Genomic DNA, 72,089 nt, shown 5'->3' on the forward strand with positions numbered 1-72,089 from the left:
GAAGAGAGTTGTAGAGAGATGATTAAAAACATAAAAATGAGGATCTATTTATAGAAAAATAAATTCATAATCCAATGCTTTGCGGTCCATCATAAACTTCATGCATGTGCTCCTCACAACCTTTAGATCAAGATCCAATGGCTGGTCAAACTTCAAAAGTCAACATCACACGTGGCATCGTTTGACTCGTCCGATTTGCCCAAAGAACGGTTGAGATTTGGCAGGTTAATCAGTGGATCGGGTCGACCCAAATACAAAGATTCGGATCCTACAACTCGCTTTACCAACCATTGCCACGTGACACAATCATAGCCATTAAATCATGAACAGTTGAGATTTAGTCAAAATTGCCAGCTATCCCATGCACTCATATCTATTGTAAGCTCATTTCATCATTCAATCAATGTTCGGTCAACAGGAAAAGTCAACTTTTTTTACGTAAGCCCAATTTTAAGCCGATCTTGACTGATCTTAAGGTTTTCGGACCTCCGAAGTCTAAATTTGACCTCCGTTTATCTATTTGGAGCCTCGAATTACGTGAAATTAATATTTTTCCTAATAAATAGCTTCTGAGACAAGTCTTGATAACCCTCGTTCACCTCCTCCATATACAAGATGCAGTTTCCTCTCTACTATGACACGACCAAGATCTACAACTACCTGAACGAACTCTTTGTACTTTCCATAGTGAAACCCAGAAAGTACACAAATGTTTTTGAATTATTTATTCGAAGATGCTGCCATTGGACTAATTTTCAAAAACAAGTTGTGAGTGTTTGAAAAATGAGCTCATATTTAAAGATCTTGGTGACATAAATAATGAGAAACAGCTGTAAATGGGTTGGCATATTTGTCAAATGACAAGTAAAGCTCGTGGCTCAATAATTCAAAAACAAACAGTAAAAAGAAAATAATGATTAGAAAAAACAAACAGTAAAAGAAAACAAATATTTATTAAATACAAAATCACATCACTAAATGCAATAATGCAAATGATAAAATAACAGTAAAGTAAAATAACAGTGAAATGAAAGGATATTTATTGGTAGTTGTGATTGTGGCTCACATCTTCCTCTGGTTTTACGTCCAGTAACGGCTTGAACGCCCTCTATGGGTCGAGGATCGGCTTCCCATCCAGTTTTCTTATAAACTGGCAAATTGAGTCTTTTTGAGTCAGATTCCCAAGACTAAACTGTGCACTTTGTTGTTGGAATAGTATCCACAAATTATAAATCTCACGTTGCACAAATCCGCTTCGATGCGTCTCAAGAGATCGTAAGATATCATCCAACGATTCTTTACTCATGCCATCTTTAACGAATTTAATTTTATCTTCACGAGTATCAGAAACCATTCCTAAAGATTTACAATCCGGTCGTTTGCAACCAAGTCTTACACAATTATGACATTTTGAGCCAAGTCATTTAGCTCTCCTTTTCTTAGCAAACGTACTTTTACCAAAACCAGACATGTAAGAAACAAACTGATCAGAAAACTCACCTGCTAATCGGACCGTTGCTTCAATTAACCAACGAATGTCAGAAAGAATGCCATTGATCATTAACAAACGCAGTCGTTCACAACGAGCTTTGTAATTTTTCCTGAGGGCATTCTGAGGGAGAGAGGGAAAATGCTTATGGAGTTTATGTTGTATTTCTTCCATGTTTGATTTTAGGGTTTCAGTTATTGTGGGAAACTGAAGATACCGACTTAAGAAGTCACAGAGTACCGTTATCCGCCATTTATACGGGAAAATAAATCAAAACACACCAAAATCAAATCTGCAAAATCAAATCAAGCGTGAAAGCGAGCAAAAAGAAGCACACAATATAAAAGGAAAATAAACTTACATTCGTCCTCTCATTGAGTTAACCTCAAATTCCAATTGAAATTCATATATGCCACTCTCTACTGTTCTGAGTTGTCCCTCTAGATCCTCAACATAGGACACGAATTCTGGTGGTTGCAGATCCCAAAGTGGATGTGATTTACAGCTTTGTATCAGGCCTCTTAAGTGAAATTTCACACGCAGAAATCTTTTAAGATGTGCGAACAAGAATTTTCTCATTGAGGTGCTCATGATGTAAAATGAAAATTGATGAGAGAATGTACAATTGTCAAACAAACACACTTACACAAGAAAAATAATGTTAAAAAAATATGTACAATGCATCAATCTAGAAAAAAAATCAAACAATGAAACGGAAAAATAATAGTAAAATAATAATAATAATAATAAATCATTAAAGACTTAATCAAGAACTGGTGGGTCACCCAAATTAATTTTGGTGTCCTCGTCACGTGGGTGATGTTCCAGATATAGTTTTAATCTTTGACCATTAACTTTAAATGTGACACCGTTCTTTGGATTCTCAATTTCTATGACCCCATATGAATATACATTTTTTACAACAAATGAGCCACTCCATTTTGACTTTAACTTCCCTGGAAATAAATGAAGACGAGAATTATAAAGCAACACTTTTTTGACCAATCTCAAATGTTTTTCGAAAAATTCTTTTATCATGAAATGCTTTTGTTCTTGCCTTAATAATTCTTAAATTTTTCATATGCATCATTCCTTAATTCCTTAAGTTCATTTAATTGCAATTTTCGCACATTACCAGCATCATCCAAATTTGAATTAAAAGCTTTAATAGCCCAAAGTGATTTATCTTCAAGTTCAACAGGTAAATGACAAGGTTTACCATAAACTAACCGATAGGGTGACATTCCTAATGACGTTTTAAATGCAGTACGGTAGGCCCAAAGTGCATCAATAAGTCTAAGAGACCAATCTTTTCGGTTTGGGTTAACCGTCTTTTCTAAAATTTATTTTATCTCCCTATTTGCTAATTCAACTTGACCATTTGTTTGAGGATGATAAGGGGTAGCAATTTTATGTGTAATTCCATATTTTTTCATTAAAGACTCAAATGACTTAATACAAAAATGCTTACCTCCATCACTGATAATGGCTCGAGGGATTCCAAATTGACTTAAAATATTTTTTCTTAAAAGTTTAACCATAATTTTACTATCATTATTTCGACAAGAAATTGCTTCAATCCATTTTGAGACATAATCAACTGCAACTAATATATACACAAATCCAAAAGATGATGGAAATGGACCTATGAAATCAATTCCCCAACAGTCAAATATTTCAATTTTAAGTATGGGATTTAAGGGCATCATGTTTCTTTTTGTAATTGATCCCAATTTTTGACATTTTTCACAACTTTTACAAAATTCATATGTGTCTTTGAACAAGGTAGGCCAATAAAATCCACACTGTAAAATTTTAGCAGTAGTTTTTCTTGAAGAAAAGTGACCACCACATGCTTCAGAATGACAAAAATTAATGATACCTCATTATCAGGAATACATCGCCGAAAAATTTGATCTGGGCAATATTTGAACAAATAAGGGTCATCCCAATAAAATTTCTTTACTTCAACAAAATATTTCTTTTTCTCTTGAGCATTTCATTGCAAAGGCATTTTACCTGTAACAAGGAAATTAACAATGTTAGCATACCATGGCATTGAAGTAACAAAAAATAAAATTTCATCAAGGAAAGAATCATTTATAGGTGTTATATCATTGCAGAATTCGGATGTGAGTCTTGATAGATGATCAACAACAACATTTTCAGCACCCTTTTTATCTTTGATGGTAAGGTCAAATTCTTGTAGTAACAAAATCCAACGAATTAGTCTCGGTTTGGCATCATGTTTACTCATCAAATATCTCACAGCAGCATGGTCAGTAAACACAACAGATTTAGAGCCAAGCAAATATGAACGGAATTTGTTTAATGCAAATACCACAACAAGTAATTCTTTTTCAGTTGTAGAATAATTCATTTGAGCACTATCCAAAGTCTTACTCGCATAATAAATCACAAAAGGCTTACCATCCCTTCTTTGTCCTAAAACAACACCAACAGCAAAATCACTTGCATCACACATTAATTCAAATGGGAAAGACCAATCAAGAGATTGCATAATAGGTGCAGATGTTAAAAGACAAATTATTTTTTCAAAAGATTTTTGGCAATCATCATTCCATTCAAACGGTGCATCTTTTAATAAGAGGTTACAAAGTGGTTTAGATATGGCACTAAAGTTTTTTATAAACCTCCTATAAAATCCTGCATGTCCTAAAAAGGATCGCACTTCTCTAATTGTTTTTGGTTGTGGCAATTTAGATATGACTTCGATTTTTGCTTTGTCAACTTCAATTCCTTTAATAGAAACAACATGACCCAAAACAATTCCAGAAGTAACCATGTAGTGACATTTTTCCCAATTCAACACGAGTTCTTTTTCAACAAATCTTTTTAAAACTTTCTCCAAATTATCAAGGCAATCATCAAAAGAATTTCCAAACACAGTCAAATCATCCATAAAGACCTCTAAACAATGTTCAACCATATCACAAAAAATGCTTAACATACATCTTTGAAATGTTGCAGGAGCATTACAAAGCCCGAATGACATTCTTTTAAATGCAAATGTTCCAAAAGGACATGTAAATGTGGTCTTTTCTTGGTCCTCAAGTGCTATAGGAATTTGTTAATAGCCTAAATATCCATATAAAAAATAGTAGTAGGGATGTCCTGCTACTCTTTCTAAGATTTGGTCAAGGAATGGTAATGGAAAATGATCTTTTTTAGTGGCTTCATTTAATATTCTATAATCAATGCACATGTGCCAACTAGATGTAATTCGTGTTGGAATTAATTCACCTTTTTCATTTTTAACAACAGTGATTCCAGATTTTTTAGGCACTACTTGTGTAGGACTTACCCACTTACTATCAGAAATAGGGTAGATAATTCACACATCAAGCAATTTAAGGACATTTGTTTTGACTACCTCTTTCATGTGTGGGTTTAATCTTCTTTGAGGTTGTTGACATGTTTTAGCATTTTCTTCCAAATTAATTCTATGTGTGCAAATTAAGGGATTAATACCTTTAATATCATTTAAAGTCCATCCAATTGCATTTTTATACTTTTTAAAAACAGCTAGTAACTTACCTTCTTGGTCGCTTGTTAAAATAGAAGAAATCACAATAGGATAAATTTGTTCTTCTCCAAGAAAAGCATATTTCAATCCTTCAGGCAAAGGTTTCAATTCCATTTTAGGTGCTTCTTGTTGTTCTGTCTTTTCAATACTTCCAAGTTGCTCAAATTTTGGCTTGTCATCATAATTTTGTGAAGTCTGAACAGAATTAAGCAATGAATTTATATTAGAAATATCAAGTTCAAGTTGCTTATTTGACTCAATTGAATTAACTAAACAAACATTAAAAAGTTCAGAAAAATCCCCTTTTTGAATATTTTCCTCGATACAAGATTCAAACAATTCCTTTTGTTCATCAGTATCATCTTCAATCTCATTTTCTTCATTAGGTTGCCTGTACATGTTGAAAATATTCAATTCCAAAGTCATATTCCCAAAGGATAAATTCATTAAACCATTCCTACAATTAATCAAAGCATTAGCAGTTGCTAAAAATGGTCGACCTAAAATTACAAGAATTGGTTTGTAATTATTCACAACAGGTTCATTTTCCAAGACAATAATAATCCACAGGATAAATGAATTTATCAACTTGTACTAAAACATCTTCCACTATTCCTTTTGGTACTTCAACTGATCTATCGGCAAGCAAAAGTGTAGTTGAAGTTGATTTTAACTCACCAAGATTAAGTTGAAGATAAATTGAATATGGAAGCAAATTAACACTAGCACCAAGATCTAGTAAAGCATGCTCAATTCTGTGATTACCAATAATACAAGAAATGGTAGGACAACCAGGATCTTTATGTTTAAACTTATTATTAGTAGACAGAATTGTACTTATCTGTTCGGCCATGAAAGCACTCTTTCTTACCTTCAATTTCCTCTTAACAGTGCACAAGTCCTTTAAAAATTTGGCATATGAAGGTACCTGCTTGATTGCATCTAATAGAGGAATGTTAACTTTCACTTGCTTAAAGATTTCATAAATTTCAGAAGAGTGGTTTGATTTCCTTGGTTTATTCAATGCATGCGGAAATGGTGGTTCAGGTGGAACACTAGTTATTTTTTCACTAGGTGTAAGTTCATTTAGTCCTTCCTTACCCTTTGAATTTTTATCATTTTCATAAGGTTCAGGCATAGGTCTATCAACAACCTTACCACTACGAAGAGTTATAACTTACTTGACTTGGTCTGTGGGTGGATTTTGTTGAATTTTAGGATTTGGTTGGGGTTGGGTTGGAAATTTTCCTTTTTTCTTGAATGGTGAGTGCAGAAGCAATTTTAGCAAGAGTATCTTTCAAATAAGAAAAAAGTTTGTGCATTTTGAATGCTAATAACATCTTGCTTTCTGATAAATGAATGCATTGTGTCTTCCAGATTTTTCCAGGGTGGTGGAACATATGGTGCATAAGGTTGAGGATTTTGAAAATTTTGTGGAGGTGGTGCTTGTGAAGATTGTGCATTATTATTATTCCTCCAACTGAAATTCGGATGATTTCTCCAACCAGGATTATAAGTCTATGAATATGGGTTTGGTTTATTGAAAGTGTTAATGACATTAGCTTGATCATTTAGACATTCTTTAAGTGCAGGCAAAGTGGGACACTGTTGAGTGAAATGATCATTCGAACTACATATGTTACATGTAATTTTTTGAACAAATTTTACTTGATCACTCTTTTTATGCTCCAAAGCTTCAACTTTCCTAACTAGGGATGCAAATTTTGCTTGTAAATCATGATCTTCCTTAAGGTTATGGATTTCTCCACTAGATGGAGATGATTGTTGCTTATTTGTTAATTCAAAATTTCCAACAGTATCCCAATGTTGTACATTTTTAGCTAATTGGTCAAGGTAATCTAGTGCATCCTCAGGATTTTTATCCCTAAATTCACCATTACACATCATTTCAACAACCTGTCTACTTTGGGGTATTAAACCCTCGTAGAAGTAAGTGACCAATCGCCAAGTTTCAAAACCATGATGTGGGCATATGTTAAGCAACTCTTTAAACCTATCCCAACATTGGTATAATGTTTCTTTATTTTTTTTAGTGAAAGAAGTTATTTGCCTTTTAAAAGAATTTGTTCTATGAGGTGGAAAGAATTTTTTCAAAAACTGTTCTTGCATGTTATTCCAAGTTCTTACTGATCCAGATCTAAGGTTTTGTAGCCAAGTTTTAGCTTTATCTTTTAATGAAAAAGGAAAAATCTTTAATCTAATTATGTTCATGCTACAATTTTGGTCCGTGTATGTATTACAAACTTCCTCAAAATCTCTTAGATGCAAGTACGGATTCTCAGATTCTAAACCATGAAATGTTGGTAAACGTTGGATAATACCTGGTTTAAAGTTGAATCGAGATGCTTCTGGAGGAAATACTATACACGACGGTGCTCCGGTTCTGGTTGGATTCATGTAGTCTCTCAGAGTTCTTGGTTGATTCTGATCATGCCCATGTTGAGATTGGTTGTCTCCCTGATCAATTTGAGCATTAAGTTCGCCTAAAACGTTTTCACCTTCATTCTCATCCATGATTGGTGGTGGAGATTGAGATCTACGAATTAACCTGCCACTTGAAGATCGAGACCAACATCTCATGCAATGGTCATGTTATAAAGATAATATTTACACAAATTAAAAAAATTAAATATGCAAATAATATAAGTGTACAAAAGAAAATTAAATAACAATTTTGGTGGTTGAACCCACCAATTAACAATAAATTAAGTATAAAATAAATGCAAAAGAAAGAAAAAGAAAAACAAATGGTGGTTGAACCCACCAATAAAGTAAAAAAATAAATAAATAAATGCAAAATAATAAAATAAAAAATGGTGGTTGAACCCACCAAAGCAAAAAAATACAAAATTAAATAACTGAAAATAAAAATTAAGAGTTAGTAGTTAGTTTGGTAGTTGAACCCACCAATTAAAAAAATAAAGCAAAAATAAATAAATACGAAATAAAATAAATGCAGAAAATTAAATAACTGAAAAAAAAATTAGGAGTTAGTAGTTAGTAAGTTAAGAGTTAGTAATTAGAGTTAGTAGTTAAAGTTAGTTTGGTCCAAATTAAGTCCAAATATGTCCAAAGTATGTCCAAGATGTAAGTCAAAGTCTTGATTATTTGAGGAATTTCGTCTAGGGATTCAATTTCAAATTATTTTTAATTTTATGGCCAAATTGTAATTTTTAAAAGTTTAGAGTTGAGCAATTTAGGATGAAAGTGAAACGACGGAAAGATGTTGGGGTCAGAATGTAATTACCAGACGATTGGGCTAGAAACGAGAATTGTTGGGGTGAAACGAGAATTATGAAAGATACAGGGCTAAAAGAGAATTTAAGAAAAAGAAAAGGGGACAAACGAAAATTTACACAAAGAGAAAAATCAAAAACCGAAAAATAAAGCAAAATAAAAACTTCTCCCCGGCAACGGCACCAAAAACTTGACACAACTTAAAATTAATATTTAACTCCCCAGTATAAGAGTGTCGTGTTGTATTATAACTCGATGAGTCCGAGGTCGATCCACAGAGAAAAGATTTAATTTGTTTATTTTATTTTATCTAAAAATTGAAATTAAAACTTGAATATAAACAACTTAATTTAAATGAAACTATGGAATTGAACTAGTTAGGGTTATGGATCCACTCTTAGAAGTAAATAAAACTTAATAAATTCTTTTTGCCAATTTTTTTTAGATTTATTACCCAAAAGATTAATTATACAAATTATTATTATTTTCCCTTTAATTTTGTGATGGATTAAGTATTTATTGTGCCAAAATTTAATTTGTCTACAATAAGTCAAAATACCATTTCACCATGCCTTATAATAAGATCTTAAGAATTTATTGTGCCAAATTCATTTGTTTGTCTACAATAAATCAAAATTTCAAAATATAAAACATGTATAAAATTAAATAGAAAATAATTTAATTTATAAAATTAAAAATAGAATTTGATTAAATCATATTTATTTCCTAAGAGTTTCACCTTCCCCCAACTAATATTATTTAGTTAAGCATAATTAAAATAAAAAGAAGTAGTAAAATTGAATTAATTATAATTAAAAGTAATAAAAACAACTAAAATTGGAAATAAAACTAATTTTATTTATAAAAATAATTATACAAAATATTAAAAACACACCTGGAAATCAAGATTACAAGGAGATGGAGAGAATTTGAGAAGAAGAGAGTTGTAGAGAGATGATTAAAAACATAAAAATAAGGATCTATTTATAGAAAAATAAATTCATAATCCAGTGCTTTGCGGTCCATCATAAGCTTCATGCATGTGCTCCTCACAACCTTTAGATCAAGATCCAATGGCTGGTCAAACTTCAAAAGTCAACATCACACGTGGCATCGTTTGACTCGTCCGATTTGCCCAAAGAACGGTTGAGATTTGGCGGGTTAATCAGTGGATCGGGTCGACCCAAATACAAAGATTCAGATCCTACAACTTGCTTCACCAACCATTGCCACGTGGTACAATCATGGCCATTAAATCATGAACGGTTGAGATTTAGTCAAAATTGCCAGCTATCCCATGCACTCATATCTATTGTAAGCTCATTTCATCATTCAATCAATGCTCGGTCAACAAGAAAAGTCAACTATTTATAGAAAAATAAATTCATAATCCAGTGCTTTGCGGTCCATCATAAGCTTCATGCATGTGCTCCTCACAACCTTTAGATCAAGATCCAATGGCTGGTCAAACTTCAAAAGTCAACATCACACGTGGCATCGTTTGACTCGTCCGATTTGCCCAAAGAACGGTTGAGATTTGGCGGGTTAATCAGTGGATCGGGTCGACCCAAATACAAAGATTCAGATCCTACAACTTGCTTCACCAACCATTGCCACGTGGTACAATCATGGCCATTAAATCATGAACGGTTGAGATTTAGTCAAAATTGCCAGCTATCCCATGCACTCATATCTATTGTAAGCTCATTTCATCATTCAATCAATGCTCGGTCAACAAGAAAAGTCAACTTTTTTTACGTAAGCCCAATTTTAAGCCGATCTTGACTGATCTTAAGGTTTTCGGACCTCCGAAATCTAAATTTGACCTCTGTTTATCTGTTTGGAGCCTCGAATTACGTGAAATTAATATTTTTTCCTAATAAACACATAAAAATACACAAAATTAAATATATTTAAATCATAATTAATAATTCCTAATATATTACATAAACAAAAATATAAATTATAACATAAGCATAAAATAACATATTATCGCTTGATAATTAAACAATTTTTAATGCTAATCAAGTATCAGTCTCACTCTAGACCAACTTAGGATCAAAGGGGTATGCTGACAGGGGGTTCCACATTTGGGAGTCAGGCCACTGCTCCAAGTTAGAGAGGTCAACCTGATCGACCTCGTACTCAGGCTCGAGTTTTTCCCTTGACACAACCAGAGACTCATGCTACTCCAGAAGTTATTATGGGTACATTATCTATCTTTGGCCATGATGCTCATATTCTTATTGGTCTTGGGTCTACGCATTTTTTTGTTTCTCGTGCTTTTGTTATGCATATAGAGAGAGGGCCTGAATTACTGAATTATGGTTTAGTTGTTAGTACACCTACTGGAAGGTCACTACTTGCCGAGAGTGTGTATCGAGATTGTATGATTCGATTGGGTGAATATGAATTTGTGGCAAATTTAATTATTTTAGACATTCGAGATGTTGATGCCATTTTGGGCATGGATTGGCTTGCATCTCACCATGCTACTGTGGATTGTTTCAAAAAAGAAGTTGTGTTGAATAAGGCAGGAGAAGTTGAGGAGAAATTTTGTGGTGAGCGTAGAGTTTTACCCTCATGTGTCATATCGGCCATTGGTGCAAGACGGTTACTAAAAAAAGGTTGCTCAGCTTATCTTGCACATGTGATAAACACTGAAACTCGAAAGTTGAGATTGAAGGATATTCCAATAGTCCAGGAGTTTCCAGATGCATTTCCAGATGAACTTCCAAGGATGCCACCTAATAGAGAGATTGAGTTTTCTATTGATTTAGTCCCTGGGACGGCTTCTATATCTATAGCACCGTATAGGATGGCTCCAGCTGAACTAAAGGAACTTAAGATTCAACTACAAGAATTGGTAGATAAAAGGTTTATTAGACCTAGTGTGTCTCTATGGGGAGCTCCAACTTTGTTTATTAAGAAAAAAAATTATACTCTTAGACTCTGCATTGACTGTAGGCAGTCGAATAAAGTTACAGTGCGTAATAAATATCCACTTCCACGTATATATGACTTGTTTGGTCAACTTCAGGGAGCGAAGGTGTTTTCTAAGATTAATTTGCGCTCGGGATATCATCAGCTTAGAATTAAAGAGGTTGATGTTCCTAAAACAGCATTCAGAACCCGTTATGGACACTATGGGTTATTGGTGATGCCATTTGGGTTAACGAATGCTCCAACAACTTTTATGGATCTTATAAATATGGTGTTTCGCCCTTATCTAGATAGGTTTGTGATTGTGTTCATTTATGATATTTTGGTGTATTCTCGGAACCAAGAGGAACATGCAGAACATTTGTGAACTGTTTTGTAGACTTTAAGGTAAAAGCAATTGTACGCCAGGTTCAACAAGTGTGAGTTTTTTGCGTCATGTGATATCAGTTGAAGGAATTTATGTCGATCCTCATAAGATCGAAGCAATTGTGAATTGGGAACGACCTACAAACGTCACAGAGGTTCGGACTTTCCTTGGATTGGCTGGTTATTATCGTAGATTTGTAGAGGGATGTTGAGTGTTAGAAAGTGTATATTTATAAAGGAGAAAATCATCATTTGGCACTCCAAGTTTCACTAACATCCCTACTTTTATGTATTTAAGTCTCTTGTGATTTAATTATGTGTGTTTTATTATAATTAAGTATTTTATGTATTTTAGGGGCATCATGGTCATTTCATAATGAACGAGAGATCAGACAGCAAAATTGACATTACTTTTGAACTCAGGACAGTCGAAAACCTTAGGAGAAGCATAAAAGAAAAAATGACACTATTCACATGTACTGTACTGTTTATGTTACTGTTGACAACACTGTTCACATATACGGAATGATGACGTGGCATTGACTGATGATGTGACATTGACTGATGAGGTGTCACAATCCTATTGGACTAAAATTTTTATGTACTGTTGATCGGTGACGTGGCAGCATATTAGTGGACCAAAAATCGTGCGTACATTATATGCATATACACGGAATTATTTATAACCAAACCATGTCACTATTTAAGCCGCCTCACTGTTCATATCGTGTCACTATTCAAACCGCGTACTGTTGACACACGGCGCAATCCTAAGCGTCCAGATTGTTTTTATCTGATAGCCGTGATTTACTCACTGTATCTATAAAAAGGGGGCTGCCCCCTAATTTGAGACCCCTGAATTCATTTTTTAGCTCCATTTTCTGTAATTCCTTCTCTATATTGTATTTTCTACGTATTTTAATAAATTCTCATTTTAACCCTAGTTCAATTATGAGTAGCTAATTTTCTTTCAAGCTTGGGTTGAAGGTGAAGTCTCAACATGTTCCATGGGCTTTATTTAGTAAATTTACTTTCTCTTTCCCTCTAATTTATGTGGATGTTTTACTTTTTTGTTGATAAATAGTAATAATCTTATCTAGATATAGCACTGGTATAGCCGGCTCCCTAGTGCAAGGTTATTACTATTTGGCATGATAAACCCTTAGCACCATATTGATTAGAGTGTGGTTAATGAGAAGTGGAAACCCCCCCTCATGATTAATTGGCATTAATAAGGAACATTTAGCCCATGGTACATGTTGATGCAGATCCAGATACCCAAGTGCTTTATTTCAATAGATTTCACTTTAATTTATTCCCGCCATTCTAATTTAAATTTTAGAATATTCCAAATCATTTTCACCACAAATCCAACCATCCACTTAGAAAATTCATTTTACACATAATTAAAATCCACCTCCTCGTGGGATCGACACTCGTCACCATTAATCTATTCTACAATAGATTTGTGCACTTGCGAGTTCAATAAAATTTGCACAACAAAGGATTCTCTAAGATTGCTACTCCTTTAACACGATTAACTAGAAAGAATGTTTAGTTCCAGTAGGATGATGACTGTGAAAAGAGTTTTCAAGAACTCAAGAGACGTCTTACTTCAACACCAGTTCTTACACTTCCTTCTGGTAATGAAGGGTTTGTAGTATGGAACATGGGAAAGTAGTGGATTATGCTTCTAGACAACTTAAAAAGCATGAACAAAACTACCCAACTCATAATTTAGAGCTGGCAGTAGTGGTATTTGCACCAAGATATGGAGGCATTATTTATACAGGGCAACGTGCTAGATTTTCATTGATCATAAGAGCTTAAAGTATTTGTTTACTCTAAAAGAGTTAAATTTGAGGTAGAGGAGATGGATTGCGCTAATTAAAGACTATGATTGCACTATTGATTATCATCCAAGCAAAGAGAATGTGGTAGCTGATGCGCTAAGTAGGAAGTTTCCAACTCTATAGCTCACTTGCGAGTGACATATATGCCTTTATTGATTGAGCTGAGATCTTTGGGAGTTGAGTTGGATGTAGAAAATTGCAGAGCTTTGATAGCTAATTTTTGAGTTAGGCCAACTTTGATTGACAAAGTCCATTAGATGCAAGATCAGGATCTACAGTTATTAAAGTTGAGAGAGGATGTACAAAAAGGCTTACGAACTGATTTTGCAGTGAGAGATGATGGAGTTTTAGTTATGGGTAATCGACTTTGCATACCCGATATTAAAGAGCTGAAAAAGGAGATCATGGAAGAAGCTCATTATTCAGCTTATACAATGCATCCTAGTAGTACGAAGATATACCGTACCTTGAGGGATCATTATTAATGGTAAGGCATAAAGAGAGAGATAGTAGAATTTGTATCTTGGTGTTTAGTTTGTCAACAGATTAAGGCTGAACATCAAAGACCTGCAGGGTTTTTGCAGCCGCTTCCTATCCCTGAGTCGAAGTGGGAGCACATTACCATGGTTTTTGTAGCAGGACTTCCACATACCCAAAGTGGTCATGATAGTGTTTGGGTGGTTGTTGATCGACTTATAAAATCTACTTACTTTTTACCATTTAAGACCACCTATTCGATGGACAAGTTAGGGAATATTTTTACGGCCGAGATAGTTCGGCTTCATGGAGCACTTGTGTCTATTGTTTCAGATAGAGATTCTCGGTTCACTTATAAGTTCTGGACAAGCTTGCAAAAGGCATTAGACACCAAGTTGAATTTTAGTACAGCTTTTCATCCACAGACTGATGGTCAGTCAGAGTGTACTATTCAAACCTTCGAGGATATGTTGCGAGCTTGTGTTTTGGAGTTTTAGGGTAGTTGGGACATTTATTTACCCTTAATGGAGTTTGATTATAATAACAGTTATCAAGCTAGCATCGAGATGGCACCTTATAAGGCTGTGTATGGCACGAAATATAGAACTCCCGTATGTTGGGATGAGGTTGGCGAGCGAAAGCTTTTTGGTCTTGAATTGGTTTAGAATACTAATGAGAAGATGCAACTTATTCGGGATAGATTATAGGCAGCTTAAAACAGACAAAAGAGTTATGTAGATCAGCGTAGGCGGGAACTTGAATTTGAAGTGGGCGATAAGGTTTTCATACAGATATCTTATTGGAAAGGGATACTTCGATTTTGGAAGTGCGGAAAGCTAAGCCCATGTTACATTGGACCATGTAAGATCCTGGAGCGTATTAGTTCGTTGGCGTATCGATTAGCTCTACCACCTGAGTTATCCAGAATCCACGATGTGTTTCATGTCTCGATGCTCCGAAAGTACGTGTATGATCCCAATCATGTGCTATCGAGACAACCAATTGAGTTAAAGGAAGACTTGACTTATGAAGAGGAGACAGTGGAAATACTGGAATATAAGCACCAACTTTTGAGTTCTAAAACCATTTCGCTAGAAAAAGTGTTGTGGAGGAATCACACAAGGTAAGAGGCTACTTGGGAATGCGAAGACTTAATGCGAGCCCAATACCTTCACCTGTTCTTATCAGATGTGTAAATTTTGAGGGCGGAATTTTTATGGGGGGAGGATTATAATATATACACCTTAATTTTTCCTAGTTAAGTGTATTATGTGTTTTTTCATTTCGATATTAATTTTAAAGTCGTCAAATTGGCTACTAATTATTACGGGCAAACTTGATGCGGCTCGATTTCTTACCATGAATTAATGGATTTGGGTCGAGTTAATAAATGGATCGTGTTTTGAATAAATTTAAACTTGTCACAACATAAAATGGAGACATTTCTGTAACGCCCCAAATCTAACACTTGCAAAGCACGTGAAGAAGCAGGTTACTTACAAATCGTAATCCTTACTCATAAATTTCAAACTGAAATAGGTCAAATTCTTATTCAAATAAATCCACAAATTCACACATTCTACACTAAATAGTCTCTCCCAAAAATAACAAAAGTCTCAAACTCCAAATTACAAGTTCATAACAGAAATAAACTAAATAGAAACATGAGCTCACTCCTCTTCTTATTCAAATAGCAAACGAAAATGAAATCACTAACTCCAACACTAGGCACACCTTTCAAATGGAACTTAATCTGCAAAAAGTAATGACGAGGGGTGAGCCGTCAACTCTGTAAGTAAAACCATTCCTAACACACCAGCCTAACCGATACCAAAAATATTGCAAGCCTTCTTCCATTTAAAACATATGTTACAATTCATAAATTTCATAAAAACAACATATTTCAATAAGATAACATAATTTGATAATAATTCAGAATATCTAAAGAATAATCAATTTTGAAAGCAAATCACATAACACATACACAGAAAGCAGATAGTTAGCTCATGTCACATAGTGTCACCTATAGTCCCGGTGACCCAGCCAGAAACAAAATTCAGAATATCGTATGCACACTCATAATAGAAACCCAGTACTGGTCCAGACAGATATATCGTATATTACGATCAGAATCAGAATAACTATAGACAATGAGCCAAAACATTTGGAATCTCATACAATCATCAATAATTGAAATCAGACATGGGTACAAAACATTCGTATCAGATTCATAAAAGTCCATAACAATGATTTAGGCTTGCATAATATTTTATAGACAAAATTATAAAAGGCAGCCATGTCATAAAATAATTTACATATTGAAAAACATTTATGAAATATTTTGTTAAAAGGATTTAGATTTGAAAACATTTTCATAAAATTATGAAATTAAAACTGGGAGTACTAGACAAATGTATCAACTCCTATATAAAATTTAAGAATGTTTCGAGTTCATTTAATAGTACAAATAAGTTTATGAATCTGATTGCCTTGCTGGAATCACAGTTTTCCAGTGTATTACTGTTCGATTCAAAAATCCATATAAAATTGAAAAAAAAAATCAAATCTTATGAAATAAAATTTAATCAATAAGCTCTACATGTCTAATTTTTAGAAATATAAATTTGTTAAGAAAAATCATTCAAAAAATATATGTTTAAATTCAAGATACTCATATTGTCCAGAGGTCCAGTGTGCTTAATACACCAAGGGTTGATTATTAAAACCCACAATAAATCAAAACACTAAACAGAAACTAAACACACCTTAAATCATGTATTATAATCTGTATCAATCTAAAATCATGCTAATATAAACCCTAAATAGAGTGATTGGAAATCTCATGGAGAATAAGGAGAGTAAACTTACCGATTGCTTTGATTCTCTCCTAAACAAATGTTTTAATTCCTAGGTTGGATTGAAAAGGAAAGGGGGTTAGGGGGAATTTATAGGATTCCTTAAGGATAATGGATGGCTAGGATTTTTCCACCACAACTATTGATCAATGGTTGAAATTATCCTTCATAAATACCTTACTAGTTTCTAGAATTCTTATCTATCTTCACAACTTTCTTACATCAACACTTATGTCATAGATTATGTCATTATTACCTAGTCATTGCATCATCACTTATGTAATTACTTCTCTTAAAATTAAATATTGTATATTATTAATATTATTTTAATACTTAAAGGGGCTTGTTAGCTCAAAATGAATTCTACTATATTTAGGTGAGAGAATTGTGTTAACATGAATATGTTAATAATATTGATTTTGATGATAACAAACTTTAAATGCTTTTTTATTAAAATATTGGAGCTATTCCTTAATAAACGAGAGCCTTATAATCATTCCAATTATATTCATAAAAGATGGATCACTATTAAATTTCAAATTGGAAAATGATTCTCTGCAAAATCTGGCTTAAACTATGGTTCTGGAAATAAACGGTGAACCGTTTATTGAAACAATTAACCGATTAAAACTAGAGAGTATCAAATTGCTTAAGCTTTAACCGGTTAAGAAAAACGGAAAATACAAAAAGCTGGGAAGGCCATTGGAATTAAACCGTGAACCGTTTATTGAAACGGTTAACCAATAAAATCCAGAATGAAAGATTGTACCTGGAAACAAATGGCAAAAGCTTAACTGAAACGAATAAGGCTAACTTGTTTTGCAGGTTATTGGAAACAAACGGCGAACCGTTAATTACAAACGGCTAACCAATAAATTCCAGAAAGGTTATTTCGTATAACTCTTTAACCGTTTAGTATGAATTAACAACTGAAGTTTATCTTGCAGGTCTCTGGAATTTAACGGCTAATGGGTAATCCTAAACGGCAAACCGTTTATTTGAAATTTGGCCCAACGGTAACTTTTGACCAGCCTAAACGGTTAACTGTTAATGGCTAACGGCGAACCGTTTTCGAGCAGACAGTCTATAACGACTAGTTTTTTAGCTCCAACTATAAATAAACTTATTCAAATTCAAACAAGGTTGATCACAACATGACCATTAAGCTTAAATTAGGGAATACAATCTTCATAGAGCTTTAAAACACTTTCTTGGTTAATCTATTCACACATTGGGCATTGATTTGTAATCTTAAATATTGTGTGAGAGAAAAACAATTTTTAATCTTTTACTTTGAGTGATTGTAAGTGTTGGGATATACTTGGGTTAATAGATTGAGGATAATCTCTTGTTGTAAACGTTCATTGACACCTTGGAAGTCAAGTGTAAGCAGTTGAAGCCTTGGAGGCTTGCTTAGTGAAATCCTCAAGCCCGGAAAGCTTGGAGACGTGGACGTAGGTGAGGTTGGCCGAACCACGTAAAACTCTTCGTGTTTGAATCTCTCTTCCCTTATCTTTTTATATTGTAATTGATTTAATTTTTTTTCCATTAAATTCATTTTAGATTTGCATAATAATTTATTTTAGAATCAAATAATTTTTAGAATCTCAATTCACCCCCCCTCTTGGGTTGCACACTTATATTTCATTTGGTATCAGAGCTTGGTTCTCTTGTTAGGACTTAACCATCTAGAGTAAAAGATTCATGGCAACTCAAAATGACTAAACCTTTAGGGAAGGACAGTCCACAACTAGACCACCTTTCTTTGACAGAAATGACTACCCATATTGGAAAACTATTATGAGAATTTATTTACAAGCACCAGATTATGAAATTTGGGAAGTTGTATGTGATGGTCCATTTTTGCCCCTAACTAAAAATAAAGTCGGGGAAGATATTCCAAAACCTTCAAGGGAATGGGATGAATTGGAAAAGAGAAAAGCTTCTCTAAATTCCAAAGCTATGAATGCTTTATTTTGTGCACTTGATAAGAAAGAATTTCATCGAGTATCTAGTTATGAAAGTGCCAATGAAATTTGGCACAAACTTGAAGTAGTCTATGAAGGCACAAATAAAGTGAAAGAGTCGAAATTAGTAGGTACACTCGACAATATGAGTTGTTCCAAATGGAACAAAATGAGAGTGTGTACTCTATGTATACGAGATTTACAGACATAGTAAACACCCTAGGAAAGACCTTCTCAAATAACGAGAAAGTTAAGAAAATCATTAGGTCACTTCCAAAAGAATGGAGACCTAAAAGAACCGCTATTGAAGAGGCCAAATATTTAAATACTTTACCTCTTGATGATTTAATTGGTTCTCTCATTTCATATGAAGAAGATTTGGCAGTAGAAAAAGGGCATGAGGAGAAGAAGAAAAGCATTGCTCTCAAAGCTTCAAAATATGAGAGTAGTGGGGAGAGTGAACCGGATGATGAAGAGTTGACCATGCTAGCAAGGAGGTTCAGAAAATTCTTCAAGAAAGCCGGAGAGCGAAGAAATTTCAGAAACTTCAAGAACCAAAGGGCGAAGAAAGAGGTAATCACATGCTATGAATGCAAGAAGCTTGGCCATATAAGATCGGAGTGCCCACTTATCAACAAACTCAAGAAGAAAGTCATAGTTGCAACTTGGTATGATAGCGAGGAAGATTCAAGTGATGAAGAAGGATCGCAAGAAGTATCAAACCTAGCGCTTATGGCAATAGGAGAGGATGATGATCTCAATGAGGTAAGTGATCCCACCTATGATGAATTGTATGATGCCTTTAAAGAATTGCATAATGAGTTGATGAAGATTGGGAAAAAGAATGTATGTCTTAAAAAAGAAATGACAAAGCTTAAAAATGAAAATGAATCTCTAAATGCAAAAATTACATGCCTAGAAGTAGAGAACAAAACATTGCATGATGAAATTGCATTATTGTTGTGCAAATTTTAATGTACTCGCAAGCGCACGAATCTATTATAGTATAGATCAATGGTGACGAGTGTCGATCCCACGAGGAGGTGGATTTTAATTGTGTAGAATTAATTTTGTGAATGGGTGATTGGATTTGTGGTGGAAATGATTTGGAATATGCTAAAACTTAAATTAAAATGGCGAGAATAAATTCTAAAGTTGGAATTGAAATGGCGAGAATAAATTGAAAAGAATTCTATTAAAATGACGTACTTGGGTATCTGGATCCGTATCAACATGCATCATGGGCTAAATAATCCGTATTAATGCCAATTAAATCATGAGGGGGGAATCCACACCTCATGAACCACGCTCTAATCAATATGGTGCTAAGGGCTTATCGTGCCAAATAATAATAACCTTGTACTAGAGAGCCGGTGAAACCAATGCGGTACCAGACAAGATTAGTATTATTTGTCGACGAGAAGTCAAAACATCCACAAAAATTAGAGGGGAAGAGAAAGTAAATTTACCAAATTAAGCCCATGACACATGTTGAGACTTCACCTTCAACCCAAGCTTGAAAGAAATTAGCCACTCATAATTGAACTAGGGGCAAAATGGGAATTTATTAAAATACGAAGAAAATACAAGATGGAGAGGGAATTACAGAAAATGGATCCCAAAAATGGATTCAGAGATATCAAATTAGGGGGGGGAGGCCCCCTTTTTATAGATACATGGAGTAAATCATGGCCATCGGATTAAAAACAGTTTGGACGCTCAGGATTGCGCCACGTCATCAGTCAACAGTCCACGGTTTGACCACGCGGATGAACAGTAATGCGGTTTGACTCGGATGAACAGTAAGACGGTTTGACTCGGATGAAAATAATCCTGTGTGATGCATGTACCGTACGCGAGATTTTTCATCCACTGATATGCTGCCACGTCACCATCAACAGTACATAAGAATTTTAGCCCAACAGGATCGTGACACCTCATCAGTCAATGCCACATCATCGGTCAATGCCACGTCATCAATCCGTCTATGTGAACAGTATTGTGAACAGTAACGTAGTTAGTACCGTACACGTGAATAGTACCGTACAAATGAATAGTGTCATTTTTCCTTTTATGCTCCTCCTAAGGTTTTCGACCGTCCTGAGTTCAAAAGTGATGTCCGTTTTGCCGTCTGATCTCTCCTTTATTGTGAAATGACTATAATGCCCCTAAAATACATAAAATACTTAATTAAAATAAAACACATATAATTAAATCACAAGAAGGTTAAATACATAAAAGTAAGGGTTGTTAGTAAGACTTGAAATGTAAAATGACGGTTTTCTCCTTTATAAATATGCATTTTCTAACACTCAACACACCCCCCAACCAGCTTATTGCTAGTCCCTAGCAAATGAAGCGAAAATAAAATTCAAATTCAAAATGATTTTTTTTTTTAAATTTAGAAACACTCGTGTTTATTCAATGAGATTAATGATAGCAATCAAATAAAAGTATAAGCATTATCTCCAGTCTAAAGTAACATCACACCCACATCAACCATCCACATGAATCAGCTCAGTAGACTTTGTTATAGCTACTTTCAAGAATGACATGTCAAACCCCAAAATCTCACTGGAAGTAGTGACACTCTCACAAAGAAATTAAACCCAATAAAAATAGTCACTCCAATGAATGATAATTGAGAGAAAATAATGAAGAAGTGATATCACATGCTCTCACCAAGATGAAATAAATATGCCCTCAGCTTAAAAATAATACGATCTCAAGTCAAATAAAAACTGTTAGTCAACCCAATTTTTTTTTTTTTTATATGCACCACTACATCTTTTTAGCCCATATAACTAGCTTCTACTCAGATTATAGTTCCCTAAAATCAGGAAGGACTTTTATTAGGATGTAACGTAGGCTAGGGACATGGTTAACAAAGAAAGAAAATAAGGAAAACAAAGTGTATGTTTGAGAAAAATGCAGAGAATTTTTTTTTTTTTTGGAAGTTGCAAGGTGGATTTCACCTATTATTGTTATTTTTATTCTTTTGAAACAACAACTTTTGTTTTGTTGTTGTTTTTTTTTTGCTTTTTTTTTTGTATAACTTCACTGAACGACATAATTATTTACATTTTCTCAAACATAAATAGGTGATGGAACTTATAAGATATCGGGTAATACTCCAAATCGGAGTGGGTCAAGATGATAAGTTGATAAAGAAAATGTTTTTTTTTTTAAGGCTCAAAAGGGTTAACTATGGATATTTAATAAAAGGGATGGCTAGAAAGGCTCAAACGGATCAAAGATGGCCTTTCCATCGTCTTTTAGGGCTATAAATAATCTTCCATATCTACTAGTTAGATGGGCCTCCAAATGTAGCAACACACTTTTTTTTTTTTTATTAAGGGTTAACTCAAAAGAAATCTAGAGATCGTTTATACAATAATAAACTGTTAAGCTGTATAAAGAATGGGCAAAAGGGTTACTCTCCAAGAAAAATGATAGGCTCAAAAACTCACTTGGTACTTATTATGACATGTTCATTCCTTCAAGCAACTCATATATGTCTCCGACATCAACATGTAGAGTAGCAAACATAATGTAACATCACTTAAGACCAAAAATAATACAAATACTAAAATTTAAATTAATCATGTCACCCAATGTTAAAACAAATCACACAAATTTTTTTTTTTTAAACTACATTCTACCCCCCAACCTATTCTAAACATGAAAGGAAAATATGCATGCAGAAATGTGAAAATGATGCATAAAAACTAATTAGAAAAGTTACACGTAAAATGATAGAAAACGAAAATGATTTTTTTTTTTAAAGAAGATGCGTTTCTAGAGGAACTACACTCCATATTCAGCCATCTTCGACTCACAAGTTGGAAAATGTATATTTATAGAGGGGAAATTAAAAAGAAGAAAAATAAACATAAAAACATAATAAAGAAAAAGAAAATGTCTGAATTTTTTTTTTTAGTTTTTTATTTTTTTTTGTTTTATGATGAAGATGCGTTTCTAGAGTCACCACACTCCATATTCAGCCATCTTCGACACAAAAAGTTAGCAACAGTTAGTTTCTACAACAAAAAATTAGTAAAAACTTAACCAAAATTCCACAATTGTCGACTATTCCCTCCCCCAACCAGAACGAAACATTGTCCTCAATGTTTGAAATGAAAGAAGTAGAGTTTAGAAGACATCACCTGGGTGGTGCAACACAGAAGAAAATATTTACAGGCGGAGAGTTAAATCTAATTTGTACTTCTTACTGCTGCTACTGTTACCATCATTATTTGGACGCTCCAACACAAAGGTCCAGGGGTCTGGCTCCGGTCTATAAGCTTGTAACAGATCAAGTAGCTCATTAGCAGTGTGAGCACAAATAAAGAGTTTTTTCACATTAGCGGGAATGAAATAGTTTTTTATTGCATGGTTAAGAAATGCGATAAAGCCATCATAAAAGTTATTGACATTTAACAAACCGATGGGTTTCTGGTGGATGTGCAGATGGGCCCAAGATGCTAGCGTGATAAGTGCCTCTAGTGTTGCAAGATCTCCTGGAAGGAAAATAAAAGCATCAGCATGATTAAGCATTTCAGTTATTCTTTCTTGCATACCTGAGACGACTAACTCTTCTCCAGTTGATAAGTCAGACGAACTGCCCAATGGTTTTAAGACTCTTGGGTTGATGCCTAACACTTGACTTCCTCTGATAAAAGCTGCTTTTGAGACCATTTTTGATAACCCTCGATTACCTCCTCCATACACCAAGTGTAATTTTCTCGCTGCTATGCTTCGACTAAGATCTATGGCTGCCTCAACGAACTCTTTATGTTTGCCATAGGTAAATCCAGAAAGCACACAAATGTTCTTGAATTGTCTATTGGGAGTAGCTGCCATTGTGATACTTCGCAAAAACAATTTGTGAGTGCTTGACAAATAAATCACATTTAAGAGTCTTGATGATAGTGGGTCATAGTTGTGTATGAGGTAACATGTCAGTGTCAAATAACGCGTAAAGCACGTGGCTCGCAAGTCAAAAAGAAAACAGTAAAAAGGAAAAAGCAAACAGTAATAAAATTATTAAAGACAATAATGCAAACAATAAGACAATAGTGAAATAAAATAACAATAAAGTAAAAGGATATTTACAGGTAGTTGCGACTGTGGCTCACATCTTCCTCTGGTTTTACGTCCAGAAACGGCTTGAACGCCCTCTATGGGTCGAGGATAGGCTTCCTATCCAGTTTTCTTATAAATTGGCAAACAGGGTCGTTTATAGTCAGATACCCGAGACTATATCGTGCATGCTCTTTCTGGAATAATGGCCATAACTGGAGAATCGCTCCTTGCACATATCCACTGGGATGCGTTTCAAGAGACAAAAGGATATCATCCAATGACTCCTTATTCAAGCCATCCCTAATGAATTGAATCTTATCTTCTCTGTTATCAGACACCATTCCTAAAGAACATGGGTTTTTATTGCAACTCATTCTGGCACACTTATGACAAGCAACAGAAATTCTTCGAGCTCGTCGTTTTCTTGCATAATTTCCTTTACCACAACCAGGCATGTATGCAATAAATTTTGGTGGTAACTCACCTGCTGATCGTACTTTAGCCTCGATTAACCAACGGATGTCAGCAGGTATGTTATTCCTCATGAGTAATCGCATGCGTTCGGACCGAGCTTTATAGATCGTAAGGAGGGCATTCTGAGGAAGTGAAGGGAATCGCTTGTGAAGCTTCGCTAGAGTCTCGTTTCTATCCATACCTTCGCCTCAGAATATCAGTTATTATGGGAAACTGAAGTAACCGACTTGATTGTCACGGAGTACCGTTATCCGCCACTTCACCGGGGTAACAAACTAAAGCACACAAATAGAAAAACAAATTAAAACACACAAAGAAAATTAAAATCGTCCTCTTATTGAATTTACCTCAAGCTCCAACTGGATGTCGTAAACACTTCTCTCAATGTCTCTGAGTTGGTTTCTAAACCCTCAACATAGGCTACTAACTCTGGTGGTTGTAGAGCCCAAATGCGATGTGTTTTACAAAATTGAATCTGTCTTTTGAGATGAGTTTTGACACGTTGAAGTGGTTTAAGAATGTTCAGGAGGAACGGTCTAAGTAAGGTACTCATGATTAAAAACGATAAAAGAAAACTTAATAGTTAAACAAACACACTTATGCAAAAATAATTTCAATTAGCAGAAGAATAATATAAAGAAAGAAAAAATTAAATCAACGAAAAGAAAAAAAAATCAATTCAAATCTGGTGGGTCACTCAAATTTATTTCGGTGTCTTCTCCATGTGGTTGGTATTCTAGATATGGCTTTAATCTTTGACCATTAACTTTAAACGTGACACCGTTCTTTGGGTCCTTAATTTCAATTGCCCCATGTGGAAAAACAGTATGTACAATAAATGGGCCAGACCAACGAGAGCGTAACTTACCTGGGAATAGGTGCAAGCGAGAATTGAATAAAAGCACTTTCTGACCTGGAGTGAATGATTTTCTCATAATTTACTTATCATGGAAGACTTTCATTCATTGCTTGTAAATCTTGGCATTTTCGTATGCATCATTGCAAATTTCTTCAAGTTCTGCCAGTTGTAATCTTCTTTCTGAGCTGGCTTGCTGCATGTCAAAATTGAATTTCTTGATGGCCTAATATGCACGATGCTCGAGTTCCACAGGTAGGTGGCAAGCTTTTCCATATACTAGCCTGTAGGGTGACATCCCAATCGGGGTCTTGAAAGCCGTTCTATATGCCCATAAGGCATCATCAAGTCTTAATGACCAATCTTTTCTGTCCGGCCTCACCGTCTTTTCTAATATGTGCTTTATTTCTCGATTGGAGATCTCAACTTGGCCACTGGTTTGCGGATGATACGGGGTCGCCACTTTGTGTGTGATTGAATACTTTGTCAAAAGAGCTTTGAATGCTTTGTTACAAAAGTGGGCACCACCATCACTAATTATTGCTCGAGGGAATCCAAAGCGTGAAACAATATTGCTTTTCAAAAATGCTATCACCACCTTGTGATCATTGGTCTTACATGGAATTGCTTCTACCCATTTTGATACGTAGTCAACAGCAACCAATATGTATTGATGGCCAAAAGACGGGGGAAAGGGTCCCATGAAGTCGATACCCCATACATCAAAAATCTCAACCACTAAAATTGGATTTAGTGGCATCATATTCCTTCGCGTAATGCTCCCCATTCGTTGACACCTATCACATGAAGAACAGAAAGTGTAAGCGTCTCGAAATATAGTTGGCCAATAGAAACCACATTGTAAAACTTTAGCTGCTGTTTTCTTAGCACTGAAATGGCCTCCACAAGCTTGTTCATGGCAGAATGAAAGGATATTCGGAATTTCACTTTATGGGACGCATCGTCTAACAATTTGGTCTGCACAATACTTGAACAAATACGGGTCATCCCAAAAGAAATTCTTTATTTATGCAAAGAATTTAGCCTTGTCTTGCTTGGTCCAATGCTCTGGAAGTTTACCTGTAACAAGATAATTAACTATATCAGCATACCAAGGTAATATTTCCACATTCATTAATTGTTCATCTGGAAATGACTCATTCAATGGTAATGATTCTGTAATTATGTCAAAATGGAGACGAGAGAGGTGGTCTGCCACAACATTCTCTGTGCCTTTCTTATCTTTGAATTCCAAGTCAAATTCCTGCAAAAGTAACACCCAACGAATTAGTCTAGCTTTTGCATCTTTCTTTGTGAGAAGATATTTAATAGCAGCATGATCTGTGAATATAATTATTTTACAACCAATGAGATAAGATCGAAATTTCTCCAATGCAAACACTACTGCTAGCATTTCTTTTTCAGTAGTTGAATAGTTCAACTATGCATCATTCAATGTCATACTAGCATAGTAAATAACATGTGGAATTCGATCAACTCTTTGTCCTAATACTGCTCCTACTGCATAGTCAGATGCATTACACATGAGCTCAAATGGTAAGCTCCAGTTTAGGGGCTGAATGATGGGTGATGATGTCAACAAATGCTTTAACTTTTCAAACGCAACAAGACATGAATCATTAAAGACAAAAGGTATCAATTCATTATCAGCATTCGTAACTACTGTGACTCCTGACTTTTTGGGGACAACTTGTACAGGATTGACCCATGAACTATCAGAAATGGGGTAAATGATACCTGCGTCTAATAGCTTAAGGACTTCTGTTCTAACAACTTCTTTCATGTTAGGATTTAACCGACGTTGCATCTCCCTAGTAGTTTTAGCATTTTCATCAAGGTGAATGTAATGCATGCAGTCTACTGGGTTTATACATTTTATGTCTGCTATGGTCCATCCTAATGCCCCTTTGTGCTCTTTCAAAACATCTAATAACTTACCTTTTTGTTTGTCATTGAGGGATAATGAGATGATTACCGGCAGAGTACTTTCTTCTCCTAAAAATGCATATTCCAGAGTGTTGGGTAATGGTTTGAGCTTGAGTTTTGGTGGTGATTCTGATGATGGGATGAGTTTCTTCTCTGATGGTGCTAGTTGTTCAACTCTTGACTTCTATTTATTAGTGTCCATGGATGGTGCTGAGTCAAGTAGGGCGTTGACCTCATCGACCGATCTGTCAATATCAAAATTCAAACCAAAGTGAGTTAAACATGTTTGTAAAGGATCATCACTAAGGTTTGAAACAAAAGTATCATCAACTAATGCTTCAATTAAATCCACATCAACAATTCCATCATCTGCACTGTGAGGTTGTTTGGCAATGTTGAAGATATTCAGCTCCATAGTCATGTTGCCGAAGGACAATTGCATATTTCCGGTCCTGCATTGAATGTGAGCATCTGCAGTTGCCAAGAAAGGTCGGCCTAGAATAATGGGGATGTGCTTCCTTGAATCTTGTATTGGTTGAGTGTCAATTACAATGAAATCAACAGGAAAATAAAATTTGTCTACCTGGATAAGCACGTCCTCCACAATACCACGAGGTATTTTCGTGGACCGATCTGCAAGCTATAACACCACTGGAGTTGGGTGTAATTCTCCCAGTCCAAGTTTCACGAATACAGAGTAAGGCAAAAGATTTACACTAGCTCCTAAATCCAACAAAGCATTCTCAATTGTGTGGTTCCCTATGCTACATGAGATAGTGGGGGAGCCTGGGTCTTTGCATTTTAAAGGAATTTTATATTGAAGTATAGAACTAACGTTTTCTGTTAAAAATGTCTTCTTTTGAACATGCATTTTTCTCTTTTTAGTACAAAGGTCTTTAAGAAACTTGGCATAAGATGGAACTTGCTTAATAGCATCAAGTAAAGGGATGTTAACACTTACCTGTTTGAAGATTTCAAGAATCTCACCTGTGGATTTTCCCTTTTTGCCTTTCACTAACCTCTGAGGAAATGGAGCTTTCGGAACGTATTCTCGTGGGTTGGTTTCTTCTTTCTCCTCCGGTGATGATTCCTCAACATTCACAGGTACAATTTGATTTTCTTTTGTCACCGGCATCTCCACTTTGTTGTCGACTTCTTTTCCTTTTCGCAAGGTCATTACTGCTTTGACTTCTCCATGCTGCTGTGGTGAACTGGTACTTGCTTCATGCACTCCTTTAGGGTTAGGCACTGGTTGACTTGGAAACTTACCTTTCTCAACGGTCATTGCCAAGGTCTGAACTGAAGAAGCAAGTTGTCCCACCATCTTCTCGAGGCTTGAAACTGATTGAGCTTGTGAGTTGAAACCTGCTCTCAACTCATTTCGTAGTCCATCAATGGTGCGGTTCTGTTGCTCAATCGTGGAGTGAGTAAGATTCTTAAGATTCTGGAATGAATCCTCCCATGGTCTGGGCTGAGAGTAATTCTGGTTCTGATTGTATGGTCTAAATGGTGGCTGAGAGGCTTGAGGATTTTGTGGAATTGGTGGAGCTGGAGCTGCTGGTCCATTCTGTTGGAATCCTTGAGACCATGAAAAATTGGGGTGGTCTCTCCATCCAGGGTTATATGTGTTAGAGTATGGGTTGTAATTCGATGGTTTTCTCATTACACCTATGGCATTGGCTTGATCTGAGTATGAGTCATGGTCATGTGGCTCTGTTGATTTAGCAGTCGATAATGATGCTATTTGTCGAGAGAGACCTTCAATTATCGCTTTGACTTCTTTAATTTCTGAACTTGATTCGCCAATGTGAACCTCATTTACTCCCTTAATTCTTCTAGTATTCCTGAGTGATCGACTCCGTTGTTGGGAATTATCTGCTTGTCGCTGGAAGAATTCCCAAATCTCTGATGCACTTTTTGACATTAGCTCTCCTCCACTTGTTGCCATTAGCCATTCTTGCACATTTGGTAGTAATCCCTCCAAAAAGTATTGGCATTGGTGCCATTTCTCGTACCCATGATGTGGACACTTCAAGAGTAGCCCATTGAATCGCTCCCACGTTTCGAAAAATTGCTCGTCCTCTCTCTGGGTAAACTCCGAGATTTCCCTGCGAATAGCATTGGTTTTATGCACTGGGAAATATTTATTCAAAAATTTTGTAACCATTTGTTCCCATGATGCAATGCTATTAGCAGGCAATGTATTAAGCCATGAACGAGCTCTATCCTTTAAAGAAAATGGGAATAGTCTAAGTTTAACATCATTGTCTGAAAAATTTTCATATTTAAAAGTTTGACAAATGGCATGAAAATCATTCAGATGATTATATGGATCCTCATTTTCTAGGCCATAAAATGTGGGGAGACAATTTAGCACACTAGGTTTTAATTCGAAACTCCTAACAGCTACATTTGGGTATCTTATGCATGATGTGCTCAAATTAGCTAAGGGACTAAAATAGTCCTTAAATGGCCTCTCTTGTGGTGCTTGTAAATCCATTCCAAATTTATTTTTAATGTGCTTTTGTGTGTGAAGTGTTTTCTCAAGTTCAAGGTCTATAGGTTCAAGATTAGGTAATAATGACCTACGACCATGCATGCAAGACAAATAAAATAAAAATAAAGATGGGAACAAAACAAATAAAAATAAAGAAGAGGGAGAAATTACGATACTAACCTTATTGCGCTATTACAACCTTTCTATAAAAATACACAAAAATAAATACGTGAAATAAATTAACTAAAAATTAAATTAATAAAATAAAATAAAAATTACAAAGAAAAATAAATTGAAAATTAAATTACAAAATGTTAAAGAAGAGAAAAAAAAAAGAAATACTAACCTTTATATGTAGATTCACTTTTTTTTCTTTTTTTTTAATTAAAAAAAAATACAAGAAAACAAATAAAAGAAATTATTCACAAAAATTAATTCTATGAATTAAAATTACTTACCTCCCCGGCAACGGCGCCAAAAACTTGTTGTGCAAATTTTAATGTACTCGCAAGCGCACGAATCTATTATAGTATAGATCAATGGTGACGAGTGTCGATCCCACGAGGAGGTGGATTTTAATTTTGTAGAATTAATTTTGTGAATGGGTGATTGGATTTGTGGTGGAAATGATTTGGAATATGCTAAAACTTAAATTAAAATGGCGAGAATAAATTCTAAAGTTGGAATTGAAATGGCGAGAATAAATTGAAAAGAATTCTATTAAAATGACGTACTTGGGTATCTGGATCCGTATCAACATGCATCATGGGCTAAATAATCCGTATTAATGCCAATTAAATCATGAGGGGGGAATCCACACCTCATGAACCACGCTCTAATCAATATGGTGCTAAGGGCTCATCGTGCCAAATAATAATAACCTTGTACTAGAGGGTCGGTGAAACCAAGGCGGTACCAGACAAGATTAGTATTATTTGTCGACGAGAAGTCAAAACATCCACAAAAATTAGAGGGGAAGAGAAAGTAAATTTACCAAATTAAGCCCCTGACACATGTTGAGACTTCACCTTCAACCCAAGCTTGAAAGAAATTAGCCACTCATAATTGAACTAGGGGCAAAATGGGAATTTATTAAAATACGAAGAAAATACAAGATGGAGAGGGAATTACAGAAAATGGATCCCAAAAATGGATTCAGAGATATCAAATTAGGGGGGGGAGGCCCCCTTTTTATAGATACATGGAGTAAATCATGGCCATCGGATTAAAAACAGTTTGGACGCTCAGGATTGCGCCACGTCATCAGTCAACAGTCCACGGTTTGACCATGCGGATGAACAGTAATGCGGTTTGACTCGGATGAACAGTAACGCGGTTTGACTCGGATGAAAATAATCCTGTGTGATGCATGTACCGTACGCGAGATTTTTCATCCACTGATATGCTGCCACGTCACCATCAACAGTACATAAGAATTTTAGCTCAACAGGATCGTGACACCTCATCAGTCAATGCCACATCATCGGTCAATGCCACGTCATCGATCCGTCTATGTGAACAGTATTGTGAACAGTAACGTAGTTAGTACCGTACACGTGAATAGTACCGTACATATGAATAGTGTCATTTTTCCTTTTATGCTCCTCCTAAGGTTTTCGACCGTCCTGAGTTCAAAAGTGATGTCCGTTTTGCCGTCTGATCTCTCCTTTATTGTGAAATGACTATAATGCCCCTAAAATACATAAAATACTTAATTAAAATAAAACACATATAATTAAATCACAAGAAGGTTAAATACATAAAAGTAAGGGTTGTTAGTAAGACTTGAAATGTAAAATGACGGTTTTCTCCTTTATAAATATGCATTTTCTAACACTCAACAATTATCAAATGAGAAACCTAACATCTCACATGAGCATTTAGAATCACACATAGATGATTTGAAAAATGAAAACGAAACACTTAGGAAAAAGAGCAATGAGTTGAATGAGATTGTTTTGAAATTTGCAAATGGGCAAAAGATGTTGGATAACATGCTTAATTCACAAAAATGTGTGTTTGACAAAGGAGGTATTGGTTATAAGCCAAACTTGAAACAAAAATATTATAAAAACTACTTTGTAAAGAGTACATCTAGTAACAATCAAATTGTATGTCATTTTTGTAATCAAGACGATCATATGAAAAATAGATGTCCAGTAAAAAGAAATGCATATTATGGTATGAAATGCATTTGGGTTCCAAAGGAATCACTACTAACTCTCAAGGACCCAAAAAGCTTTGGGTACCTAAAACTTGAGATTTTCTTTGTAGGGCTTGAAGAAGAAGAAAAATAAATGGTACTTAGACAGTGGTTGTTCAAGGCACATGACTGGAAACTATGCATGGTTCTCAAGCTTCACCAAAATTGAAAATGGTGGAGACGTATCTTTTGGAGACAACTCAAAAGGAAAAATTCTTGGAATTGGAAATGTTGGCAAAGTTTCCTCAACTCTAATTGAGAATGTATGTTTGGTTAAGAACTTGAAACACAACTTAATTAGTATTAGTCAATTATATGACAAAGGTTATAAAGTTATCTTTGATAAATTTAGTTGTGTTATTGAGAATTCATGTGATGGCAAGATCTTATTTTTTGGGAATAGATGCGGTAATGTTTATATCATTGACATAGAATGTGCATCTACTCTTGATAAATGCTTTTCCTCATTACATGATGATAGTTGGTTATGGCATAAAAGGTTAGGACATGATTTTGAAAGTATGGATTTGATTTTGAAAATTTTGAAAAATGATTTAGTTAAAGGTCTTCTAAAAATTGGTTTTCAAAAAGATAAGATTTGTGAAGCTTGTCAATTTAGAAAACAAATCAAAACATCTTTCAAAAATAAAAATCATATTTCTACTTCAAAACCACTTCAACTTCTTCACATAGATTTATTTGAGCCTTCTAGATATGCTAGTCTAAATGGCAAATATTATGCATTTGTGATAGTGGATGATTATTCTAGATATACATGGGTATTATTCTTAGTTAATAAGGATGATGCTATTGATGCCTTTAAAGTGCTTTGTAAGAAAATTCAAAATGAAAAAGGGTATGGTATTGCATGCATTAGGAGTGATCATGGAGGAGAGTTTGACAATCATGCATTTGAGACTTTTTGTAATGATTTTGGTATTAAGCATCAATTTTCATCACCTAGAACTCCACAATAAAATGGAGTTGTTGAGAGAAAGAATAGATCCATTCAAGAAATGACTAGGATTATGTTGAATGAAAATTCATTGCCTAAGTATTTTTGGGCCGAGGCCGTCAACACCGCTTGTTATGTTTTAAATCGTGTGTTGATCAGACCTAACCTTAACAAAACTCCATATGAGCTTTGGAAAAATAGAAAACCCAATATTGGTTATTTCAAAGTTTTTAGATGCAAATGTTTTATTTTGAACACAAAAGATAATCTTGGTAAATTTGATTCAAAATCCGATGTGGGTATTTTTCTTGGATATTCAAACTCAAGCAAAGCTTATAGAGTTTATAACAAAAGAACTCTAGTTGTAGAAGAATCGATGCATGTTACATTTGATGAATCTAATCCCTCCTCTACAGAGAAAGTTGTTGTTGATAATGATGTAGATGAAGACTTACAAAAAGAATCATCAAAAGATAATCAAAAGGATGCGTCTCATGGGAATCAAGATGAGCAACAAGAAGAAATAAATGTAGAGCAAAATGAAGGTATTTCTCAATCACTCCCCAAAGAGTGGAGGTATGTTTCTTCTCACCCTAAAGATGTAATTTTAGGAGATCCCTCACGAGCTGTTACAACTAGATCATCACTTAGGAATACTTGTGAGCATAATGCATTTATTTCTCAAATTGAACCCAAATCTTTTACGGATGTGGAAAATGGTGAATCTTTGATTATGACAATGCAAGAGGAGTTAAATCAATTTGAAAGAAACAATGTGTCGGAATTAGTTCCTAAACCGGAACATCAATCCGTCATAGGTACTAAATGGGTATTTAGAAATAAGATTGATGAATCCGGTGTAGTTGTAAGGAATAAAGCTAGATTAGTGGCTCAAGGTTACAACCAAGAAGAAGGAATTGATTTTGATGAAATATTTGCACCCGTAGCTAGACTAGAATCAATTAGAATGTTTATGTCATAAACATGAAAAGTGCTTTTTTGAATGGTTATATAATGAAAGAAGTGTATGTAAAACAACCCCTTGATTTTGATAATGAAAAATTTGCAAATCATGTTTATAAGTTATTTAAAGCTTTGTATGGCTTAAAACAAGTACCTAGAGCATGGTATGATAGGTTTAAGAATTTCTTGTTAGAAAATGATTTTTCAATGGGTAAAGTGGATACTACTCTCTTTGTCAAACATAAGAACAAAGACATACTTGTTCAAATTTATGTTGATGATATTATTTTTGGTTCTACTAATGAATTATTGTGTAAAGAATTTTCATCTTACATGAGTAATGAATTTGAAATGAGTATGATGGGAGAGTTGAAGTACTTCCTTGGGCTGCAAATAAAACAAAATGGGGAAGAAATTTTCATAAATTAAGCCAAGTACGTAAAAGATCTACTCAAAAGATTCGGCATTGATGACTCAAAGACCAAAAATACTCCGATGAGCACAACAACCAAGCTTGACAAAGATGAAAAAGGTAAAGAAGTGGGTATCAAAATGTATCGAGGTATGATCGGATCTTTACTTTATTTAACTGCAAGTAGACCCGATATCATGTTTAGTATATGTTTGTGTGCAAGATTTCAATCATGTCCCAAGGAATCCCATTTACTTGCTGTAAAATGAATCTTTCCCTATTGAAGTGGAACTATAGATCTCGGCCTTTGGTATCCTAGGGAAACTCATATAGATTTAACATGCTATTCGGATGCGGACTTTGCCGATTATAAAGTTGATAGAAAAAGCACTAGTGGAACTTGCCATATCCTAGGTCACTCACTTGTTTCATGGTTTAGCAAGAAACAAAATTCTGTTGCACTCTCAACTACCGATGCTGAATATATAGCTGCAGGAAGTTGTAGTGCACAAGCTCTTTGGATGAAACAAACACTTAGAGACTATGATATTAACCTAGGACAAATTCTTATTAAGTGTGATAATACTAGTGCTATAAATCTTTCAAAGAATCCCATTCAATACTCTCGAACCAAGCATATAGAAATAAGACATCATTTCTTGAGAGATTATGTTCAAAAGGGGGATATTGCATTAGAGTTTATTTCTACAGAAAAAAAACTTGCCGATATTTTTACCAAACCTCTTGACGAAGAACAATTTTAAAAAATTCGGCATGAACTTGGGATGATGAAATTTTCATATTAACGTCTCCATTCATGTTATTGAGTGTATTGAATTAATTGACTTATTGATGATTTGATGATTTAATATTTATGAAATGCTTAAGCTTGATATTCAAGTGATGTGTTTGCTTTGTTAATTCTTGAATGATTATATAAATTAATTGTTTGAATATATGTTCATGAATCATGCATTAAAATGGCTAATAAAACATTTTTAGATCAATTAAATGATCTTGGAATGTATTATTTGTTGGCCGAAAATTAAATCAGATGTGCGAAATTATAGATAAAATAAACGGATAACCGTTTCCAATAAACAATGAACCGTTTTATTCCAGAAACTAGATTATGATGTCTGCCTTTTTACCCTTTCACCGTTTGATGTAATCGGTAAACCGTTTAAAAATAGAGAGCTCACTAGAAGTTACTCCTTAGCCGTTAATTGATTACCTTTCACCATTTCCCATTCCTTAGCCTCTGGAAGTTACCCCTTAACCGTTTAAATAAACGGTTAACCGTTTTCGTGAATATAAAACTGTTCAATGGTTTTCTTCTTCTTCTTCAGTTGCCCTTTCACCGTTTCGGCCATTGTTGTGCAGCCAACGCTTCCTCTGCCCTCAAACCTTCTTTTTCCTTGCTTTTCTTGTCAAATCAAACCTATAACATCATTTCTTATCACCTTTAGAACACTTTCACCGATTCAAATCTTCAAATCAAGCCCAAAATTGAAAAATCCCAAATCCAAACCCTAAGTGCAGTCGTTCGGGTTTCTTCATTTTGAGCCCGATTCTTGCCCTTCTTCAACCAAATTGAGCCTCAAAATCACATCCTTTACTCATTCCTAAACAAATAATCGGTTCATCTTCTTCTCCTCACATCTCTCTTAAAATTTTCAAACTCCCTTATTATTCACCATGGCTAAGCCCTCTCGAAGAAATCTCAGGAGAAAGTCCATGTCTCGAAGGAATCCTATACCACCACGGTAAGTCTCTGAATTCAAACGAATTCATTTCCCCATGCCTTCCTTGGCCAAGCGTTTCGAGGACTGCTTCAATGGTAGAAAGGTACTTGACTCTTTCTATGTTGAATTAGATGATTTCAGTACCTTAGTTGTATGTGGTAGAAGCATTAGGGATATGCTTCAGCCTTGGGAGTCTGCCATTGACTTTGATGACTGAGTTTATCCCAATTTAGTGCCAGTCTTTTATTCGAACATGGAAATCTCCGCAACTCACCTAGATAGGATAGTTACTCAAGTCAGCGGTGTGCCTATAGAATTTGATGATGAGGATCTAAATGACTTTCTAGGTATCTCTAGTGAGGGTCATGAAATTTATACCTCTAGGAAAGCCCTTGCTTTTGACGGTTTTAGTCATGTTGATGGAGTCCGTAATATTTGTCGCCGTCGAGACTTGTCTAATGAGATCTGTAATCTACCTTTTCGGTCTCAACTTTTACCTCTCCAAGTTCGCATTCTTCACACTATTTTACAGCACATAGTGACACCTAGGAAGGGTCACTCGGATGAGGTTACGAGGTTGGACGTTGGCCTATTAGATAGACTCATTTCAGGTCGTCCTATTAACCTCGGCTATGTTATTGTGCGGCACATGTTGAGTACTCCCGCGGTTAACCACCGCTTACTTCCATATGGCAGTATCATTACTAAGATACTGTGACACTTTGAGGTGCCTCTTCTCAATACCGGTTATATGGAGACTAGACGGATTGGTCTTGAGGCCATGACTAGTATCAATTTTTCTAGAAAGAATGGTCAGTGGATTAAGACTAAAAACTCCAAAAACCAAGATACATTGATTGCTCCAGAGGACGATCGGGTGCTCAACGATGTCTATACTCCCGATCAGCTTCCAGATTTTCGATTAAGAGCTCATCCACCTCCTTCGCGTCGCCATTCTATCCCCCAACCTCCAGCTGACTCTGACTCTGAGGAGCGTGAGATGGATGCTGATATTCCATTCACTTCTATGCCACCTCCAGCTTCAGCACAGACTTCCGTTCCCAAGCCATCTGATGTTCCTGAGCAGCCCTCCGTTTCTAAGCCACCTCCAGCTCCAGTGCAGCCTCCTACTTCAGTTCAGCCCCCTGCTTCGAATGTTTTGCAGTAGTTGGTTGCTGATGTTTGTAGGATTTCAGAGAGGCAGCAACTGATTATCGATCGGTTGGACACTTTCTCTCGTGACCAGCAGCAGCTACATTCTGACTTTCAGACCTTCCAGCAGCAGAGCATTGATTTTCGTACATACATTTCATATTTTGTTCATTTGTGTGTTGCTATTTCTATTTTCGCATACATTACTACCTCTATATGATTTTGATGGATTTTGATGAAATGTTTTTGTGATGTTCTTGATGTTGAATAACTTGGTATTGGCTGATTTGATATTGGTTGATGGAGTTGTTGGTTTGTTGGATGATGGAGTTGTTGTTAATATATTTTGGAAGTGTTTTTCATCTCATTTTGTATTAGTGGATTTGTTCCATTTTAAAGGGAAACTCTGCCAAATTTTTCACTTGCCAAAACTGGGTAACTTCTTTCTCACCTCTATGTGTTACGGATTTCTTTTCTCTCTCTTTTCTTTTTGATGATGAAGGGGGAGATAATTATGGGGAGTATGGGGAGATTTGAAATGAATTTTTGATTTTAAATGTTTCCTTGAGCAAAAATCAGTTTATTGGACATTTTTTTAATTTGGCCATACATTTAGGGGGAGCATATATTAGGGGGGAGCAAAATATTGAATGAAGTTTGTCATTATAAAAAAGGGGGAGATTGTTAACATGAATATGTTAATAATATTGATTTTGATGATAACAAACTTTAAATGGTTTTTTATTAAAATGCTGGAATTATTCCTTAATAAACGAGAGCCTGATAATCATTCCAATTATATTAATAAAAGATGGATCACTGTTAAATTTCAAATTGGAAAATGATTCTCTGCAAAATCTGGCTTAAACTGTAATTCTGGAAATAAACGGTGAACCATTTATTGAAACGGTTAACTTATTAAAACTAGAGAGTATCAAATTGCTTAAGCTTTAACCGGTTAAGAAAAATGGGAAATACAAAAAGCTGGGAAGGCCACTGGAATTAAACCATGAACCGTTTATTGAAACGGTTAACTGATAAAATCCAGAATGAAAGATTGTACCTGGAAACAAACGGTAAAAGCTTAACTGAAACGGATAAGGCTAACTTGTTTTGCAGGTTACTGGAAACAAACGGCGAACCGTTAATTACATACGGCTAACCGATAAATTCCAGAAAGGTTATTTCGTATAACTCTTTAACCGTTTAGTATGAACTAACAACTGAAGTTTATCTTGCAGGTATCTGGAATTTAACCGCTAACGGGTAATCCTAAACGGCAAACCGTTTATTTGAAATTTGGCTCAACGGTAACTTTTGACCAGCCTAAACGGTTAACCGTTAATGGCTAACGGCGAACCGTTTTCGAGCAGACAGTCTATAACAGTTAGTTTTTTAGCTCCAACTATAAATAAGCTTATTCAAATTCAAACAAGGTTGATCACAATATGACCATTGAGCTTATATTTGAGAATACAATCTTCATAGAGCTTTAAAATACATTCTTGCTTAATCTATTCTCACATTGGGCATTGATTTGTAATCTTAAATATTGTGTGAGAGAAAAACAATTTTTAATCTTTACTTTGAGTGATTGTAAGTGTTGGGAAGTCAAGTGTAAGCATTTGAAGCCTTGGAGGATTGCTTAGTGAAATCCTCAAGCCCGGAAAGCTTGGAGGCATGGACATAGGCGAGGTTGGCCGAGCCACGTAAAAATCTTCGTGTTTGAATCTATCTTCCCTTATCTTTTTATATTGTAATTGATTTAATTGTTCTTCCAATAAATTCATTTTAGATTTGCATGATAATTTGTTTTAGAATCAAATAATTTTTAGAATCCCAATTCACCCCCCTTTTGGGTTGCACACTTGTATTTCAAATTGAACCTTACAATTTCAAACACGATTCAATGGCTGTGTAGTCGGATTTTATTTCAACACGGCTTTGACATTAGCTTAATTCGAAGTAAGTTAAAAAAAAGAAAAAGAAAGCTAGTTTCTATAAATTGGAAGAAGGGAACCGATTTCCAAAAAAGGAAAGAGAAGAGGGGACGCGGGAGAGAGATAGACTCGGTTTTGACCCGAATTCGACCCGAAACCCGCGACCTTGACCTAGTCGTAACTTCCATTTCCGGCCACCTCATCGGCCGAGCAAGGTACCGATAGAAAGCTCATGAGACACCGGTCATAACCCTACCTTCCTCATCATCGAAAAATAGGGAGAACGCCGGCGATCAAGCTCAGAAAACCCGCGGCTCATCCTATTTTCGTCACCGTTAACTCTGCCAATTTTGGGTGATGCCACCGCCTGGATTTTGATCCTCAGCTAACCCTTATCATTTTTCGACCAACGTCGCCTCCTGAAATGGTTGAAATTCCGTCGATCGACCACCGGAAAGCTCGCATATTGGGAAGCTCGATTCGCCACCGTCACTGCGCGTGGGAACTCATGGCCACCAACATTGGACTTAGCGTGATCAAAACTATCAAACCTGAGCTTGACGTCGTCGTTGACTCAACTCCGATCACCGTGGACCAGCGGGGGCAATTCGGTAATTTCACAAACTTCAGGGATAAGTTTTTGATTTCTGGAATCAGTGGATAATTTTATAATTTTGGACTAGGACAATTAGGTAATTTGAGATTTGGGGGTAATTCAGTAATTTACGTTGTTAAGGGTATTTTGGTAATTTTACACTGAGGTAATTTTGTAATTTTCTAACATTGTGGTTATTTTTGTGATTTGAATTGAGGATAGTTTGGTAATTGAAGACTCTAAGGATAATTTTGTAAAATAATGATGTTGGGGGCATTTTGGTAATTTTAGCATGTAGGGGTATTCTCGTAATTTTTGTGCATGCGGGAATAGTTTATTGCGGATAGATATTTGTTTCGAGAATTATTATGTAAAATTAGTTGTATTTCAAATTTACGGAGAATGATTATGTCGTTTCCTTGATTAGGAGGTCCCGCAAACGAGAATTAATCTGTGAACATTGTTGATATCGAGTCTGGACGTCGTCACTGTGAGTGGAATATACAAAACCTATTTTTATAGTATATTATGATTTTACCATACAATACAACATGTTTTGATAATAAGTATTTGATGCTTCGATTTAATGATTTTCTAGAAAATAGATTTTTATCTACGTGCTGATATTTATTATTATTAAGAATGAGTTTGATTAATGATTTTATTATCGCTTTTGAGTAAATTCATGATAATAGTTTTAAAGAGAATTGAGTGGAATTGAGATATGTTGAATAAAAAGGAAATGTGAATTCAGATGTGATTATATGTTTATGTACATGTGTGTAAAATGTTGTTTACAAAATCATTGGACAGTATCCATCGCCTCCAGATACAATGATACAGATGATATGAGATGAGAGGCCTTTGGGGCCCGTCTGAACATACATAGAGGTTTTGGGCCGTGTGTTTGGGCGCTTCTGCCTTTTGGGGGCATATGCATGCAGTATGGTGATTGCAGAGATACAAATATTGAGATACAGATGATACAAATGAGATATGATGATACATATGAGATATAGGCCTTTGGGCCCGTCTGAGTACACACAGAGGCTTTCGGCCGTGTGCTTGGGCGCCTTGTCCTTTGGGGACCAAATTATGAATGCATAGATATGATGAGATATATGAGATATGAGATGGCATTTCCATGTCTATCCGTTGTAGCTTCGGGGCATGATGGTTCCCTGATTGCCCGTCCATCGAGGTCCGGATATGATGAGATTATTCCCCTGGGTACTTGTTTGGTGATAGTTTTTGGTATTCAGTATTCATTGATTTTATGCAGATTTATGTAATATTGTTATTTCAGTGCATGATTTGAATTAAATAAGTTTATGCAAGTTATTATGATATTTTGATGAAATTGATTTGGGAAAGATTAAATCATTTTAAATAAATTTATTTTTTCAAAAATTATAATCCACTGACTGAACTCACTGAGTTTTATACTCACCCCGTTTTTATTATATTTTTTCCCCCTCCAGGAGATTTGTAGGTACATCAGTCGACCTGGCAATGATAGTTAGATTTGAAATTATGGCCACATGATAGTGTTAGGAATCATAGATGTTTTGTTGGGATATTTTGAATTGTATAATTTATTACTTATTTGTGATTAAGGATAAATTATTGGATTCTTGACATTATATATTTGAAGAATATTGGTATTTGATTGAGGAAGTTGGTTTTTGGAGGTTGGTTGAATATTGCATCAACTTTGGGAGTGTTAATTTTATAAATTGCAGGTTTGGGGAAGTCATAATTATATATGAGACTTTGCTAGATTTTTGTAGAATTTTTAGATATTAGAATTATTATTAATTCGTTTAGGTGAGATTAGATAGACTTATCCTGGGGGTTCGGGGCGGGTCATTTCATAGATTGTATGTTACAAGAAGAATCGGCTAGCAACTATACATACTACTAAGAGAGCTATGAGGATTAATGCCATCAGCTGATAGGGCAAGACGCAGATTTCTAGGCTCTAATGCAAAGGTAGGCAATTTTTCATCAACTAACTTCCATACCAATGAGTCAATTGGATGTCGAAGCTTACCATCTATTTGCCTCTCATTTACATGCCAAGCAAGTCTTTGGCAGTTTGTGAGGACTGAAACATACGCCTAAATCTAAGTATAAAAGGGAAATACCATAACTCTTTTGCAGGAACCCCCTTCCTATAAGTAGCAACACTACCATTCATTTTCTTCCACCTAGATTCATCAATTGTAGGACAATTAAAAAGACTTTCATACTTTTTTCTATAGAGTATACAATCATTTGGACAAGCATGAATTTTTATAACTCTAAGCCTAAAGTACTCATTGTCTGTTTAGCCTCATACATTGATACATGCAATTCATTTCCTTTCGGTAACATGTCAAAAAGAGCACTCGAACAATCTGAAAAGCTACTATCAAACCACCCTGATCTACCCTTTATATTGTACAATTTAACTAAAGCTGGTAACTTGGTAAATTTGTTTAATCTAGGGTACAAAGGCTTCTCAGAATCTTCTAATAGTTTTTTGAATGCCTTAGGATCACTATCACAATCCTTAAAAGCATCTTCAACCATTTCAACAGTATTACCACCATCATAATCCATATATCCATTGTCATTTTGGCAACCTATATTGTCAGGAGATTTGTTGCGGATATCTTCCCCATGCCAAACCCATGTTTTGTATGACATATCAAAACACCATATAATTAAATGATCTTTCACTTGTTTAGGCCTATGAAATGCTAATTTCTAACATTTATCACATGGACACCTAACAACACTAATTTCTTGATTACTTTCAACTGCCAGTCTTAATAAATTTTTCCATGCCAGCCTCATACTCATTGGACAATCTATCATATTTAAGCCAAGATTTGTCCATTTTTTGTCTAGTACCTAACATATAATTGAGACAAATTTCAACATAATGTACTAATGGGCAACAATGATAAACAATTTCCATTATCAATAAATTAAGCAACAAAACATTATTAATATTCAGTTTATAAATTTAATAAAATAAATAAGTTTAAACAAAACTTGTCATCATGTGCAACAAATATAACTTTACCAACATGCTATCATCATTTACCAAAACCACCGACTAACCATACCCAACTAATAATATCCTAAATAACTTAGCCCATATACATTTAACATTTATTTAAAAAAATTCTAACAATCCAATATTTCATGGACCACAAAACTATATATATATAAGCAACTAAACATTACTTGGTCCACATGACCAAACTTGCCCCCACATGGTACCATTTCCTTCAAACATAAAAAAGACAATTGAAAAAGGGGCCCTCACTTTTTAACTCCATAAAATACACAAAATCTAGCTCACAATCATTAAAAAAAAATGTCAACACCATTGGACCACAGTTTCGGCTTCATCCCAATAAAAGACACTAGTAAATGAAAAGTGCTATATCATCAACCAAAATCACTTCACACACATGCAAGCTTTGACTGAAAAATTACAAAATATAACAAACAAACCATTGCCAGCAAACAGTTTTTAAACATTGAATGGAAAGGCAAGTGAAAAATTGAACAAACCTGATGTTAGAAATTGAGTTTGAAAGGGAATAGGGCAGTGAGATCTTGCGATTCAGAACAATTTTTTTTTTAAAAAAAAGAAGAGGTCATGCTAAATTAAATGATTGACCAATTTCTAGATTTAATAAAAGGACAAAGTATAAGCTTCTTGAATTAAAAAAATATATAACAACAGAAACAAACGAGAATTAAAAAAAATATAATAAAGATAAACCATTCATAATATAACTCCCAAAACAAAGGGCATAAATTATGAACAAATAAGGGAGATAACAACAAAACTAACAATTAATTTTATAATGGCCAATTGATTTATTCACAATAAAAATTAAAAAAGTTAATGGATGACAAACCTAGGGATTCAGCAATTACAGGATGGCTTCTCCAACGCCGATTGAACAATACAAAGAAGTAGTGACATCGACGGCTTCAATAATGGACGCGAAGGCGCAACAATGAGCATATGTGGTGATTTTGTGCCTAAAAACAATGGGTTCAAAATAAGGACGCGAAGGCTCCTTCAATAGCATATACTATGATTTTGGTTTTCATGGAACGAGTTTCAAAACCAATTTTTAGATTAAAATAGGTTAATTCTAGATTTTGAGGGGTTTCACTGCTTTGGTTTCTCAGCCCTTGCCGATCAAGTGATAAGTCAAAGGTGCCAACACTTAATTTTTTTGTGGTTTAGTCAATATAGTTAAATGATAGCGTTTAAATGTTAAATAAATATTTTTATTTTTAAAAATTTTTAAATCTATTAAACGGTGTCGTTTCATGCCCAAATTAATTCCATCCGAAACTCACGGTTTGATTAAATATTAATATGCTATCATGTTTATCTGATATATAAAAACTCTATCACAAATCTGTCATGGCTTTATGATGTATGAAAATTCTGTCATGTGTCTATCACATTCAATACAATAAAATTTAAAACAAATGCCCTCTCCTTACTCATGTGAGTAGGATTGAACCTTTAAATTAGTTCAAGAGATTTTACTAGTTTAAGTAGGAGCACTCATTCTAGTTATAAACATTCCATAAATATTATGATTGTTTTAATGGAACTTATTTTAGGATGAGAACAATAAGGTCTTTTTGACAATTTAAATAAAAAATTATGTTTTTGGCCAATAATTACTATAATATGGAAATCTGATAGCTAGTGCAACAAATAGGGAGAACTGGTTCTACCCTTTTCTTTTACTTTAATCCTCCTTAATTACACGAGGAGAGTCAGAGAGTTCAAGTAAATGCAGAGACATCGGACAACAGAGTCAGAGTTCTCTGTCTACGTACTGGGAAATCTAATCCCCAAATGAAACACAGCATACAAGCAATGATGGAGTAGAAGATCTCATTCAAGGCACTGTTAGAGGATACAGAATAGTCAACATGCCGTGAAGGAAAAGTTAAGTGAACTGGTAGTAGTGGGGAAAGGAGAAAAAAGAATCAGATTTATTAAAGACAAATACCTAAATTGATGCATGACTTTGACTCCAAATTAGCAATATTAACATCCATTATAATGACATGGCGAATTTAACATTGACTGACATAGAACGGCGTTCTTATATACATCTCTCCTTCATATTCCTATCTAAGAAACTAAGGCCATGTTTGGTTTGAAGAAAAGGGAGGAGAGGAAAAGAGTGGAATGAAGAGGAAGGGAGAAGAAAGGAATGGAGAAGAGTAGTAAAATTAGATTTTGTTATTTGGTTTGATATAAAATTTGATAAGGAAAGGAATTATAATATTAAGTCAATAAAATAAAATTATAAATAATTATTATTAATGACATTAAACAAGTTAAAAAGTTGAAGGGTAATTTTGGAAACTTTAATTCTAACATAAAAGGAATTTAAATTCTTCACTACTAGGTGTGGAATTCAAATTCTACATTATGATGGATATTAAATTCTAATGGAAATTAAATTCTTATATATTTTGTCAAACCAAACAATAGAAATAAAAAAAGAATTTAAATTATTTTTCTCTCCTTCATTTTCTCCTCCAACCAAACACCGCCTAAGAAATAATTTTCTGACACGACATATGCATAGAACATGCAATGACCGAAACCACTTAACTGAAGACTTCTAATTCGTCTGTTGTTAATGATTTATGACGACTTATAGTGAATCCGACAATATAAAAATTAAAAATATGTTTAATTGATCTAAATTAAAAAATCATGCCAATTTTAGTAAGTCCAAATTTCATTAATATTTCTGGTGTTTGTGTCGGATTAACACCTAATTTTAACTTCTAGAATGATTTTGCATGAAATTATGGAATTTTTGGTTATTAACGTGAGATATTTGTTACATTTTAGGTGCACTAATTAGAGCCCATCTCAGAAACCATCAGCTAAAGCTCATTACAAATTGGCGCATTGGCAGATCGGCTAAGAAATCTATAGGAGTAAAACTCGAATTCTTGACCTTGACAATAATTAAGTTGAGGAGGTGTCATCGCTCAACCAACGAGTGCGTGGTTTACAAAGAAAATTCAAATGCCGCGGGGAGGAAAATTTTAGAGTTGTAGTGAAAAGTCATCAAGACAATGACATTCCCTAAAGTATGCAGAATACAGTGAATACTCAACTTGCCGTGAAGGGAAATTCAAGTGCGGAAAGGAGAAAAAAAGAAGAAGAAAATTAATTCATTGACCCATTAGATGACAAATTATAGAAAATGAAAGGAAATATAAACACAGGTCAACTTCGATAGATCCTATTAAAGATTTTTTTTTTTTCTGGTGGGACGTTGCGTCTTCAGAAGTTAATTTTTGTTAGCCAATGGCTTAATTATCAGTTCCAAATTTTATTACTTTTGCATCCATGCCATTCATGCATTTTTCAGTAACGAAAGACTCTCACTACTCTGGAGTTTCCATTAGCCTCTGTCACGCCATAGTCGTACACAGAGATGGTAACTTATGATACAATTAATACATGAATCTGACTCCGAATTAGCGATTTTGAATTGACCTAAATTACTCTCGCCCTTATTATCTGTGTTATATTTTAAAAAATTGTTTTCTTTTTTTGGGGTTCAATTTTTTTTTTTGTAGGTATACTGTAGGAACATATTTTTTTTAAATGAAAATTTTGAGAACTTTAAAAGAACCATACTAATAACAATTCTGCGAACAAAAATAAAGATAACAATATTTTTTTTATCCAACAACTATGAGTACAAATTATCTTCATATCCATTATAATGATATATAGCCAATTTTAATTTTAGTTGGCTTAGAAAAGAGTCCAAAAATACATCACTCTTTCGTCATTCTTATATTAAAAACTAAGAAATAATTTTCTGACACGGCATATGTACAGAGCTTGCAAAGGCTTATCATTACTAGTCTTGAGTCTCTGAAATCGATCGTCTGTTGACTATAATTTATGATGATTAATAGTGGGTCCGATTATACGAAATGAAAGGTTTTTAATTGAGTTGTAGTTGAAAATCATGTCAATTTTAGTAAATCCAAATTCATTAATTTGTCTTGTGTTTGCGTCTGATTAATTAGTTAATCGTGCCGAAATTGTCACTTCTACTATTGTGACTTTTTTCCATTAAAATTAATTTAATTATCATCTTTTTTCACTAGTTTTTTTTTTAATTTAATAAACCACGGCTAAGGAATGGAATTCACCATTTTCCCCCAGTTGTTTGTAAGATTTGTTTGAATTTTGAGTTGATATCATATCCAAATAATATTAGTCATTTTTTTTTAAATTTCAAGTGGTCTGGACCACTTCGGAATTATGTTATTCATTTTTCAAACAAAAATAAAAATGAATGTATTACTCATTTACTCATTTTCATTTTTTTCCCTGTGCTAATTAATTAATCCTCACGTTTGCTATAAACGTATTTTCGGTGGTGACGGAATGGTAAAAGTTTACGACATCACATCAAATAATAAAAAATAAATATTATTAAGACTAGCTTTGTTGACTTTAAAAATATAAAAAAAGAGCCCAATGACTTATAATGTATGAATTGCTGCAATTTGCCTATAAAAGCAAACCAAAGATCCTTAAATTTCTTCACACCTACAAAGCTAAACGAATTTTTTTTTTGAGAAAACTATGGGTTTATCCTCCATATGTTTATTCACAATATTCATACGGTTAGTTTTTCCCTTCTTTTTCTTTAATTTTACAATTGCTAACGTCACTGCTTCTTCTATGCTGCCACTCTGCCATGATGATGAGCGTTCTGCTTTGTTGCAATTCAAAGAAAGCCGCATCAGTGGTGATTTTTATGCTTGGAAATTTGACTGTCGTCCTACAATGGCATCATGGAAGCCAGAAGAAGGTAACGTTGATTGCTGCTCTTGGGATGGCGTTCATTGCAATAAGAACACTGGTCATGTCGTTAAGCTTAACCTCTCCCACAGCTGCCTTTTTGGTTCTATCAACTCTAGCAGCAGCCTTTACAAGCTTGTCCATCTCGAGTGGCTTAATCTTGCTTTGAATGACTTCAATTCCTCCGAAATCCAACCAGAAATCATCAACCTTTCCTGGTTATCATACTTGAACCTCTCTGGAACTTCTTTATCTGGTCAAATACCATCATAAATTCTAAAGCTCTCTAACTTGGTGTCCCTTGATTTATCACTAAATGATGTTCCTGGTGGTAGACTTGAACTCCAGAAGCCCAGTTTCGAAAATTTAGTCGAGAAGTTAAGTAATCTAAAAACACTTGACCTTGGTGATGTTTCTATTGATTCAATGATACCTCATAGCATCGGAAATCTATCTTCTTTGACGTTTGTTTCTCTTTAAACTGTGAATTGCAAGGTAATTAAATTTTATATATTTTCTCCTTAATTATTATACATGCATGTTATTGTTAAATATATATATATATATATATATTATTCGAAAATTGCCAATTGCAATATTAAATCATTAGTAAAAATTCTTATTATTTTTAATTTTCTACTTAAGCAATGTGCTATTTTGTTTTATACAAATTTCAGGAAGAATTCCATCTCGCTCGGTAATCTATCGAAACTCCTTCATTTAGACCTTTCACTAAATGAATTATAGGGTGAGCTGCCTGTTTCCGTTAGTAATCTTCATTCATTGAAAGAACTAGATCTCTCTGCAAATTTTTTGTCGAGTGAATGGCCTATTTCCATTGGAAATCTTAGTTCTTTGAAAGACCTTGACCTTTCACGAAATGGATTTTTTGGCGAGTTGCCTACTTCCATTCGAAATGGAATTTTCTTTGGAAAAACTTTACCTTTCATTTAATAAATTTTTGGGTGAGTTTCCATGGTCGACTGGAAATTTTAGTTCTTTGAAGCTATTAGATCTGAGGTCATGTGGTTTTTGGGGCAAAGTTCCACATTCAATTGGTAATTTCACCCGGCTACAATTTTTGTATCTTGGATTTAATAATTTTTCGGGTGACTTACTTGGTTCCATTGGAAATCTTAGGTCCTTGGAAGCAATATATATGTCTAAGTGTAATTTTTCAGGTCAAATTACATCTTCACTTAGGAATCTTACCGAACTTGTTGTCCTTGACATGGCTCAAAATTCTTATGGAGGAACGATGGAGTTAGATGTTTTACTTACTAGCTAGAAAAAATTGGAAGTTTTAGCTCTCTCATTAAATAGGTTGTCAGTGCTCACCAAAGCCACTTCTAATACCACTTCATAGAAAATTCAATATATAGGACTGCGTTCATGCAATCTTACTAAATTTCTAAATTTCTTAGAAAACCAACGTGATATGGTGGTCCTGGACCTTTCTGACAATAGAATTGAGGGAAAAGTACATAAATGGTTGTTAGATCCCAATATGCAGAATCTCAATGCCTTGAACCTTTCGCATAACTTGTTAACCGGGTTTGATCAGCATCTTGTTCTTCTTCCAGGGAATAACGGTGATTTGGTGACTTTTGATCTTACCTCCCAGTTCCACCCCCCGGAACCGTTAACTATCTAGCTTCAAACAGTAGCTTAAGAGGGGAAATTCCATCGTGGATATGCAATTTGAATGTTCTTGAAAGCCTTGTTTTGTCTCACAGTAACTTAAGTGGCTTGCTTCCTCAGTGTTTAGGCAATTTCAGCGATGAACTTTCAGTACTCGGCTTGCAGGCTAACAACTTCTTTGGGACCATCCCAAATACTTTCATTAAAGAAAGGAGATTAGGCGTGATTGATTTAAGCTATAATCTGTTTCAAGGAAGAATTCCAAGATCATTGATCAACTGTTCAAAGTTGGAATTTCTTGGTCTTGGGAACAACCAGATTAGTGACACTTTTCCCTCTTGGTTAGGAAGTCTGCCAAAATTGAATGTTCTCATCCTACGATCCAACATATTTTATGGCACTATAGAAGAACCCAGAACTGGTTGTGGATTTTCTAAACTCCGCATTATTGACCTATCTGACAACAGATTTACTGGAAAGCTTCCATCAAAGAGTTTCCTGTGTTGGAATGCCATGAAAATTGTCAATGCAAGTGAGCTAAGATATCTGCAAGATGTGCTTTCTCCGTCTGGAAAATTACTTATGACTACTTATGACTACTTATTGACAATGAACATCAAAGGGCGAATGATGGCATATAACAAGATTCCGGATATCCTCGCGGGCATTATTCTCTCAAACAAGAGTTTTGATGGGGCGATTCCAGCATCAATTTCAAATTTAAAGGGACTTCAAGTCCTAAACCTTCACAACAATAATCTCCAAGGCCATATTCCTTCATGTTTGGGTAATCTAACAAATTTGGAATCACTAGATCTCTCAAATAACAAGTTTTCAGGACGGATTCCTCAACAACTGGTTGAGCTCACATTTCTCGCATTCTTCAATGTCTCGGACAATTACCTTACAGGGCTTATACCACAAGGAAAGCAATTTGCTACATTTGACAACACTTCTTTCGACGGCAACTCAGGATTGTGTGGAAAGCCTTTGTCCAAAGGATGTGAGAGTGGTGAAGCTCCATCAAATGAAGATCATACTGAAGGCTCGGAGGAGTCTCTGTTTTCAGGTGCATCTGATTGGAAAATCATTCTGATTGGCTACGCGGGCGGACTTGTGGCAGGATTGGTTCTCGGGTTCAACTTCAGCACAGGAATTATCGGATGGATTCTGGAGAAGTTGGGAAGGCAGCAAAAGGCAACAAGGAGGAGGAGGAGACGTAGAAACTGAATGCAATTATAATGTTGTTGTGATTTTCGTTTCTAATTTTGTCATTGTAATGTTGGTGGTTTTTTTTTTTAAATGGATCCTTACATTTGTCCTTAAAAAATAAAAATATAAACTGGTTTATTATATAATAAAAATTGGTTTCTGGTTTTGTCGCTTTTCAAATTTAAATCACTACTAGGTATGAATAAAAAAATAATAGTGTTTGGTAATTAACATATTATTAAATGATAATTATGAGGGACTAGGTTCTACTTCTACCATTAAAAAAATTATAATAATAATTTTGACAACAAAAGTAAAGATAACAAAGGTTTTTATGCAACAACTATGGGTAAAAATCATCTTTACATGCATCCAAGCTAATGGCGACACTTGAATGATATGGCCAATTTAACTTTGGTTCGTCATTCCTATCTCAAAACCTAAGAAATAATTTTACAGCTATTTTCTTCTCTGTGACAGCTCTGTTTCTGCTTCTAATGAACAGCATCTATATTAGTGTACTGGACGTTTTCACACGAAGCAAATTTATTGACCAATTACATGACAAATTAATTATTGAAAAGAAAAGGAAATGTAATAAAGCCCCGATGAATAAGTTTGATATATCTAATTTTAAATGAAAAAAAAGATATTTACACAAAGATCCAACTTGTTATTTTTATTCCGCATTAGACCCAATAATTATAACTTAGAAGAAAGCTATGCTATTTTCTAACTGCCTTATATAAATTTATGAGGAGAACAAACATTACATTTTACTATTTGTCATGAATCTTACAATGACTCCGGAAGAGCTTTTTTATTTTTTTTAAAGGAAAAATAAAAATTAACGCCTAATGAAGATCAGTTAATTGATACTGAAATTTTTTTTCCTCACTTAATTTTGAAAATATGCTTTTTCGATATTTGAATATTGCTCGAGTATTCATTTTCCTGTTTGGATTTAGATAGATCAAGGTAAAATATCAGAGTTCGCATACAATTGGCCTCCAATTTCTGATCTTAAAATTTTTCACGTAATGAAGGACAATACTTTTCGTTGATTGGGAAGAGGAGCATCCTTCTTGCTGCATTTCTATTGTCAGCATTGGTTTTGCTATTACCATGAGTACGCATACTTGTACCATGACAAGAACTAGAGCTGCAACCAGAATGCATTTTCAGAAGCGACCGCTTATGGCGTTGGAGATATCTTTCTCTGTGGTCCGGTTGATTGTTACGCTCATTTAGTTTATTCTGGCAGAATTTGGAGTCGAACAATTTTAATACATCTGTTTTCCCACTAATCTTTGCTATATATAATTGCTGCTGTGTTTACTTTCAATACTATTTAACACAAAACTCTCTTTTTTCAGTGCCAAAGCTTTAAAGATGTTAATAGATGGATTTGTGAGTAATGTTTCATTGGCTTATTTTAGAAGTCTGACGATTTGATTATTGTTTCGTGGTTAGAGCCTACCCCATTTGCCCATTTGATTCAGATTCAAGTTGACTGTAATTATAGGTTTCAATTTTGATTATAAAATAACACTGGGTCCAAGTTTTGGCCATAGGTGTTACAATTAATTTCAATTACTTTGTAGTCCAGTTGGATAAATATCTGACTACTAGAATAATGGGCTAACATGAGGAATTTTTGTGATAGATATTTGAAAATTAGTCATTTATCACAAGAATATGATAGACACGTGATAGAATTTTCATACATCATAAAGGCATGATAGATTTGTGATAGAGTTTTTATATATCATATGAATATGATAGCGTATTAATATTTAATGAAACGGTGAGTTTATGATAGATCAATTTGGGCATGAAACGGCACTGTGTGTTGATATTTCATAATTTAAAAAAATTTTAAAATAAAAATATTTATTTAACTTCTAAACGGTGTTGTTTACTATAGACTTTAAACTACAAGAAAATTCTAATTTTTAATAAACACTTCAGCTCCTTTGACTTCATCACTCCATCGACAAGGGCTGAGAAACCTAAGCATTGAAACCCCTCAAAATCCAAAATTAACATGCCCTACTTTAATCTACAAATTGGTTTTGAAATCCATTGCATGGAAACCAAAATCATCGTATATGCTAATGAAGAAACCACTTCATTATAAATATTTAGGCACAAAATCACCATATATGCTCATTGTTGCGCCTTCGAACAACACGTTCGCTATTGAAGCCGTTGTTGTCACTATTTCTTTGCATTGTTTAATTGGCGGTGGAGAAGCCATCCTTGTAATTTCTGAATCCTTAGGTTTATTGTCAATTAGCTTTTTTATTTTTTATTTTGAATAAATTAGTTGGGCATTATAAAATTAATTGTCAGTTTTGTTCTTATCTCCCTTATTTGTTCATAATTTATGCCCTGTTTTTGGGATTTCTATCATGAATGGTTTATCTTTATTATTTATTTTTTAATTCTTGTTTGTTTCATTTGTTATTTTTTTATTTTCTTAATTCAAGAAGCTTATATTTTGTCCTTTTATTAAATCTTGAAATTGTTCAATCATTTAATTTAGTATGTCCTTTTTAAAAATTTTTTTTTTCTGAATTGCAGGATTTCACTGCTTTGTTCCCTTTCAAATTCGATTTCTAGCATCAGGTTTGTTCAATTCTTTACTTGCCTTTCCATTCAATGTTTAAACAATGCTTGCTGGCAATGATTTGTCTGAATTTTGTTATATTTTGTAATTTTTCAGTCAGAGCTTGCATGTGTGTGAACTGATTTTGCTTGATGATATATCACTTTTCATGACTAGTGTTTTTTATTGGGATGGATCCAAAACTGAGGTCCAATGGTGTTGACGTTTCTTTTTGAGTTATGCTATTTAGCCATAAGGAAGACAGAGGGACGACAGATAAGGCAGAATTTGCTGCCGTTTCACGCGTCCTTCTCACTCTTCCCCATGGTCCACAAATACATTAAAATAATGGTTAAAAAATGGCGCAAAAATAATGTTTGATCTCAATGAAATAAGCAATGGCCCGCAATAAAGTTTAGAAATGGAGGCCTGTGATCTACTCCTGCAGTTGTCTACAGCTTTAAAAAAAAATGCGGCCATTTCCTTTCTCCAAGCGGCAGAACTCCGACTTCGATAGCCAAATAAAATAAAATCATTGGCTTGCTATTTAAAAGATGAGAAATCTGCAATCGGTGCCGTCGAGATTTGAGTTTGGTGCCGACAACCACCACGTCAACAGAGGCAGCTTTGCAGTTGATACATATAAGTGGCACAAATTGGCCATTGACCATTGAGAAGGCATGGAATGGAAATTGTTCGGGTATCTTTGCAGCTGCGGAATTCAGCATTTGGACTCCATTTGAGAGAACAAAAATCTACAACACTGACAATAAGACACCCGGATCTTTTTCCATCCTCATCGGTTCTCTCCCTAATTGCTACAACTTGCACTATGACTTGATGAATGAATAAAAATTTGCTGTTACAATATCGTCCTGTAACTATTTATGTCAACAGCAGGGCATCTACTAGACATGTCCAGAAAATCTTCTTTAACTATATATCAGAACCTATTTAACTATCAGAACCACATCAATGGCAGCACTATTGACTGCAAGGTTGTGGCTTTTGTTTCATTTTTTTTTTTAAGAAATTGTTGAAAATGACCGGTTTTGTGCTGCTGCGTGGTGAGGGAGAACGAAGCTGAGACCGACCTAGTGTTGAAACGGGAGAGAGACATGGAGAATGTTGGGAGAGAGAGATCGAGAATCTTGCTGCTTGGTGAGGGAGACGCGTGAGTTTTTTGCTGGATTTTTGCGTGCGTGCGTGTGGTGTTTGCACGTTCGAACAGGTGGCTTTTAGACCCAAATTTTTGTGCTCTCCTTTAGTCCTTCATGTCAATACCATTTTCCTTTTTAAAGTGTTATTTTAATATTTTAAACGCCAAATGGTAAGAGTAAGAAGGACGCGTGAAACGGCAGCTCATGCTGCCGTTTCTATCGTCCTTCTCACTCCTTTTTGTTCGTTTATCATTTTTCTTTTTTTAATGATTGTGAGTTAGATTTGGTAACTGATAATACTTTCTAGTGTATTTTATTGAGCTGAAAAGTGAGGCCCCCTTTTTCAATTGTTTTTTTATGTTTGAAAGAAATGGTACCATATGGGCGCAAGTTTGGTCATGTGGAGCAAGGAATATTTCGTTACGTGTATATATATATATATATATAGATATAGTCTTGCGGTCCATGAAATGCTGGATTGTTAGATTTGGTTTTAAAAATAAATGTTAAATGTATGTGGGCTAAATTATTTAGGATATTATTAGTGGGTATTGCTAGTTAGAGGTTTTGGTAAACGATGACAGCACTTTAATTTAATAAACCCCGGTCAAGGAATGGAATTCACCATTTTTCGCCAGTTGTTTGTAAGATTTGTTTGAATTTTGAGTTGATATCATATCCAAATAATATTTATCATTTTTTTTTCAAATGGTCTGGACCACTTTGGAATTATGTTTTCATTTTTTCAAACAAAAATAAAATTGATGTATTACCCATATGAGTTGATTTATGAGGATCATCATTTTGAGGATTGAAATAAAATTATAAAAATTTGTGGTTTTTCTTGAGGGTGAAAATGTTGTATTTTAGTCCTTCTATTGATTTTTAGCACTCCAATTTTTTTTTTTTAACATTTTGAATCTTTAGGCAAAATTAAAGTGTCATATATCGTATAACAATGGTGACAAGGACTGAAAATGCATATATTTATATTTCACCTATTTTCTACAACTAAGGCTCGATTGCATCTAAGATTATTTGGTAGTGGTTAAATGCGGTGTGTTGTCCAATTCATATATTTAACAAGATGAAATCAATCTCCAGAAATATCATAACATAATAACATCAATCATTAAAATAAATCATGTAATTAATTTCATAAATTAAATTGCATAAGTTTATTAATTTTTCCTTTTCCTCTTTGGTATCAATGTCCGTTGAATCGCACAACGAAGGGACCATCCATTCGTGCTTTGGAAAAAATGACAATAAAATGGCGTGTATGGCTTTTCAAGTGAATAAATGCTCTTGCGTTTTGTGGTGTTAAAGATTTCAGAAGTACCAAGAGCCAAACTTGGCTCATCAATTTGGCGGAACCCACCAGGAGGAAAAAAAAAGGTCGGCGATCTTGATCGGCCCTTACTAACAGACGACTATTCCAACCAATCATATAGCGACGCGTGTGCTGATTGATTACGAAAATCAACCCTTACACCGAGGCCGTTGGATTTCGTCATCAAAGTCTGCCACGTTCGTTTTCTTGTTTTTAAATGAGTTTAGAACGCTTTAATACGTATGCAACTTTGGTACAAAGAATGAGAAAATGTGCCCACTCTTCCTTGGGAAATTCTTTTTTTTTGGTTTTTGCACTCAAATTTTATCGTTTACACCAATTTTTTATAATAGCATAGATAATATATCTTTAAGTTAGAAAATGAGCGTTATACCAAATAGCGTCATGATGTATTCATTCATTATTTTTTTTTCCTTTAATGGTAAACTTATAATTTTGACAAGAATTAAAGGGAGATTAATTGTGGATGCAATTATGCTTCTTTAGAAACACTACACTTGTACCTACCAATGCGATTAGAGTAGTACACATTCTGTGGATGATACATTATTGAATATTTTGAATAACAAGATGATCCATAAGCAAATTCATTAACTAAATGAAGACGAAAAATTGTTATTGCTTCAAACTACAAATGGAAATTCACATGACCATTTACAAGGTTCATTACTTAGACCCATTTTTAGCTTGAGATTTGAGTTTTAATGTGAATTAATTAGTATGGAAACTTACGTACAATCTTCAGTAAATAAAAATATACCTAACATATTGCAAGTTGTAAGATCTCATATTCAAACAGCCGAGTCATGGGTCAACGAAACACTAATAATTTTTCAACACTTTTTAAATTTTAATTTTTCAACGTTACTGCATCAAAAATATTATTCAAAGTATCAACATCTTATCGTATGTTGCCTTGCCCTACGGGTTTATTACTATCGATGTCTCTTCATATTTCCACACCGCAAATATAAATGCAAAGACACTCAAATATCGCCGGTAGCGATGAATGGGCGATTTTGAAAAGCAATTTTTGGAATTTAATCAATTTCCACACAAATGGGTTAAAGTCAATGAACCCTATTTAATGCGAGTTCTACTAATTAATTAATCCTCACGTTTGCTATAAACGTATTTTCGGTGGCGACGGAATGGTAAAAGTTTATGACATCACATCAAATAATAAAAAATAAATATTATTAAGAATAACTTTGGTTGACTTTAAAAAAAAAACAAAAAGAGTCCAATGACTACAATGTTTGAATTGCTGCAATTTGCCTATAAAAGCAAACCAAGATCCTTAAATTTCTTCACATCTACAAAGTTAAACAAATTTTATTTTTGAGAAAACTATGGGTTTATCCTCTATATGTTTATTCACAATATTCATACGGTTAGTTTTTCCCTTCATTTTCTTTAATTTAACAATTGCTAACGTCGCTGCTTCTTCTATGCTGCCACTCTGCCATGATGACGAGCGCTCTGCTTTGTTGCAATTCAAAGAAAGCCGCATCAGTGGTGATTTTTATGCTTGGAAATTTGACTGTCGTCCTACAATGGCATCATGGAAGCCAGAAGAAGGTAACGTTGATTGCTGCTCTTGGGACGGCGTTCATTGCAATAAGAACACTGGTCATGTCATCAAGCTTGACCTCTCCCATAGCTGCCTTTTTGGTTCTATCAACTCTAGCAGCAGCCTTTTCAAGCTTGTCCATCTCGAGTGGCTTAATCTTGCTTTGAATGACTTCAATTCCTCCGAAATCCCACCAGAAATCATCAACCTTTCCAGGTTATCATACTTGAACCTCTCTGGAACTTCTTTATCTGGCCAAATACCATCAGAAATTCTGAAGCTGTCCAACTTGGTGTCCCTTGATTTATCACTAAATGATGTTCCTGGTGGTAGACTTGAACTCCAGAAGCCCAGTTTCGTAAATTTAGTTGAGAAGTTAAGCAATCTAAAAACACTTGACCTTGGTGATGTTTCTATTCAGTCAACGATACCTCGTAACATCGCAAATCTATCTTCTTTGACGTTTGTTTCTCTTCGAAACTGTGAATTGCAAGGTAATTAAATTTTATATATTTTCTCCTTAATTAATATACATGCATGTTATTGTTAAATATATAAATTTTACTCGAAAATTGCCAATTGCGATGTTAAATTCATTAGTAAAATTTTTTATTATTTTTAATTTTCTACTTAAGCAATGTGTTCTTTTTTTTTTTTACAAATTTCAGGAAGAATTCGATCTTCACTCGGTAATCTATCGGAGCTCCTTCATTTAGACCTTTCACTAAATGAATTACGGGGTGAGCTGCCTGTTTCCGTTGGTAATCTTCATTCTTTGAAAGAAGTAGATCTCTCTGCAAATTTTTTGTCAAGTGAGTGGCCTATTTCCATTGGAAATCTTAGTTCTTTGAAAGAACTTGACCTTTCACAAAATAGATTTTTTGGTGAGTTGCCTATTTCCATGGGAAATCTTGGTTCTTTGAAAGAACTTGACCTTTCACAAAATGGATTTTTTGGTGAGTTGCCTACTTCCATTCGAAATCTTTTTTCTTTGGAAAAACTTGACCTTTCAGTCAATAAATTATCCGGTGAGTTTCCATGGTCGACTGGAAATTTCAGTTCTTTGAAGCTATTAGATCTGAGGTCATGTGGTTTTTGGGGCAAAGTTCCACATTCGATTGGCAATTTCACCCGGCTACAATTTTTGTATCTTGGATTTAATAATTTTTCGGGTGACTTACTTGGTTCCATTGGAAATCTTAGGTCATTGGAAGTAATACAAATCTCAAATTGTAATTTTTCAGGTCAAATTACATCTTCACTTAGGAATCTTACCCAACTTACCGTCCTTGACATGGCTCAAAATTCTTATAGCGGAACAATAGAGTTAGATGTTTTACTTACTTTTTGGAAAAAATTAGAAGTTTTAGTTCTCTCATTAAATAGGTTGTCAGTGCTCACCAAAACCACTTCCAATACCACTTCACGGAAACATCAATATATAGGATTGCGTTCATGCAATCTTACTAAATTTCCAAATTTCTTGGAAAACCAATATCATTTGGTGGTCCTGGACCTTTCTGACAATAGAATTCAGGGAAAAGTACCTAAATGGTTGTTAGACCCCAATATGCAGAATCTCAATACCTTGAACCTTTCGCATAACTTGTTAACCAGGTTTGATCAGCATCATGTTGTTCTTCCAGGGAGTAAAGGTGATTTGGTAACTTTTGATCTTAGCTCTAATAATTTACAAGGACCACTCCCCATTCCACCCCTCAGAACCATTAACTATCTAGCGTCAAGCAATAGCTTAAGAGGGGAAATTCCATCGTGGATATGCAATTTGAATATTCTTGAAAGCCTTGTTTTGTCTCACAATAACTTAAGTGGCTTGCTTCCTCAATGTTTAGGCAATTTTAGTGATGAACTTTCGGTGCTCGACTTGCAGGGGAACAACTTCTTTGGGACTATCCCGAATACTTTCATTAAAGAAAGTAGGTTAGGTGTGATTGATTTAAGCCATAATCTACTCCAGGGAAGAATTCCAAGATCATTGATCAACTGTTCAAAGTTGGAATTTCTTGGTCTTGGGAACAACCAGATTAGTGACACTTTTCCCTCTTGGTTAGGAACTCTTCCAAACTTGAATGTTCTTATCCTACGATCCAACATATTTTATGGCATTATAGAAGAACCCAGAACTGGTTGTGGATTTTCTAAACTCCGCATTATTGACCTATCTAACAACAGATTTACTGGAAAGCTTCCATCAAAGAGTTTCCTGTGTTGGAATGCCATGAAAATTTTCAATACAAGTGAGCTAAGATATCTGCAAGATGTGCTTTTTCCGTATGGACAAGTGTCTAGTAATGTACTTGGCACTTATGACTACTCAATGACAATGAACAGTAAAGGGCGAATGATGACATATAACAAGATTCCGGATATCCTCACGGGCATTATTCTCTCAAACAATAGATTTGATGAGGCGATTCCAGCATCAATTTCAAATTTAAAGGGACTTCAAGTCCTAAACCTTCACAACAATAATCTCCAAGGCCATATTCCTTCATGTTTGGGTAATCTAACAAATTTGGAATCACTAGATCTCTCAAATAACAAGTTTTCAGGACGGATTCCTCAACAACTGGTTGAGCTCACATTTCTCGAATTCTTCAATGTCTCGGACAATTACCTTACAGGGCCTATACCACAAGGAAAGCAATTTGCTACATTTGACAATACTTCTTTCGATGCCAACTCAGGATTGTGTGGAAGGCCTTTGTCCAAAGGATGTGAGAGTGGTGAAGCTCCAACAAATGAAGATCATACTGAAGGCTCAGCGGAGTCTCTGTTTTCAGGCGCATCTGATTGGAAAATCATTCTGACTGGCTATGCGGGCGGACTTGTAGCAGGATTGGTTCTCGGGTTCAACTTCAGCACAGGAATTATCGGATGGATTCTGGAGAAGTTGGGAATGCAACAAAAGGCAACAAGGAGGGGGAGGAGACGTAGAAACTGAATGTAATTATAATGTTGTTGTGATTTTCGTTTCTAATTCTTTCATTTTAATGTTGGTGGTTTTTTTTTTAATGGATCCTTACTTTTCTCCGTAAAATAGAAAAATATAAACTGGTTTATTATATATTAAAAAGTCTGGTTTTGTCACTTTTCAAATTTCAATCACTACTAGGTATGAATAAAAAAATAATAGTGTTTGGTAATTAACATATTATTAAATGACAATTGTGAAGGATTAGGTTCTATTACTAAAGGCCTTGAAAGGGATGCGACCTCCAGCTATCCAGCATCATCTTATCACCAGTGATTGAGTCTTAGCCCAACGATTAAGACATCGATATCTTGGATTCAGTGAGTAGAAGTGTATCATAAAGTTGTGACTGCAAGCATTATAATTATTTAAGATATGTTCTACGGTACATGCGCGTTTCATATAAAAATATAAAAATAGTTAAATTGTAACAATATATCATCACTTGAAGAGATATGACAAATATTTCTTAAAAACTCGTAAGTGTCCAGATCATGAAAAGATTTTATTTCTATACAAAATTAATCATATAGATTCATTTGATTTAGAAAATGGTTTAATAGATACTTTTTGAAAAAGAAAAAAAAGAATTGGTTACATAGAAACCATTTAATGAACCAAAAGGTTTCGTATGGCAAATAGATACATAGAGGAACTTATTATATTCTGGGATCATAAAACTTGTACCCATTGGATCGTTCTGAGTATCCAAAAAAATAACAACCCACCGTCCTTGAGTCCAATTTCTTTTCATCAGGCCTATAAGGCCTTGCCTCAGCTAGACATCCCCAAATATGCAAGTGCTTTAGACTAGGCTTTTTACCTTTCCAAAGCTTGTAAGGGGTTTTGGCAATCACTTTAGTTGGAACTCTATTAAGGATATATGCTGTAATCTTAAGTGCTTCTCCCCAGAGTGATTCTGGTAAGGTAAAATGACAAATCATACTCCTCACCATGTCCTTAAGCGTCTTATTTCGTCTTTCAGTAAGACCATTCATAGTGGGCAAACCCAGCATAGTATACTATGGGATGATACTGTATTCCTCTAGGAATTTAGCAAATGGTTCTGGACATTGTTCACCTAAACTGTCATATCTGCCATAGTACTCACCGCCACAGTCAAATATGACATTTTAAATTCTTTTGCTAAGTTGGTTTTCAACTTCTGCTTTAAAGTGTTTGAACATATCCAAGGAATGTGACTTTTCGTGGAGAAGATATATGTATTCGTATATAGAAAAATCATCTATGAACGTTATAAAATATTGTTGATCATTCCAAGCAAGTAAAGCGAATGGCCCACAAATGTCCGTATGTATGAGTTCTTAGACATTCAAAGTTCTGTTGATTTCTGTTGTGCAAATTTTATTGAACTCGCAAGTGCACGAATCTATTGTAGTATAGATCAATGGTGACGAGTGTCGATCCCACGAGGAGGTGGATTTTTAATTATATGTAAAATTAATTTTGTATGAAGGTGGTTGGATTTGTGGTAAAAATGATTTGGATTATCCTAAAATTGGAATTTAAATGGCGAGAATAAATTGAATAGAAATCTATTAAAATGACATACTTGGGTATCTGGATCTGTATCAACATGCATCATAGGCTAAATATTCTTTATTAATACCAATTAAATCATGAGGGGGGAATCCACACCTCATGAACCATACTCTAATCAATATGGTGCTAAGGGCTTATCGTGCCAAATAATAATAACCTTGTACTAGGGAGCAAGTGAAACCAAGGAGGTACTAAACAAGATTATTATTATTTGTCGACGAGAAGTCAAAACATCCACAAAAACTAGAGGGGAAGAGAAAATAAATTTACCAAATAAAGTCCATGACACATGTTGAGACTTCACCTTCAACCCAAGCTTGAAAGAAAATTAGCCACTCATAATTGAACTAGGGGCAAAATGTGAATTTATTAAAATACGTAGAAAATACAAGATGGAGAAGGAATTACAGAAAATAGAGTCCAAAAATGGATTCAGAGATATCAAATTAGGGGGGGAGGCCCCCTTTTTATAGATACATGGAGTAAATCATGGCCATCAGATTAAAAATAGTTTGCGCCACGTCATCAGTCAACAGTACGCAGTTTGACCACGTGGATGAACAGTAATACGGTTTGACCCGGGTTGAATAGTAACGCGGTTTGGTTGAAAATAATCCTATGTGATGCATGTACCGTACGCGAGATTTTTGGTCCACTGATATACTGCCACGTCACCATCAACAGTACAAAAAATTTTTAGTCCAACAGGATCGTGACACCTCATCAGTCATTGCCACATCATCGGTCAATGCCACGTCATCGATCCGTCTATGTGAACAGTGTCGTGAACAGTAACGTAGACAGTACCGTACACGTGAATAGTACCATACATGTGAACAGTGCCATTTTTCCTTTTATGCTCCTCCTAAGGTTTTCAACCGTTCTGAGTTCAAAAGGGATGTCCGTTTTGCCGTCTGATCTCTCGTTTATTGTGAAATGACTATGATGCCCCTAAAATACATAAAATACTTAATTAAAATAAAACACACGGAATTAAATCAAAAGAAGATTAAATACATAAAAGTAAGGGTGTTAGTAAAACTTGTAGTGTAAAATGACAATTTTCTCCCTTATAAATATACATTTTCTAACACTCAACACACCTCCCAACCAGCTTATTTCTAGTCCCTAGCAAATAAAGCGAAAATAAAATTCAAATCCAAAATGATTTTTTTTTTAATTTTAATTTTAGAAACACTCGTGTTTATTCAATCAGATTAATGATAGCAATCAAATAAAAGTATAAGCATTATCTCTAGTCTAAAGGAACATCACACCCACATCAACCATCCATATGAATCAGCCCAGTAGACTTTGTTATAGCTACTTTCAAGAATAACATGTCAAACCCCAAAATCTCACTGGAAGTAGTGACACTCTCACAAAGAAATTAAACCCAATAAAAATAGTCACTCCAATGAATGGTAATTGAGAGAAAATAATAAAGAAATGATATCACATGCTCTCACCAAGATGAAAGAAATATGCCCTCAGCTTAGAAATAATACGATCTCAAGTCAAACAAAAATGCTAGTCAACCCACTTTATTTATCTTTTTTTTTCTCTTTTTTTTATTATGCATCACTACATCTTTTTAGCCCATATAACTAGCGTCTACTTCAGACTATAGTTCCCTAAAATCAAGAAGGACTTTTATTAGGACGTAACGTAGGCTAGGGACATGGTTAACAAAGAAAGGAAATAAGGAAAACAAAGTGTATGTTTGAGAAAAATACAGAGGAATTTTTGTTTTGGAAGTTTCAAGGTGGATTTCACCTATTATTGTTATTTTTTTTCTTCTTTTTTTTTGAAACAATTTTTTTTTTTTACTTTTGCTTGGCACAATGTCACTGAACAAAATAATTATTTACATTTTTCTCAAACATAAATAGGTGATGGAACTTGTAAGATATTGGGTAATACTTCAAATCGAAGTGGGTCAAGATGATAAGTTTGACAAAGAAAAGTTATATATATATATTTTAAAGGCTCAAAAGGGTTAACTATGGATATTTGATAAAAGGGATGACTAGAAAGGCTCAAACGGATCAAAGATGACATTTCCATCGTCTTTTAGGGCTCTAAATAATCTTCCATATCTACTAGTTAGATGGGCCTCCATATGTAGCAACACAAATTTTTTTTCTTCTTTTTTTTTTTAATTTTACAATTTTTTTAAGGGTTAACTCAAAAGAAATCTAGAGATCGTTTATACAATAATAAACTGCTAAGTTGTATAAAGAATGGGCAAAAGGGTTACTCTCCAAGAAAAATAATAGTCTCAAAAACTCACTTGGCACTTATTTATGACATGTTCATTCCTTCAAGCAACTCATATTTGTCTCCGACATCAACATGTAAAGTAGCAAACATAGCGTAACATCACTTAAGACTACAGATAATATAAATACTAAAATTTGAAATTAATCATGTCATCCAATGTTAAAACAAATCACACAAAAATTTTTGTGTTTTTTTTTAAAACAACATTCTACCCCCCAACCTATTCTAAACATGAAAGGAAAATCCGCATGCAGAAATGTGAAAATGATGCAGAAAAACTAATTAGAAAAGTTACACTTCAAATTATAGAAAAAGAAAATGTTTTTTTTATTTTTTTATTTTTTTATTACTAAGAAGATGTGTTTCTAGAGGCACTACACTTCATATTCAGCCATCTTCGACTCAAAAATGTATATTTATAGAGGAGAAATTAAAAAAAAAAGAAAAATGAACATCAAAACTTAATAAAGAAAAAGAATTTTTTTTAATTATTATTTTTTTTTCAAACGATGAAAATGCGTTTCTAGAGTCACTACACTCCATATTCAGCCATCTTCAACACAAAAAGTTAGCAACAATTAGTTTCTACAACAAAAAATCAGTAAAAACTTAACCAAGATTCCATAATTGTCGACTATTCCCTCCTCCCAACTAGAACGAAACATTGTCCTCAATGTTTGAAAAGAAAGAAGTAGGGTTTAGAAGACATCACCTAAGTGGTACAACACATAAGAAAATATTTACAAGCGGAGAGTTAAATCTAATTTGTACTTCTTACTGCGGCTACTGTTACCATCATTATTTGGACGCTCCAACACAAAGGTCCAGGGGTTTGGCTCCAGTTTATAAGCTTGTAACAAATCAAGTAGCTCATTAGCAATGTAAGCACAAATAAAAAGCTTTTTCGCATTAGAAGGAATGAAATAGTTTTTTATTACATGGTTAAGAAATGTGATAAAGCCATCATAAAAATTATTAACATTTAACAAACCGATGGGTTTCTGGTGAATGTGCAGATGGACCCAAGATGCTAGTGTGATAAGTGCCTCTAGTGTTGCCAGATCTCCTGGAAGGAAAATAAAAGCATCAAGATGATTAAGCATTTCAGTTATTCTTTCTTGCATACCTGAGACGACTAACTCTTCTCCAGTCGATGAGTCAGACAAACTGCCCAAAGGTTTTAGGACTCTTGGAATGATGCCTAACACTTGATTTCCTCTGATAAAAGCTACTTCTGACACCATTTTTTATAACCCTCGATTACCTCCTCCATACACCAAGTGTAATTTTCTCGCTGCTATGCTTCGACCAAGATCTATGGCTGCCTCAACGAACTCTTTATGTTTGCCATAGTTAAATCCAGAAAGTACACAAATGTTCTTGAATTTTCTATTGGGAGTAGCTGCCATTGTAATACTTCTTAAAAATAATTTGTGAGTGCTTGACAAAAAAGAAATCACATTTAAGAATCTTGGTGACAGTGGATCACAACTGTGTATGAGGTAACGTGTCAGTGTCAAATACGCGTAAAGCACATGGCTTGAGAGTAAAAAAAAAGAAACAGTAAAAAGGAAAAAGCAAACAGTAATAAAATTATTAAAGACAATAATACAAACAATAAAACAACAGTGAAATAAAATAACAGTAAAGTAAAAGGATATTTACAGGTAGTTGCGACTGTGGCTCACATCTTCCTCTGGTTTTACGTCTAGAAACGGCTTGAACGCCCTCTATGGGTCGAGGATAGGCTTCCCATCCAGTTTTCTTATAAACTGGCAAATATGGTCGTTTATAGTCAGATTCCTAAGACTATATCGTGCATGCTCTTTCTGGAATAATGGTCATAACTGGAGAATCGCTCCTTGCACATATCCACTGGGATGCGTTTCAAGAGACAGAAGGATATCATCCAATGACTTCTTATTCAAGCCATCCCTAATGAATTGAATCTTATTTTCCCTGTTATCAGACAACATACCTAAAGAATATGGTTTTTTATCGCATCTCATTCTGGCACACTTATGACAAGTAACATAAATTCTTCGAGCTCGTCGTTTTCTTGCATAATTTCCTTTATCACAATCAGGCATGTATGCAATAAATTTTGGAGGTAACTCACCTGCCGATCGTACTTTAGCCTCGATTAACCAACGAATGTCAGCAGGTATGTTATTCCTCATGAGTAATCACATGCGTTCGGACCGAGCTTTATAGATCGTAAGGAGGGCATTCTAAGGAAGTTAAGGGAATCGCTTGTGAAGCTTCGCTAGAATGTCGTTTTTGTCCATACTTTCGCCTCAGAATATCAGTTATTATGGGAAACTGAAGTAACGACTTGATTGTCACGGAGTACCGTTATCCACCACTTCACCGGGGTAACAAACTAAAGAACACAAACAGAAAAACAAATTAAAACACACAAAGAAAATTAAAATTGTCCTCTTATTGAATTTACCTCAAGCTCCAACTGGATGTTGTAAACACTTCTCTCAATGTCTATGAGTTGGCTTTCTAAACCCTCAACATAGACTACTAACTCTGGTGGCTGTAGAGCCTAAATGCGATGTGTTTTACAAAATTGAATCTGCCTTTTGAGATGAGTTTTGACACGTTGAAGTGGTTTAAGAATGTTCAGGAGGAACGGTCTAAATAAGGTACTCATGATTAAAAATGACAAGAGAAAACTTAATAGTTAAACAAACACACTTATGCAAAAATAATTTCAATTAGCAAAAGAATAATAAAAAGAAAGAAAGAAAAATAAAATCAACGAAAAGAAAAAAAATCAATTCAAATCTGGTGGGTCACTCAAATTTATTTCGGTGTTTTCTCCATGTGGTTGGTACTCTAGATATGGCTTTAATCTTTGACCATTAACTTTAAACGTGACACCGTTCTTTGGGTCCTTAATTTCAATTGCCCCATGTGGAAAAACAGTATGTACAATAAATGGGCCAGACTAACGAGAGCGTAACTTACCTGGGAATAAGTGCAAGCGAGAATTGAATAAAAGCACTTTTTGACCTAGAGTGAAAGATTTTCTCATAATTTGCTTGTCATGGAAGACTTTCATTCGTTGCTTGTAAATCTTGGCATTTTCGTATGCGTCATTGCGAATTTCTTCAAGTTCTGCCAGTTGTAATCTTCTTTCTAAGCTGGCTTGCTGCATGTCAAAGTTGAATTTCTTGATGGCCCAATACGCACGATGCTCGAGTTCCACAGGTAGGTGGCAAGCTTTTCCATACACTAACCTGTAGGGTGACATCCCAATCGGGGTCTTGAAAGCCGTTCTATATGCCCATAAGGCATCATCAAGTCTTAATGACCAATTTTTTCTGTCTGTCCTCACCGTCTTTTCTAATATGTGCTTTATTTCTCGATTGGAGATCTCAACTTGGCCACTGGTTTGCGGATGATATGGAGTCGCCACTTTGTGTGTGATTGAATACTTTGTCAAAAGAGTTTTGAATGCTTTGTTACAAAAGTGGGCACCACCATCACTGATTATTGCTCGTGGGAATCCAAAGCGTGAAACAATATTGCTTTTCAAAAATCCTATCACCACCTTGTGATCATTGGTTCTGCATGGAATTTCTTCTACCCATTTCGATACGTAGTCAACAGCAACCAATATGTATTGATGGCCAAAAGAAGGGGGAAAGGGTCCCATGAAGTCGATACCCCATACATTAAAAATCTCAAAATATACTTATCACATGAAGAACAGAAAGTGTAAGCATCTCGAAATATAGTTGGCCAATAGAAACCACATTGTAAAACTTTAGTTGCTATTTTCTTAGCACTAAAATGGCCTCCACAAGCTTGTTCATGGCAGAATGAAAGAATATTCTGAATTTCATTTTCTGGGACACATCGTCTAACAATTTGATCTGCACAATACTTGAACAAATACGAGTCAACCCAAAAGAAATTCTTTATTTCTGCATACCATGGTAATACTTCCACACTCATTAATTGTTCATTTGGAAATGACTCATTCAATGGTAATGATTCCATAATTGCTTCAAAATGGAGACGAGAGAGGTGGTCCACCACAATATTTTTTATGCCTTTCTTATCTTTGAATTCCAAGTCAAATTCCTGCAAAAGTAGCACCCAACGAATTAGTCTAGCTTTTGCATCTTTCTTTGTGAGAAGATATTTAAGAGCAGGATGATCTGTGAATATAATTATTTTACAACCAATAAGATAAGATCGAAATTTCTCTAATGCAAACACTACTGCTAGCATTTCTTTTTCAGTAGTTGAATAGTTCAACTGTGCATCATTCAATGTCATGCTAGCATAGTAAATAACATGGGGAATTCGATCAACTCTTTGTCCTAATACTGCTCCTACTGCATAATCAGATGCATCACACGTGAGCTCAAATGGTAAGCTCCAGTTTGGGGGCTGAATGATGGGTGATGATGTCAACAACTGTTTTAGTTTTTCAAATGCCACAAGACATGAATCATCAAAGATAAAGGTACATCCTTAGCAAGTAAATTGCATAAGGGTCTAGAAACTTTGCTAAAATCTTTAATGAAACGTCTATAGAAACCAGAATGCCCAAGAAAAGATCTTACTTCTCTAACTGTTTTGGGTGGAGGAAGATTAGAAATGAGATCCACCTTGGCTTTGTCAACCTCAATACCTTTGCTCAAAATGATGTGACCGAAAACAATACCTTGTTTTACCATAAAATGACACTTCTCCTAATTTAAGACCAAGTTTTTCTCGATACATCTCTGTAGAACTAGTGTTAGATGATGTAAACATTGATCAAATGAATCACCAAAGACAGAAAAGTCATCCATAAAGACTTAAAGGAATCGTTCAACCATATCAGAAAAAATGCTTAACATGCATCGTTGAAATGTGGCAGGTGCATTACATAATCCAAATGGCATCCTCCTATATGTAAAAGTGCCAAGAGGGCAAGTGAAAGTAGTTTTCTCTTAATCTTTTGGTGCTATGGGAATCTGATTATATCCTGAGTAGCCATCTAAAAAGTAATAAAATTCATGGCCTGTTAATCTATCAAGCATTTGATCAATAAATGGTAAAGGAAAATGGTCTTTACATGTGACAGAATTCAACTTTCTATAATCAATGCATATACACCATCCTGAAGTCACTCTAGTTGGTATCAATTCATTATCAGCATTGGTAACTACTGTGACTCCTGACTTTTTAGGGACAACTTGTACAGGACTGACCCATGAACTATCAGAAATTGGGTAAATGATACCTGCGTCTAATAGTTTAAGGACTTCAGTTCTAACAACTTCTTTCATATTAGGATTTAACCGACGTTGCATTTCCTTAATAGATTTAGCATTTTCATCAAGATGAATGTAATGCATGTAGTCTACTGGACTTATACCTTTTATGTCTACTATGGTCCATCCTAATGCTCCTTTGTGCTCTTTTAAAACATCCAACAACTTACCTTTTTGTTTGTTATTTAGGGATGATGAGATGATTACTGGTAGAGTACTTTCTTCTCTCAAAAATGCATATTCCAATGTGTTGGGCAATGGTTTGAGCTCGAGTTTTGGTGGTGATTCTGATGATGGGATGAGTTTCTTCTCTGATGGTGCTACTTGTTCAACTCTTGACTTCCATTTATCAGTGTCAATGGATGGTACTGAGTCAAGTAGGGCGTTGACCTCATCGACTGATCTGTCAATATCAAAATCCAAACCAAAGTCAGTTAAACATGTTTGTAAAGGATCATCACTAAGGTTTGAAAGAAAAGTATTATCAACTATTGTTTCTATTAAATCCACATCAACAATTCCATCATCTGCACTGTGAGGTTGTTTGGCAATGTTGAAAATGTTTAACTCCATAGTTATGGTACTGAAGGACAACTGCATATTTCCAATCCTGCATTGAATGTGAGCATCCGCAGTTGCCAAGAAAGGTCGGCCTAGAATAATGGGGATGTGCTTCCTCGAATCCTATATTGGTTGAGTGTCAATTATAATGAAATCAACAGGAAAATAAAACTTGTCTTCCTGGATAAGCACGTCCTCCACAATACCACGAGGTATTTTCGTGGACCGATCTGCAAGCTGTAACACCACTGGAGTTGGGTGTAATACTCCAAGTCCAAGTTTCAAAAATACTGAGTAAGGCAACAAATTTACATTAGCTCCTAAATCCAACAAAGCATTCTTAATTATATGGTTCCCTATGCTACATGAGATAGTGAGGGAGCCTGGGTCTTTGCATTTTAGAGGAATTTTATGTTGGAGTATAGAACTAACGTTTTCTGTTAAAAATGCCTTCTTTTGAACATGAATGTTTCTTTTTTTAGTGCAAAGGTCTTTAAGAAACTTGGCATAAGATGGAACTTACTTTATAGCATCAAGTAAAGGGATGTTAACACTTACCTATTTGAAGATTTCGAGAATCTCACCTGTGGATTTCCCTTCTTTCCTTTCGCTAACCTCTGAGGAAATGGAGCTTTCGGAACGTATTCTCGTGGTTTGGTTTCTTCTCTCTCCTCTGGTGATGAGTCCTCAACACTCACAGGTACAATTTGATTTTCTTTTGTCACCGGTCATGACTGCAAGGTCATGACTGCTTTGACCTCTCCATGCTGCTGTGGTGAACTGGTACTTGCTTCATGTACTCCTTTAGGATTAGGCACTGGTTGACTTGAAAACTTGCCTTTCTCAACAGTCATTGCCAAGGTCTGAACTGAAGAAGCAAATTGTCCCACCATCTTCTCGAGGCTTGAAACTGATTGAGCTTGTGAGTTGAAGCCTGCTCTCAACTCATTTTGTAGTCCATCAATGGTGCAGTTTTGTTGCTCAATTATGGAGTGAGTAAGATTCTTGAGATTCTGGAATAAATCCTCCCATGGTCTGGGTTGAGAGTAATTCTGGTTCTGATTGTATGGTCTAAATGGTGGCTGAGAGGCTTGAGGATTTTGAGGAATTGGTTGCATTGGTGGAGCTGGAGCTGCTGGTCCATTCTGTTGGAATCCTTGAGACCATGAAAAATTAGGGTGGTCTCTCCATCCAGGGTTATATGTGTTGGAGTATGGGTTGTAATTAGATGGTTTTCTCATTACACCTATGGCATTGGGTTGATCTGAGTATGAGTCATGGTCATGTGGTTCTGTTGATTTAGTAGTCGATAACAATGCTATTTGTCGAGCAAGACCTTCAACCATCTCCTTGACTTCTTTGATTCCCGAAGTTGACTCGCCAATTTGAACCTCATTTACTCCCTTAATTCTTCTAGTATTCCTGAGTGATCGACTCCATTGTTGGGAATTATCCGCTTGTCACTGGAAGAATTCCCAAATTTCTGATGCACTTTTTGACATTAGCTCTCCTCCACTTGTTGCCATTAGTCATTCTTGCACATTCAGCATTAATCCCTCTAAAAAGTATTGGCATTTGTGCCATTTCTCGTACCCATGATGTGGACACTTCAAGAGTAGCCCATTGAATCGCTCCCATGTTTTGAAAAACCACTCGTCTTCTCTCTGGGTAAACTCCGAGATTTCCCTACGAATAGCATTGGTTTTATGCACTGGGAAATATTTATTTAAAAATTTAGTTACCATTTGTTCCCATGATGTAATGCTATTAGCAAGCAAAATATTTAACCATGAACGAGCTCTATCCTTTAAAGAAAATAGGAATAATATGAGTTTAACATCATCGTTTGAAAAATTCTCGTATTTAAAAGTTTGACAAAAATGTTAGGAGACAATTTAGCACACTAGGTTTTAGTTCAAAACTCCTAGCAGCTACATTTGGGTATCTTATACATGATGTGCTCAAGTTAGCTAAAGGACTGAAGTAGTCCTTAAATGGTCTCTCTTGTGGTTGCAAATCCATTTTATTTTTAACTTGTTTGTGTGTGCGAAGTGTTTTCTCAAGTTCAAGGTCTATAGGTTCAAGATTAGGTAATAATGACCTTCGACCATGCATGCAAAACAAATAAAATAAAAAAAAGATGAGAACAAAACAAATAAAAATAAAGAAAATGGAGAAATTACGATACTAACCTTATTGCGCTATTACAACCTTCCTATAAAAATACACAAAAACAAATACGTGAAATAAATTAACTAAAAATAAATTAATAAGATAAACAAAAAAATTGCAAAGAAAAATAAATTGAAAATTAAATTACAGAATTTTAAAGAAGAGAAAAAGAAAAGAAATACTAATCTTTAAATGCAGATTCACTT

At 34.8% G+C, this 72,089-nt stretch overlaps 4 protein-coding genes across 5 annotated transcripts; 3 read left to right on the plus strand and 1 right to left on the minus strand.

Moving 5' to 3' along the window:
• Positions 1–3,488: 3,488 nt before the first annotated feature.
• LOC127902277 (uncharacterized) lies at positions 3,489–7,571 on the minus strand. Its single transcript, XM_052441126.1, has 4 exons — positions 7,379–7,571; positions 5,048–5,536; positions 3,611–3,934; positions 3,489–3,508 (listed from the first exon to the last, which is right to left on the minus strand). The coding sequence occupies exons 1-4, from the start codon at positions 7,569–7,571 to the stop codon at positions 3,489–3,491; spliced, it is 1,026 nt and encodes a 341-aa protein (XP_052297086.1).
• Positions 7,572–36,643: 29,072 nt separating this feature from the next.
• LOC127902278 (extensin-like) lies at positions 36,644–37,060 on the plus strand. The gene has a single exon (XM_052441127.1). The coding sequence runs from the start codon at positions 36,644–36,646 to the stop codon at positions 37,058–37,060; it is 417 nt and encodes a 138-aa protein (XP_052297087.1).
• A 10,120-nt stretch (positions 37,061–47,180) lies between these two features.
• LOC102610857 (receptor-like protein 7) lies at positions 47,181–60,119 on the plus strand. Of its 2 annotated transcripts, XM_052441571.1 has the most exons (3): positions 47,181–47,483; positions 57,033–57,518; positions 57,693–60,119. In XM_052441571.1, the coding sequence occupies exons 1-3, from the start codon at positions 47,255–47,257 to the stop codon at positions 59,987–59,989; spliced, it is 3,012 nt and encodes a 1,003-aa protein (XP_052297531.1). In that variant the 5' UTR covers positions 47,181–47,254; the 3' UTR covers positions 59,990–60,119. The 2 variants fall into 2 exon arrangements, with proteins under 2 accessions (XP_052297531.1, XP_052297530.1); XM_052441570.1 differs by lacking the exon at positions 47,181–47,483 and having other exon boundaries at positions 56,755–57,518.
• Positions 47,481–50,492, plus strand: LOC107176106 (receptor-like protein 9DC3). Its single transcript, XM_052441573.1, has 2 exons — positions 47,481–47,968; positions 49,057–50,492. Exon 2 carries the CDS (start codon positions 49,628–49,630, stop codon positions 50,342–50,344), a length of 717 nt encoding a protein of 238 aa, XP_052297533.1. The 5' UTR covers positions 47,481–47,968; positions 49,057–49,627; the 3' UTR covers positions 50,345–50,492.
• Positions 60,120–72,089: the final 11,970 nt, after the last annotated feature.

Source organism: Citrus sinensis, chromosome 5 (assembly GCF_022201045.2).
Source record: "Citrus sinensis cultivar Valencia sweet orange chromosome 5, DVS_A1.0, whole genome shotgun sequence".
Lineage (NCBI taxonomy): Eukaryota > Viridiplantae > Streptophyta > Magnoliopsida > Sapindales > Rutaceae > Citrus > Citrus sinensis.

Excerpts from the sequence above, each read along its gene's own strand:
- LOC127902277 (XM_052441126.1), bottom strand. The coding sequence starts at position 7,571 with ATGGATGAGAATGAAGGTGAAAACGTTTTAGGCGAACTTAATGCTCAA. Across the intron at positions 3,935-5,047 it reads TTTAACAAGCGACCAAGAAG|GACAAAGAAGGGATGGTAAG; the intron begins GTAAGTTACTAG and ends GTGTTGTTTTAG. Across the intron at positions 3,509-3,610 it reads AAGACTCACATCCGAATTCT|GTAAAATGCCTTTGCAATGA; the intron begins GCAATGATATAA and ends TCCTTGTTACAG.
- LOC107176106 (XM_052441573.1), top strand. The coding sequence starts at position 49,628 with ATGAAAATTGTCAATGCAAGTGAGCTAAGATATCTGCAAGATGTGCTT.
- LOC102610857 (XM_052441571.1), top strand. The coding sequence starts at position 47,255 with ATGGGTTTATCCTCCATATGTTTATTCACAATATTCATACGGTTAGTT. Across the intron at positions 47,484-57,032 it reads ATCATGGAAGCCAGAAGAAG|GTAACGTTGATTGCTGCTCT; the intron begins GTAACGTTGATT and ends AGCCAGAAGAAG. Across the intron at positions 57,519-57,692 it reads TCGAAACTGTGAATTGCAAG|GAAGAATTCGATCTTCACTC; the intron begins GTAATTAAATTT and ends TACAAATTTCAG.
- LOC127902278 (XM_052441127.1), top strand. The coding sequence starts at position 36,644 with ATGGAGACTAGACGGATTGGTCTTGAGGCCATGACTAGTATCAATTTT.